General features: G+C 46.9%; 1 long non-coding RNA gene across 1 annotated transcript; it reads right to left on the reverse strand.

Annotated features, from left to right (window-relative positions):
* Positions 1 to 13,303: 13,303 nt before the first annotated feature.
* On the reverse strand, positions 13,304 to 58,823 carry LOC142837586 (uncharacterized). Its single transcript, XR_012908294.1, has 3 exons — positions 58,770 to 58,823; positions 43,286 to 43,351; positions 13,304 to 13,334 (listed from the first exon to the last, which is right to left on the reverse strand). It is a non-coding gene; the product is annotated as an uncharacterized LOC142837586 (long non-coding RNA).
* Positions 58,824 to 72,089: the final 13,266 nt, after the last annotated feature.

The following is a 72,089-nucleotide window of genomic DNA, read 5'->3' on the forward strand; positions in this document are numbered from 1 at the left end:
GGGTTATACTTCCCAGCACAAACAGGAGCATCTAGATCCAGAGGGCGTGAACCCACGCATCCCATTGCAGAGACAAAGCAGTGGCAGTGCAGGGGAAGAAATACGAGGAAGTGGGCCAAGTGAGCCAAGAAGAAAATCAATCCCCAGCCCCCTCAGATGATGCTAAGAGGCGATTTTACAGCTAGAGGTAGTTAGTTCCAGTATAGATTTCTATGGTTCTGAGCCCTAGAAACGTGTGTGCACACATGCACGTACAAACAGGGCCTCATGATCTGCACGTCTCAAGTCCATTTAGAGCTTCTTCTCAGTGTGTCACCTCTATCTGCAAAGTCTCCACCCAGTAGAGAAAAATTGAGAAAATCTGGGACTCCAGGATCGAGGGGGAACTGACGGTAGGTTGGTGTGAAGATGAATCACCGTTCACACTTGCTCATGAGTTTTCTGAAGCTTCATACCAATGCAGCATCATGCTACCCTTTGAAGCTGAGTCTCCAAAGGGGTAGGTGCCCCAAGGGGGAAAACCAGGATGGTAGGGCTGGGAGATTAACTCAGTGGAAAAAGCTCAGGACAAAATCTACTTCAGGGTCCAGAGCAGATAGGAATGACCCACACAGGTGGATCACATGTGGCTCCAGCGTCCAGACAAAAGGGAAAACCACTCAAAGATCATGTTAACGCTGAAGTCTACACTAATCAAGTCTTTAAAAATGAAGTGTTGAACAGGCTCTGGGTGACATGAGGAAAAAACCTACGCAGCCCTGAGACAGGCAGATGTCACTGGGTGACCAAGTTCTAGTGGACTTGCTGGAACAATTAATTAACTAGATAAGACTTTGCACTGTGATCTATAGTAAGTCTTCAGAACCTTATCAACAACAAGGCTGACAAAGATAGAATTCTTTCAGCCCTCGGGAAAAAGATAAATATCAACTCCAGTTTTCGTACCAGCAGCTTGTTTTCCTGGCAGCTACAATTGGCTTATCTACAAAATAAAACGGTTCAGCCAGTCGGGTCCTTAAGGTTATTTCTAGAGCTATTGTAAACGCTAGGATCAGGAGTTAGCACGTTCTAATAGTGGACAGAAAATAGCTCATGGGCATGGAAAAGTCTGTTTGTCTGGGTCCACATAAAGTAGAAATGGGAACAACACAGCCCATATACAGAGGAGTCTCATTACTCTGAATGTTCTCCTAGCTGATGGCTGCCTCCTCTCCTGACCTTATTGTGACGTAACTGTGCCCAGCACAAGAACAACAACTTGCAAACCACCCTTCCCTGGGCTGGGAAGACGTCTCAGTTGGGAAAGCACTTGCTGCGTACACATGAGGAGTTAAGTTCAGACACCCAGCACCCTTGTAAAACTGATGAGTTGTGGCATGTATGCAAAACCCTAGCAACGGGGAGAGGGAGACGAGGTGGGGGTCCCTGGAGTTTGCTGTTCAGCTAATCTTGTTGGATAGGTGAGTTTTGGGTTAAGCAAGAGACCCTATCTCAAAAACAAACAACAACAACAAAAAAAAACAAGCCAACACCTAAGGTGGATAGTATTAGAGGAAGACATTTGACATTGACCTATGACCTCTACACGCACATGCACACACAACATACACACACACCACACACTCTTGCGAGTGCATGCACGCACACATACACATGCACACACATACACACGCACATGCACACACGTGCACACACATACACACGCACATGCACGCACACATTCACATACATACATACACGTGCACATACATACACACACACGCACATGCACACACGTGCACACACATGCATGCACACATTCACATGCATACATACACGTGCACATACATACACACACATGCACGCACACATTCACATGCATACACACATGTACATGCAGATGCACGCACACGCACATGCACGCACTTACACACATTTGCACACATACGCACATGCATGCATGCATGTACACGCATGCGCGCACACGCACAGGTTTGCCTGAGCAAAGGCACCTCTCCCAACGGTGATCCACCACTCTTGTGACTTTTGACACCACCCATCAGCTCTTCTCGAAGTAACTGGAACAAATGGGCTTTGTCTCTGTCTTCCTTTCCTCAGGGCTGTTGAGACCCGTCCCCTCGTTTTATTAGTTCCTTGGGAATTCCATACAATGTGTTTTGATCATATTCATCCCTCCCCCATCCCTTCCAGATCTATCCCTTCTATTAATAATCCTCTCGTGTTACTGAGTATCATTTCACTATACAAATGCACTAAACAGTATTTATTCATTTCCAAACATTTGAGTTGTTTTAATGTTGGGGGATCATAAATAAACCTGCTATGATTTACAGAAAGATCCCACGGCTGTTCAGCAGACAAACTGTCTTATAATAGGTGGTACTGGTGTCATTGGATGTTTACACAGAACAACATTTTGATGTTTTTGTTAGCCAGATCTCTCTAGAGGAACAGAATTTATAGAATGAAGAGAGAGCGGGGAGGTGTGTTAGAACAGACTGTAGGCTGTGGTCCGCCTAGAACAACAATGACTGTCTACCAGCAGAGGGTTCAATAGTTGTTCAGTCCACAAGACTGGATGTCTCAGCTGGTCTTCAGTATACTCTGGAATCCTAGAGAAATAGGTGCTAAGGCCAGTGCAGGAATGGGCTTGCCAGCAAGAGCAAGAACAAGCAGACAGAGAGAACAAGCTTTCTGCTTCCATGTGCTTTATATAAGCTGCCAGCAGAAGGTGTGGTCCGGATTCAAGGTGGTTCTTCCCACCTCAACAGATCTGGATTAAAGGTGTATCTTTCCATCTCAAAGATCTGGATTAGAAAAGAATCTTCCTACTTCAAATGATTTCATTAAGAAAGAAGTCCCAGGGCTGGAGAGATGGCTCAGAGGTTGAGAGTACTGGCTGCTCTTCCAAAGGTTCTGAGCTCAATTCCCAGCAATCACATGGTGGTTCACAACCATCTGTAGTGAGATCTGGTGCCCTCTTCTGGTGTGCAGCCATACATGCAGGCAGAATGTTGTATACATAATAAATCAATCTTAAGAAAAAAAATAGAAAAAAGGAAAAAGTCCCTCACAGGTGTGCCCAGTCATTGCATTTAGTTAACTCCAGAAGTAATAAAGTTGATAACCATCACAATGTTTATCTCAAACTTAAACTTCACACAAAAATAATTTTAAATGGATTACAAGTCTGAATTAGAAGGGTAAAAATAATAAAGTTTCTTATAGAAAAATATCCCCATGGCTGAGGTCCCAAAGTCCAGTTGAAGAGTGGGAGGAGTGAGAATACGAGCAAAGAGGTCAAGACCATGATGGGGACACCCACTGAAACAGTTTACCTGAACTAATGGGAGCTCACCAACTCCAGCCAGAGAGGGAAGGAGCCAGCATAGGACCAAATTAGGCCCTTTGAATGTGGGTGACAGTTGTATGGCTGGGGCAGACTGAGGGGCCACTGGCAGTGGCACCAGGATTTATCCCTACTGTTTGTACTGGCTTTTTGGGAACCCATTCTCTTTGGAGGGATAACTTGCTCATCTTAGATATAGTAGGGGAGGGCCTTGGACCTTCCCCAAAGCAATGTGCCTTACCCTCTCTGAGGAGTGGATGGGGGTAAGGTGGGGCAGAAGGTGGAGGGAATGGGAGAAGGGGAAGGAGTGGGAACTGGGATTGGTATGTAAAATGAAAAAAGATAGTTTGTTTTCTAAAATCAAAAAAAAAGAAAAGAAAAAGAAAGGAAAGGAAAGAAAAATGTCCCCATGATCTTGAGAAGAGCAATAATTTCTTAAAGATATCACTAAGGACACAGATAGAGGGCTGGAGATGTGGCTCAGTGGTTAGCAGAATGCACTGCTCTTGTAGAGAACCCACGCTCTGTTCCCAGCACCCATGTAAGCTGGCTCACAATTGCCTGCGGCTCCAGCTCCAAGGGGGATCTGACACCCTCTGGTAACCATGAGTACCAGCACTCAGGAGTACATACATACCCCCCAACACCGAGAGACACATGGTAACAACAACCATAATAGATAAGCCAAATACTAAGAGATAGTTTAATACATGTAGTTGATACAGTAGTCCTAAATATAAAGACTCCACGAAGTCAGTAAATGAGAAATAACTCAATTAAAACTGGCAAAAAATTTTAATATAAATTTAATAAGAGATAGCCAAATGTTTTCTATCAGATTTACCTTTAGCTGCCAATTTGACTTAAACCTAGTCACCTGGGGAACAGGAACTTCAGCAGAAGAACCGCCCTGATCATTTTGGCCTGTGGCATATCGGTCAGGCGTTTTCTTAATTGCTAGTTCATATAGGAGGTCACAGTTCATTTCAGTGGTTCCAGCCCTAGGCACGAGGGTCTGGGCTCTGTAAGAAAGGCAGCTGAACAAACCAGAAGTGGTAAGCAGTAGTTTCTTTTCTTTCTTTTTTTTTGGGGGGGGGGAGGTTCGAGCCAGGGTTTCTCTATAGCTTTGGAGCCTGTCCTGGAACTAGCTCTTGTAGACCAGGCTGGCCTTGAACTCACAGAGATCCACCTGCCTCTGCCTCCCAAGTGCTAGGATTAAAGCCGTGCGCCACCACTGCCCAGCTAAGCAGTAGTTTCTAATTACCAGCCCAGGCACTGGGTTCCTGGAAACACTCCCTGACGACCCCCTCAGTCGCTGACTCTAAGTATTTAATACACTAAAGTGTGGTACACTTGAACTTGGAGTTTAGGCTTCCCATCACCTGCATCACCTCCCCCAAAACGTCATCTCAACAATAGATTAGGGCTTCTAAATGGCTTGCGAAGGAATTGTAGTTGTGATCTACAAATGTTATCAATTCAGGCCAAAATAGGAAAAGCAAGTTGCTAAAAGAATTAGTGCTTCTGTGAGAAGAATTGCATCTCAGGATGCCTACAGGAGGACAATGTGGGGGGCATTGATGGGGTATGGATGGGACATGGTCATGGATGGGACAGGCTGGGATCTAGTTGTGCTGAGCATGATCCCTCCCCCACATGGTGTTTACAGCAGAACTGGAGGGAGGACCTATTTCATTGCAGGGGCTTCTGGGTTCCTGTGTTTGCTTGCACGAATTTCCCAGTTTGTAAACATGTTTTATTTTCTTCCACAACAGTTTGCAGTTTCAATAGCTGAGCCCAACAGGTTTAGTTTTATGAGCTCACCGTTTGGAACCGTAGTCTGCCTCTTTCCTGGACTTTCAATAGCGATTTTTAAATAGTCATGTGGCTTCCTGTGGACTGTTTACTTGTGAAACAGCAGCACACTTTGCTTCTTTCCTGACAACATTTTCTATACTTCTTCCTACTAAAAATGGCAGATTTCTTTGGCTCTCCCCATACCACCAGGAGGTGGCTTAATCAGGCTGTGTGTGGTTGAGGCATACGTTTACCCGAATACCTCATGGCACTCATTGATACCAAGTTCCATGGATGCCCTGGCTCTGTGGGTGCCATGTTTGTTGATCTCTTCTCAAACATTCCTTCCATTCTGTGTTTGAGGCTGTTGCTGCTTTTAGAGAAGATGTCATGGTGGGGGTGCCGTGTAAGGCAGACAGCCAATGTGGTTGGGTATGATGGTCCCCACCCAGGAGCTTCCAGAATTCCATAAACATTGTCTTTCACTGGTACTGTGTGTGGGCAAAGAGTTGAGCATCATGGGCAGGAAAGAGGTCAGGTGGAGGTCTAGCTCTCTAGAAGTAGACCAGCTTCATTATGGCACCGCTAGAGCTTCTCAAACCTGCATGCTGTTAGCTCTGACAATGAAGGGGAAGCCAGACTCAGAGCAGGAAACCATGGAGCCCATGGCCCCACCCTGTTGGTACTGCCATGTCTTTTCTTCCCCTGCTGTACTAAGAACTAGCTACCAACCATTTGAGTACTGTGAACATCCTTGTCCCTGAACTGTGAGCAATACTCCTTCATATACTTCTCCTGTTTTTAGCATGGGTATCACTTTAGGGCCATACCCACGTATGAGGCTTCTATGCCCAGTGACAGGGGTAAGTGTACGGGAATAGTTAAGAAAAATCTGAGGTCACATTGCCATCATCTTGAATCCTTTTTTGGCCAACTTCATCCTCTCCGCTGGTACTTCTCCACTGTTTCTGTGAACACGTCTGTCATCCTCACTTCCGTCATCGTAATCTGTGCTTCTGTCTTTGCTGCCTTGTCCTCCGTGGTTGAGTCTCAGCTATCAATCCCACCACTACTAGTACCAATATTACTATTGTCATTTCTTTTCCTTGGTCCTCAGCTTCCTCCTGGTCCCCATCAATATCATCAGGAGGGGAGGATGTTGGTGTGGTGGGAAAGACAGGGGGCATGGAGGCAAAGAAACAACAATGCAGGGAGAAAAGGAGATGAAGGCATTGGAGTTGTTGGTGGAGGTGGTGGGACGATGACAATGGTTGCAGGGGAGGTGGGGAAGATGGAGAAAAGGAGGGAGGGAGGAAGGGAGGAAAGAAACTGTGAAGTAGATGGACAAGGAAGGGTTCCTGTAACATGTGAGTCTTGGTCCAGAATGACCCAGCTTATAAAAACTCAAGTAGAGGAGACAGACAGGGCATTCATTCCAAACTATGAAATGTTCGTGAGAATTTGCAGGGGAAAATAAACTGGGTATAGATAACAACGGTTAATTATTTTATTAAGTGATTTATTACTTAAAGGAATTATATGCGTATGTTAAATAACCTATCCATACATAAGTAACTTGTACACACGAATGATATATATTAACATGTGTGCCCTTTAATTGTCAAAATCATTTGAAAGAGACATCACTAAGCTCTGTTTTAAGGGAAAAGCCATCAGAAAAAAATAAAAGTAATTCAAAGTATACCCCAGAGGAATTATTTACAGATGGCAAAAGAGATTAAAATCTGGAAAATTTTGACACTGACTACATGAAGGTAGAAAGCTAGGAAAGTTTTATAGTGGAAAGATGCTTTATGTTAGAGGTATGGAAATTTTTAGAGTACCTTCATCCAAAAGTTTGCAATGAACAGGTGGCAGGGACCAGTGAAAATATTAGTCACTCAGCAAGATGTTGAAACTATTAAAAAGAATGTCAGCTCTACTCTTTCACACTGTGGCCTCTTTCTTACTCAGAGGATAATAGCACCGTGTCCCGTTTTTGGCTTTTTTGGCTTAGCGATGAATCCTAGCTTCCTTGTGTGATCCATGTGTCTGGAAAACTGGTGTGGAGAACTAGTATGTTAGGATGAAAGCTATCAAACAAAACAAAAGTAATAAAGCATTTCCTGGAACTCACTGTGCATGTGTTTACAGAGACTTCCCTCAGCTTTTGCCTTTTCTCTTCTCAGTTTCCAAGATGCACGGATAGGCATTTCCTCACTGGGTGTCACTCACCATCCGACTTTGTGGACGATATATTCCGTGACAGGACCCATTTTCAGAGAAAGGAGAAAAACCAGAGGTAAAAAGTCCCCGGTGTTTTCTCAGGATCTAGGGCTTCCCTCTCCCAGTCAAGAAAGCCCAAAGGAGAGAAGCATTCCAGAGCTGAGAAGAAAACAATCCAATTCAGACAAGAGTTCTTGAGCCAGGGAGCGACAGAAACCACGAGAGCTCACATGGTACTGGCTCTCCTCTGCTGGAGCTCAGAAGGTCGGTTACAAGGAGATGAGCGAAAGGGCCCAGAGAGAGCCAGAGGTCAGATCAATCTGCAGAACAGTTTTCTTCTTGCCATGGCCCTCTCAGTCAGCAGAACATTCCAGACTCCACCAGGAAGGAGGAGGTATGAGGGATCGCAGTCACAGCCAGGGAGACCCTGAGTCAGTCGTCTGGAGAGACCTTTTCCAACTCCACGAAGCTCTCCATGCCTTTCTGCACCCATTAGAGAGGAAACAAACCAAGGATCCCAATTCTAACACCGGGGGTGGGGGTTGGAGCCACTAGCCACTTCAGTGAGCTCTGAGTGTGTGCAAAACATGAAAGCCAACATCCACACAGATTGCATGGCAACTGTTGCTATGCACTGGCACTTACAGGCTCCATAGTTTGAACCACATGGAAGCTCTTTTTTTTTTCCTTTGCAATTGTCTCATCTAGCTCCAAACTTGCTGTATAGCTAGCCTTGAACTAATCTTTCCGCCTCCCGCTCCCAAGTGCTGGGATTATAGGTGTATGGCACCACCCCAACCAAAACTTCCACTGTTTTTGTGAGACAAAACAAATCCAATTCTAACAAATTCACCTCAAAACCCCCTCTAGAATGTGTCTGGAATGATCTAAGTGCTTTCTGGTGACCCAAGCTCATCAAGTCACTCACACAGTGTCGCTCTGTGAGAGGGCGGGACTTCCGGGAAAACCAAGGCTCAGAGACACCAAGCTCTGCCTCAGCTCCTTCCTCCGCTCTCCTTCGTCAGGTAGGCTTGTTTCCCCGCTAACGGTCCACAGAAGCCAGGAAATGACCACTGCTGAGAAGAGAAGGGGAGATTAATACCCAGTGAGTAGCTACTCTGCTGGATCCATCACACCACCTATCATCGTGGGTCCTTTCTACAGACTGAATGTCCACGTGGCGAAGCTGAGCCGCTACTGCTACCGTATGATGTGGTGGAGTCTTGAAGGAATTAGGTCCCAATGGTGGAGCCCCAAGGAAACAAAGGAGTACCTTTTTTGAGAGAGAGAATCTCTTTGTCCTGGCTAAGGGAAGATGCAGAAAAGACCACCTTCTGCCAAGCAGGAAGAGGACTGTGTGCCTGTGCCTCTACTTCGTCCTTCCAAACCTCCAGACGGCTGTCAGCTCCTCAGTCAGGAGTAACCTATCCATACAGCCCTAATTGACTAAGACTCCCTTTTAACAATGTTGCCAAATGAACCCCTTCAGAAGCGAGGGGACAAATGTCCAGACCTTAGGGACCCTGCTTGTGGTCATTCGGCAAAAAGTGGAAAGCCCAGATACAAACCTGAATTCCTCCACCAGCTGGTCCCTCCAACATTTCACAGGCGTCACCTCAGGCACTCCATACAACAACAGTGTTGCCCACATAGTCTCTTCAGAAACCATCTCTAGAGCCAGGGAAAGCAGTCTCATTGCTACGTGGCTGTGTTTGCAAGTGAGCCCTGTGTCTTCTCCCCTTCTTCCTGGAGAAGCAACGGTAAACAGATAGACTAGGGTTGGAGTAGCAGGGCTTTCGTCGACTTGCCTGCTGTGTGTTCTTGGGAGAGTTGTTCAAGCTCTCCCTGCCTCAGTTTCCACTCGTGCACGACTTGGACAAAGGGTCTTCCTGTGGTATTTACCTTGAAGGGTTGAAAGGATAAATCAAAATGATTAACCAGATAAAGTGTTGCGCAAAATACCATTTCCCAGAAGTCTTAGTAAATATTGTCTATTTCCCCCATTCCAGGGAAGCCCTAGCTGAGCCCTATTCCTCTCCTTTCTGTACCCCAGAATCCTAAGGAGTTCTGTCACACACTATTGCTCAGCCTGATGACCAGGAACCCTTCTAGAACATTCTCTTTGGGGCCGAGGGTGTGGCTCAATTGGTAGAGGAGCTTGCTCATCAGGTAAGAAGGCCTGGGTTAGACCTTAGCGCCACATACAATTGTGTTTAGTGTCACGTGTCTCCAACCCCAACATTTAGGAAGTTGAGGAAGGAAAACCAGGTCATTCTTAGATATATAGAAAACTTGAACCAGCCTGGGCTATATGACACTTTGTCTCAGAGAAGCCCAAACAAGGAGAAACGAAGCAATGCCTGCCTCATCTTTGGAAAAGATTGAAGGAGCTCCAGATTAGAACCAGCTGTTTTGAATTTTAAAGCAACAACCTTCCCCAACATGAAATTTCAAGACGTTTTCAAACAGGAGCTAGGCTGGGTCCTCTGATGAGGTGGCCTCACGGACTCTGTGAGTACCCAGCCTTCCCCCGAGGGAGGGAGATCATTTGCATGCATAAATTCCTATCTGTGGTTTTTCAAATCAGTACTTCTTTGTGTCCCTCACAGTGCCCTGCACACAGTAGGAGCTCAATAAATAGGTGTTTATTTATTGAAGTCCTCCAGAGTCCCTGGGTTCACAAACAGAAACCAGAACCCAAGTCTCCTCCCTGGCAGGCCAGGCCTTGGTCCATCTGGGCACACAGATGACCATTCACTGGTCTGTCCCTCTGGGAATAGTGTCCAGGCTCTAAGCGGGGTTGTTTGAAAGGGGCCCATTATCTCCTCTGAGTGGGGCCTCAGATGCTGCACAGGGAGGGTTTCTTCCTCAACAGCCTCACTTGACCTTTGGCTCTCCAGGCAATGGGCAAACCCCAGCGAAGGCCTTCTACCACCTCAGCTCTGTTGGAACTCCTGGGATCTCGGAAAAGCTTAGAACACCGTAACCTTTGGCTCTTTCCGATCAGATAGGGGACTTGCGTCTGCAAGATCTTGCGGGGAGGAACCTAATGAATACGATATCAGGGTCATCTTCTCGCTATGTCTCTCCATCACAGCAGCAGAGGCCATAGATAGTCCGTTCCCCTAATTTGTAGCAAGTGTTGACAAATGGGTGTGAGCACTTGAGAGTGGTGCACGCACACCACCAGCTCCCTGCTGGATCACATGCAACCTCTGCAGACAGGGGCACCTGGGAAGTGAAGGGGCTGCTGACCCAGAACCATGCGGCCCATTGAGTTGCAAGCATGGTAGAGGTGACAGGTGACAGAGCCGGGTGCAGATGGGGGAAGAGACCTAACAGAAAGACCGGAACTCCTGAAGCTTGCAGCAGACCAACTGGTCTCATGTGTTGCTTTTCGTCTCTCATCCCAAATTTTAAATATCTTCTAAATGTCACTTAACAGGGACCACACAGTGTCCGAGACTGTGATTCCATTAAAGGTGTTATAACGGTCAAGGATTCCAGTTCAGTGGGGGTGGTGAAGGCTCTTGCTGCCAAGCCTGGGGACCTGAGTTCAAGACCCTCCAGGACCCACAAGGTAGGAGAGGACTGATGACTGAAAGTTGTCTCCAACCTCCGCCGATGTGGCATGTACACTTACAGAAACAAATTAAAATTTAAAAAAAATTAGGAAGTTAAAAAGCTTAGGCTCAAGGACAAAAAGATTCTAGTCCCAAATTCAGATTTCCTTTTATTAAACAACCTTGGGCTATTTCATTTTCTCGTTTGGAAAGTATCAATCATACTACCAGATAAAACTGGACAGGAACAGGTCGGGAGGGAGCACCCAGCGAGCACCCGGCAAGTACTGGCTGTCATGGTACCACATGTTAAGAGAGGGATATGCACAGTTGACATGGGACGTCATTGAAGACATGTGAGCAGGAGAGAAATGTGAACCCAGTCAGACCAAGGTACACGATGAGAATGGAGTTCGTGGGTGGAGGATTCAGCCTGTGGTCTTAAGCTCAGATAGCCCCAACCCCAGAGCCTCCGATCCTGCCTTCCCTACTCCCACCCCCCTCCCAGCTTACTCAGCCTTGTGGCTCAGGATCCTGCAGCCTAAAACCTTGCCTGAAGGCGCTGAGCAAAAATAACAAGACTCAGCGAGAAATAGCGGGTCTGCTCGGGTTTTCCGATGCGGCGCTGGTTTTCCTCCTGGTCTGGAGTGGGGTGCCTGGTGTTGCACACTGCTTCTGTCTTTTCTTGGGTCCCTCTGTGGCACTTTGCCCCTTTCCGTGAAGGCGATCTATGGAGAACTCGCAAAAGCCTACCCTTCTCAGAGCACCTGTCTGGTTTAATTGATAGGGAAGGAACGCTGAGGTGCTTGATAAAAGTAGAACCAAGTGGATGGCTGAACGCAGCTTGCTTGCATCCCAAGCAGGTGCAAGTAAGGTACCGGGTAAGATGGGAACTTGGGCACAGGAATGCCTTGCTTGCTGCTTTTCTTTGGCAAACGGGTCCTTGGTGTGTATGGGGTGGGGGATTATGAGTATAAACAGGAGGGAGGGACTCCGAGGTGAGGCTGTTGCCGATGTAACACCCCCCACCACGCCACACCTACACACACCCGCAAACCCCAGGCACAAACTGCCTGTCAGAGAAAGGCTGGCCAAGGTGTGTCCTGGGGTTGCCCAGGTCTGTAAGAAAACTGGTGAGAGGCACGGCACCTATATTCACCTCTGCCTATCCCTGCCACCCTGACCTGCTGCGAAGGCGACCATAACTGGGCCACTTTTACCAACTCTGGGAGTGGCTGTGGTCCCCGACTCACACCCAGAATGCCTCTCTCTCTCTTCTCTCTCCGAACAAGCCCCAGTCTTCAGGCTGGAAGCCTGTTCTTATGAGCAGACTCCAGCAGAGCTGGGGCCCCAGCTCCGGGGGAAGGCTGAGTCCACCGAGTCCGCGCCTGGCAGCACGTCCCCTTAAGGGCGTGGTTCAGACACCCGGCTCCTCAACCCCAGCCTGCAGGACCCTGGGAGGTCTGAGTTCAGGGCAGCATCAGAAGAGCGAGGAGCCGGACAAGGGCAGGCTTTGTGCTCCACGGCGGGACTGTGAGTCCCCTGACAGGGTCCTAGCCCTGCCCTGCGGATTCCTGTGGTGTATCCTGGCAGCCGTGGCCACACCACAGTCCGCCACCGCTCCTTTCTCCTTGAGCAGAGAGAGTGGGAAGAAGCGCTCTGACCTCCCTGTACTCTGGGCATACTCTTGCTTTCTGGAAAGGCAAAAGTAGGGACCCGTTTTGCAGTCAGTAGGCCTATTCATGCTGCGGGCTTCTTCCTTCTGGCCCCAGCCCAGTCTCCCAATGACCCTGCTCCGGAGTGAGGGTCTTCACATCTGACATTCCTCAGGGCCTCTAAAGATGAGCTGGTGAGGACTCTGAGAGCTGGTCTCGCCACAGGAGTGAGGGGACTAAAAGGGTCTCTAAATTGCTCACTGAGAAACCCTACCCAGTGCTCCAGATGTCCATGGCTATATCCTGGCTCTGGACACCACCTGATTCCATGTGATCTCGGGAAGCGAGTAGCTAGACTGTTTCCCTGGAAGTCTCAGACTCTGAAGGAAAATGTCCATAGAACAGTGTGTGACCTTTCAGGAGGGCAATTTGGAGACACGTGGTAAAGTCTTAGCTCCCTCCCCCGTTTCGGCCAGTCATTTCAAGGAACTTATCCTCAAAAGTCAGTTATTAAAGTTCACAGAAATAATTCCCCACAGAGGCTGGCAGTAGACCGCGGTGTAGACTTACAAATCGTAGGCTCCGAAAAGGTATCAGATACCCTGTGAAGTGGGAAAGCAGAGGGCACAACACATGTTTTCTGTTGAAGATCTCTCACGGATCCCACGATGACAGTCATCTAGAAAGCTGATGATAAGAGCTGAAGTGGAGAAGCCGAGATTCCCAGAGATACACCCACCGTACCTAGGAACACAATCCAAGCGTTTTTCTCAACAATAAAGCACATGGTCCTGGCTGACATACCACATATGATTTAGAGAGAAAGTTTTAGAAAGGGAAGAACAAGGAAATAGAAGACAGAGCAGGAAAACTAGATGCATAAGGCAAATATGGTGGCCACTTTGCTTTCCTAAAAAATAAAATAACAAAAACAAGGAAACAAGCAAAGCTTATAGGGGCTGGAGAGATGGCTCAAAACACCTGCTGATCTTCCAGAGGTCCTGAGTTTGGTTCCCAGCATCCAAGCCTGGCTGCTTATCACTGCCTGTAAACGCCAACTCCAGAGGATCGGATGCTGTCCTCTGGCCTCCAGTGACACCTGCCACACACGCCATACAGTCCCACCCCCACACAGACATTAATAAAAATAAACTTCATAAAAACAAGGTGCATAAAGGGCACACAGTGAGCATTAGTAGTTATTCTAGGTCTCAGCTCAGCATTTAAAAGAAAGTTCCGGACATTTGGCTTTCAAAGTAGCTACTTGAAAGAAAAAGTGATGGAGTTCCAAGAAACAGACATCCTTGAACACGATGCATGGTATTTAAAATAGAAAAATCAAAGCAGTGGAAGAAAGAGGCTGGAAGTAAATTACTGAGAAAGAAATTCCCACAAATACTAATCAGGACAGAGGGGCTGGTGAAAGAGGGTGGAGGAAGGGCGGACCTGAGCCAAGCACAGTATATGCTTGTTTGGAAATGTTACAGTCAATATCTATGTTTATAATTTATATACACCAATAACAACAACAATAATAAGGGAATACTAACCAAGACAATTTTGTGCCTATATAAAAGTCAAAGATAGGCAGCATATTCAGAAGATGAGGAACTACATAATAATAAAAAGATATTCAATAGGAAGCTACAAGAATTGTAAACATCTATACATAATAATTTCAATATCCAGATTTACAAAACAGAAGGCCATAAGCATGAGTGTAGAACTCAATGAGAAAGCACTCTTAGCATGTGTGAGGTCATGGGTTTGAGTCCTAGCACCACCAAGAAAGTTTTCAAAAGGAAAAAAGCGATAATGAGAGACTTCGTTATATTATGCGTCTCTCAGTAATCGAGATATCAGATAAACAATTAGCAAGGGCATAGAGTATTTGAGGACCAGGACTGCTGTGGATAGATATAAAGCAATGGACCCATCATTTAGAGGAATGCTTCCCAAGAACATAGAAAATTTTGCAAACTTATCATAATAAAAATAACAGAATTGGTGTCATATACACCGAATTTCAGGGCAGTCAAGCTAGAAATGAGGAATTACAGTAAGGGACTGGGAGACGGCTCAGCCGTTGAGAGTTCAAACCCCAGCACCCACGTCAGGAGGCCCACAACCGCTGTGACCACAGCTCCAGAGCATCTCACACCCTCTTCTGGCCTGCAATGGCTCTCGCATTCGGGGGGCAACCCCTCCCCTGCACATCTATACCTAATTTCATAATTTAAAAAAATAAAGCTAAAAAGGAACTCTATGAGTATAGCATCACACGTTTTGTAAACAAACTGCTTTATCATTCATGGGTTTGAGTAAAACCAACATTAAAGGAAAATCAGAAAAGGTTTAGCTAGGCCTGAGTGCTGATAAAATTTCCACGTTTCAAAACCTACAGTCTCTCCCCTCCTTTTCCTTCCCTTCCTCCCTTCCCTGTTCTGAGTTTCAGTCCTGACTCAGCAAGCCGGCAGGTTTCAGGAATCCTCCTGCCTCCGCTAGCCCTAGCATGGGGATTGCAGGGATTATGTTCCATCATGCCCAGCGTTGTGCATGGGCGCAGGGGAGCCACAGTCAGGTCCCCACACCTAGCCTGCAACCGCGTCACTAGCTGGGCCATCTCCCTAACCCCTACAGTTCTGTCTCCGAGAGAAGCACTGTCTGCTTTTTTAACGAAGGTAGAAAGTGGAAATGAGGAGTTTGGAAATAACCAAGATATGAGGACCTCTCCTTGGTGCCAGCCCACGGAGAGACCTACTACTTCCTCTTAGCCCTGGGACGCCATCAGAACATCTGCCACAATTCCATCTTACATCTAAGAAGAAGTTCAAGGGCAAAAATGAAAGGTCCCAAGAAAGACGTACTTCCTTTTCATCTAGCTGGACAAGGCCATGCCGTGGGATAGTGTCACAGGGATGCAGAAGCCTGGCAGCTGTCCCTTCAAGTTCTTACCCACGGCCGGGATACCCAACATAATGTAGCAGACTTGGCAACAGTTGTAAACTAAAGATCCCCATAAACAGCCACGTCTATCTTGAAGACTTTACAAAGCCAATAGGTGGAGCAGAATTCTGTGACTGTGGAGAACTGGGGTCACACATCTAGAGCCAGAATTATCTTGGGCTATCTTGAGTGCCATTAATTGCCATCTATTGCCCACCTTGTGTGTCTGACCTAACATAACCTTTTCAGCCACCAGGTAAAACCCTCGGAATGTGTTGATTTAGCAGGCCACTAGCTCCCACTAATCCCGAGCTAAGAACGATCTCGGGTAGCCCCTGAGACCTAGAGCACAGGTTTCTAGCTTCACCATAGCCTGCCTGCCCACGGCCCCACCAACCATTTGGTAAGCGCCTTGATTTCTAACTTCCTTTTGTTCCGTTACCACTGCTTCCCCCAACAGTACACGTCATTTAGAGCAACCCGAATTGGAGTTCCTGGTCCGTGATCACTCATATTTTGGCTCAGAATAAACTGAGCTGTGCATTTTATAGACACAATGAACTCTGACAACACCCAGCACGAATGCTCCCCACACACCACAGACACCCCCCAAAACACTGCCCCCATCAATTATTACCAAGCCAGTGAATTATTCATTGGCTGAAATGTTTATTCAAAAGCCTCATTTGAAAGTGATCTTTGCCTTCTTGGCTTCGTTTTACGGCGTGGGCTGACATTTCTGTGTTTTTACAGCCAGGTTACATTTAGAATCCGACCACCTTCAGAAAATAGCTTTTTGTGAATCTAAAAACTCTCACGCTCCCCGTTTCAATGACTGGGAAATGACATTTCTCTAAATGGCTTCTTTAAACGCAGATATGAATCACTCTTACTAGCGACAGAAATACTTAAGCAACTAACAGATTAAAAGTTATTTGCAGATTGTAGCGTGCTAAATTTACCCCCAGAATCAACTCGTGTCGCCAAATATGGGCTTCTTTATAGTACTGAAAAAAATAGTTATTTTTAAATTTAATATAACCCAAATGTCAATGGTTCCTTCTCCCCTCCCCATGTCCTCTTTAGCAACGACAAGGGAATAAAATTGCTTTGTGGAGTTGAATTAATAGTGTATAAAATTTGGAAAACAAATGGAAAAATCTTCCCAAAGAAAGTAAGCATTTTTGTGGCCTTGGCCTTCTTTCTTTTTGCCCTGTATTCTTTTCATTGTTCCTGTTGCCACCCATTTGCAAACGCGTTTTTCCTTACATGCTTTACCTCCTTAGTCTGCTCCCATGCCCACTCCCGTCTCTTCTCTTCTTTCTTCGCTGCTCACCTTCTTTCTTTCGTTTTGGTTTTGGCTGTGTGTGAGAGACAGGGTCTCTTTCTATATTTAGTTCAGGCAGGCATGGAACTCACTATGTAACCTGGCTGGCTTCAAACTTGCAGTCAGTCTTCTGCCTCTGCCTCCAAGGACTCGGTTTGCAGGCCTGGCTCCCATCCTTAATTTTACAAGTGCTCCCCACCTGCACCCCTCAGGGGTGTGTGCTGCTCTGCCTGCCATCTTGCCTGCAGTCTCCTCTGGGGCATGGAACTAGAACTCAGGTCCCCATGCTTGCATTCTGAGCCCTTTATGGACCAAACCACCTCTCCAGCCTTCCTATTGGGTTTTGAACTCCACTATTGGCTTTGAGCGACAAAACCTTGAGAACCACGGGGTGTCCTAATCAAATCAAGAGTGAGGTGTCCCTTAAGTACACATCAAATAACAGAATTATTATAATTTTGTCACCTTGACAGTGGTTGGCCAGCAAGAGAGTAACTCAGCAGAGACTGCATCATGGACTCGTGCCTACAAGGCCAAAGAAGATACTCTCATTGATTCCCTGTCCACTCTCCTCTCTGTAAACTCATGCAGCTGGAATGTGCCACGCTCTTCCTAGACCAATTATGTCCTAACCCAGTTTTCCCCCTGAGAGAGGCCAAAATGTCACCTCCCAATCCCCAACTTCAAAGATGTTCACTAGAGGTCCCCACGAGGAGAAGGAAGTCACACTGTACTAACTCCATATAATAATATTCTCTCCCTCTTTCTTTTGTGGTTTCTTTCTTGTTGTTTTTATTGAGCTATATATTTTTCTCTGCTCCCCTCTCTGGCTCTCCCCTCCCCTTCTACCCTCTCCCATGGTCCCCATGCTCCCAGTTTACTCAGGAGAGCTTGTCTTTTTCTACTTCCTTCTATTTTGGTTTCTTGAGGCAAAGTCTCACTATGTAGCACGAACTGACTTCAAATTCATGGTCCTCCTGCCTCAGCCTCCTGAATGTGGAGATTACGTGTAGCCCTGGCATCTATATAATATTCCCAAATCCTTTTTATTCATGTTTTTCCTCTCCTGGTTCCTTTGCAGGGCTGCCTAGAACCTCTTCTGCCCCTTCCCCTCATATACTTGTTTCTGTACCCCATCCCTCTTGACTTTTAGATTCTGCCCCTAGCCCTCCTCAGCACCGGCTGCTCCTTGTGTGGCGTGGGGCATGTCTAAAGGAAATCAATGCCAAAGCCCATCAGAGATGTTCACCCAACCTTTCCTGGCAAGACCTGAAACCTCTCCAGTGGCCTCTGATAAGAAGCCGGAACTAGCTTCCCTGATGGCTTCAAGAAGAACATATTAACTTCTGGGATACATTTTCTCTCCTCAATTTGGCCTTTGAAGAAAGCCTCAGAGGTTCTCTCCCATCACGGTGACAGCCTTGCATCTGACTGACAAGCTAGCTCGGAGTCTTGCCATTCTAAAAGGTTAAGAATGTATCCCAGGAGAGGCCAATTTTTAAAAATTTACCTCTGCCATAGTAAATTCAATATAAAATGTGATCACAAATGAAGAATAAGGTTCAATTATAAGGACTGTTCACAATTTATAACAATAGAACTATATGGTCTATCAGTAGATTTGGTTGTATAAATCACATCACAATCCTATAACAGAATAAGGTACTTTATAAATATATTAAGTGGATTTTGTGAAAACAGCAATCATAGGAATTTCACATGACTTTTTATTTAGAAACGCTTCAAGCAAAGAGAAGAGTTGAATCATGCAATGAACACCAGCATATCCCTTGCCCAGATCCTTGCTCCTCTGCTAGGTTCACACCAGGGTGTGTGTTTTGCCCAACAGCACACATCCCATTCCCTAGCAACTGCCAGCTATGTGACACCCAAGACCTCAGTATTGCTCACCTCGTAAGGTCACACACAGTTATCTGCCTTCTCCCACTGTCCCAAAAATGTCTGCACAACTCTGGGTTTGTCTGTTTGTTTTTGAAGTCCAGCATCTGGTCAACGACCATGAGATATTCATTCTCTCTCTCTCTCTCTCTCTCTCTCTCTCTCTCTCTCTCTCTCTCTCTCTCGGGAGATGGGACTCTCTCTCGGAAGGGGTGGGCTTCTCTCTCTCTCTTTCAGGGACGGGCTTCTCTCTCGGGGGAGGTGGTCCTCTCTCTCTCTCTCTCTCTCTCTCTCTCTCTCTCTCTCTCTCTCTCTCTCTCTCTCTCTCTCTTTCTCTCTCTCTCGGGAGATGGGACTCTCTCTCGGAAGGGGTGGGCTTCTCTCTCTCTCTTTCAGGGACGGGCTTCTCTCTCGGGGGAGGTGGTCCTCTCTTCTCTCTCTCTCTCTCTCTCTCTCTCTCTCTCTCTCTCTCTCTCTCTCTCTCTCTCTCGGATGGGCTTGTATCTTGTTCCAATAGCTCTTGTCTAGAGCAGACCCCACATGCTCCTTGTTACTCTAGAGTTTGGGCTTATTTTGCCCAAATCTCCACAATCTGGGTGTGAGGTTGCTTCTTCATAATTAGGTTTAGGGTAAACATTTTGGCAAGCACTAGACAGCGCTGTGCCCTTTGTCCCATCAGCAGGTACATCGTGTCAAGTTGCCCCATTGTTAGCAGTAAGATGTTAGCTCCTTTCCATAGGCAACTCTTCTTTATTGAAAAACTTTTCATAGAGTGCATACTGCCCATGATTTTCCCTTCCCTTCCAGATCCTCCCCACCTCTCTGCCTATTCAACTTCATGTTCTCTTACCTTCTCCCCTTCAAATGAAGACAAAACCAAAGAAGGGTCAGGGCCAGTTTCCAGGAGTAGCAACATAGCACAAAAGGAACTCACTGGTGTCCTAATGAAGAATGATGGCCAAGGTCTCAAGTGCATCTGAGAAAGGAGCCGAATGGTCTGTCTTACTTCTTACTCAACGTCTGTTTAAATATTAACCTTTGGCATATGGACCCTTGGAAATTAGTGGAAGGGTTGCTTATTCTAGGTGCTAAGAGCGGAGCCTAGGACCTCATGCGTGCTACAGAAGCACTCTGCCCGTCTTGTGGCTGGCATTTTCAAGAAGAAAATGATTAAGAGCTCAGAGGAGCGAGGTGAGCTGCCAGAGCCCACTACCACTAAATTTGCCCCATGTGGTGGCCCGCCCAGCCCCTTAGAGAGCCTTTGCAGGGCCCCTGGAGAAGGGAGGTGTAGGATCTCCCTGGGAAGAGACCACCTGCCAGGCAATGCTGAACAAACTCCTCCCTTCCTCCCTGGGCATCTCTGATCCTCCAGCCTATGAAGAAGCCAGGCACGGGGTAGCCGCACTATGGAGTCTTCAGCGCATCTCCTCTCTGCTTGCTCTTCTAAGGTTTCTGCTTTGGGAACACCAATCAATTTGACTTTGTATTCTAACTACTTCATCTTTCATCTAAACGCTGGAGAATATGAAGTGATGGGTCCCCGGAGAGCTCTTGTTTCGCCTGCCAAACCACAAAGGCTGTTATAGGACTAGATGTAAGTGGCAGCTTTAATCTCCCGGTGACAGCCGTCAGAGAGGCATGCGGTCAAGTGCACATTAAACCCCACAGTCCCAGGAACATCATCAAGCTTCAGTCAGTTGGGATGCATCTCCCTGTAGTGAGTTTCCAAGGCTCTTGCTGCTCCCTGGGACATCACTAACCCTAGTAAGAACAGTTCAAGCTCTCTGGATGTTTGTTGTGTGCTGGTTGCTGTCCCTTATACTTTCTTTGCATTTATGACTCCATCTTTATTATAACTCCACAAAGTTGTTAATATTCCCATTTCACAGGAAGAAAGGGGAGCACAGAAGGGCTGGTAACCTACGCAGCAGCTGTAAGTAGAAATGACCTTCAAACCCAAGCGTTCTCTCTCCCAGCGGGTTTACTCTGATACACAATGACACAGTTTCTAGTTAATAAAATTAAAACACTTTGGGACATTTATTAGAAAATAGCAGTATTGCTGATGAGTCAAGGTAGTAATTTTAATTGTCAACTGTGGGGATTTCTGTTCTTTGAATCTTTTTTTAAAACCTCCCTGTTCATTGCCTGGGTGTCATTTTTGCCCCAGAGGAAGGATAATGAAGCAGAATGACTCAGAACAAAGAATGTTGGTTTTGCTTCTGAGGAGAGCCAAAAGGGAAGGTTTGGGGCAAACAGGTGTGGAGGTCTGCAGAGTGTGGGCAATGGCTTGGACTAAGGAACAGAGGTTCCAGGTAAGAGATGTGAAGACTTGAGAGGTGGAGCTTGCTTTTGCCCCCACGCCTGGTCAGGATGGAGGTGACATAAACCACGCTAGGTTTACTAAATCTGTAAGGAGTAGGCTGGTGAGGTGGCTCAGCAGGTCAGAGTGCTTGCGACCAAGCCTGATCCTCTGAGGTCAATTTCCAGGACCCACGTAATAGAAGGAAAGAATCAACTCCCACAAGCTTTCCCCTTACCTCTGCATATACACTGTGGCAAGGGTGCTCTGTGTGTCTATACCACAGCGAACAAAATAGATAGATATAAATAAATATATTGAGGAGGTGGCAATGACTCCCAACAGGGACAATTGACTGAAGTATTCAAGCATGTGTCACCTTCAGGAGCCAAAAGGACCTGTAGGGCAGGAAAGAACCTGGGTGGGCAGAGGTGGCCCTAAGGTCAGGGATATGAACACAGACCAATAAAGGCCACTTTATACAAGGACCACACTGAAGGGACATGTCTCCCCACCCCAGCCCTGTGGCAGAACCACAGAAGAAGCTGGAGGAGCACAGAGTTGACTGGGAGAGATGCCACCGAACATCAGCCAAAGACACGGGACAGTGAAAAGTCACAGAAAACCAAGCCACTCTATTCTCTTTTTACACCTTGAGATTTGTATCCTGTGCCCACTTGGAGGAACGTGATTTTGAGAATATGGAATATGTTGCTCTCAGACCAGAGAAGAAGTGGCTATGCCATCGTAGGCAGAGCCTGTGATCCCAACACTTCGGAGATGGAGGCAGAAGAATCAGGAATTAAAGATCATCTTCAGCCATCTGCCAAGTTCGAGGCTAGCCTGGGCTATATGAGATCCTGCCTTAAAAAACAAGATTGCTAATCAAGACCTGTAAAAGTCTCAGCAACTTGGCTAAGACTAGTTCCCTTCAAAGCCTGACCTCGGAGTGCTCCGTGTTTCTGTTTGGTTCCTTTCCCAAGCCATCTCCTTGCAGGATCTCACCTTGGGGAGGCTTCTCTGCCAATCCCACCATTCCCTGGGTGACTTCATTATGGCTTCTGTGGCTGTGATGGAACTCCATGACCAAACCAACTTGGTGAGGAAAGGGTTTACTTGGCATACTGTTACACATCATCATTCGTCATCAAAGAAAGCTAGGGCAGGAACTCAAGCAGGGAAGTAACCTGGAGGCAGGAGCTAATGCAGAGGCCATGGAGGGGTGCTGCTTACTGGCTTGCTCCCCGTGGCTTTCTCAGTCTGGTCTCTTATAGAACCCAGGACTTCCAGCCCAGGGTGGTACTACCTATCAATCACTGAGAACATGCCCTACAGGTTTGCCAACAGCTGGGTGTTACAGAGATATCTTCTCAGTTGAGGTTCCCTCCACTCCGATGACTCTAGCTTGGGTCAAGTTGACATAACACTAGCCAGCACAGCCAGGCCCAGATGCCCACATCCATCATGAATTTCTGAGGACTCAAGGCTCAGGCTATTTCTGGAGTTGGTGCTTCCACACCCACTCCAATCCCGTTCCCTCCACCTGTCCTCTTTGATTCTTTGTCTCTTAGAGCCTTTGCCCTACCAGGAAGCCTCTGAGTTGAGCCACCTAATCTCTTGCAAGGCAGGGGCCCATTCTCCCATCTAGAGGTGGTCAGCATCATCCATCACCTATTGCCATGCCACGCTGGATAACAAACAACCCCTGAACCCAATCACTTTCATCATTAATTCCTTGCCTCCATTAACATGCTTGTAGGTTGTCTGGAGACCGGCTGATCCAGGCTACTTCTTCCATGAATGAATGGGCTTTTGAGGGCATGTCCTTCCTGTGGAGATGAGAGCCTAAAGGGGAAGGTCCAACCCCACAAGCACACATCAAGCCTTGGGTGCAAAGAAAGTCACACAGGTGAGGCCAATGGGGACAGGCAGGAGGAGGGAACCAAAGTCATACGAAAGAGTGTGGACAGGAAGGGAGAAAGGGTATGTAACTGTCAAACAATAATCAAGCCTAGGGGTCAGTAAACCATGTACTCTCTCAAGCAAATCCAGGATGTTAACTCTATTTTAAATGAAGTTTCACGGGAATACAGGCATGGCCTTTGTTTATGCTGCCCATGGATGCTTCCCTGTTGAAAGAGCAGAATTAAATAATTGGGATAGCCTTTAGGACTTCTGAAGATGAAAATGCTTCCAGCCTGACCCTTCACTGAAAAGGCTCCCTGGCCCCCAGTTCTGATGTACCACACACACGAGTCGCCTCATCAGGGCCTCTGAAAGCGTTTGGTGACATTGCCTTCATTTCCTCTTCTGAGACTTTTCTGGAGTCTTGGTGAAGATCGCAGTGGGGTCTGAACAGGAAGAAAAGGTACTCTGCATTAAGATGGCCTGAAGAGCCTGCCTTTGTTTCACAGGTAGCCTTATTTCACCCAAGGCTAGACCAGGTGGGGCACCCAAGAGGGCACTGAACCTGGGGCGAGGCAAGCACTCCAGCTGAGCTGCACCCAAAGGTGCATTGCTTATCAACACCATCCAGCACTGCTCAGGGATCAACAGCCTCGAGTATTCCCCGGCTATACAGCTGTGTCTTCCCACCATTATTGGTACCCAGAATTGAAGATGCAAAGGACATATTCTGCAGAAGACAGAGAGTCCTTGGGAGAATGTGCTGTGACAAAGAGTACTAGATGAGCCCAAAGCTCCTCTAACCCAATGCCAGCCAGGGAGCAAACAGTTCTTCAAAAGTGGTCACGAGTTCAAGGTGGAAATTTACCCCGAGTATTGAGCATCCAGCTCCAGGAAAGAGGCCTTCCACTGTCTTTTCTCCTAGGGCCTGGCTCTGAGGTTACTGAGGCCAGGCACTCGGCAGATCTCACTGTTTCCACGAGCTGCTGCTGAATGTAAGGCCGAGCAAACCAGCCTGGCCCTTTTGTGGAAAGAGGTTTTGCACCTATGGGAATATATTTATTGAGGACCTACTGTGGGCCAAATTCTAACCCAGGCACTAGTCACAAAGCAGTGGACAAAATTTGCAAACATCTGTCCTCGTGGTGTCTCTAGAACCCAGGGGAAACCAACAAGGAAGAGGGACTGGGTCAGGTGTGATTATCTTCAACATGGGAAGAGGGAGGGAATACCTGAGTGGTGAATACAGGCTCAGTGCACAGAGAGTGTGTAGAGGAAGTGTCAGAAGAGCTGGGATGCGTAGGGTGAAGGAGCAAGCCCTGAATGTGCTCTGTGGGAAAGTGGTCCAGGAAGAAGAACCAGCAGGCACAGGTTCCAAAGCAGAGTAAAGAAGAAACAGATTCGTTTCCCTAGAATCTAGTCCCAGCCAGACCTGCTTTTAAACCAGATTGAACACACAGAGTGATTTTGCTTTATTTCTTGGCGTTCTTCTCTAGTGACTTACTTTTCTTATGCCTTTCCAAAACAATCCATTTATTTTTAAGCAACAACTCTATTATTTTCTTATCTGTATTTGTTTCAACTACTTAATTACAAAAAAATAAGTATGACTGACATACATAAATTTGGGTAATGAACACAGTTGGTTCTTGTTCACTGCCAAAAGTAAATAAATAAATAAAACCAGTGAGAGCTGGGTAGTGATGCACCCCTATAATCCCTGCACTCAGGAGGCTGAGGCAGGAGAATTGGAGGTTCAAGGCCAGTCTAGGTTACATGCCCCTGTCCTCAAACGCTATCTTGGTGGCAAAATGCTTGTCTAGTATGTATAAAGCCCCTAGTTAGAGCTACAGTGGGGTGGGGAGAGAGAAGAGACAGAAAGGGGAGATCTAGAAGGAAAGAGGGAGGAAAGGAGAGAGAGAGAGAGAAACACTTGCAGAGATAGAAAGCTGAAGTGAACACACATATTAACAAGTAACACTGAGAATTTCACATGGTTGGGGCCTTGGTGTAATTTTTAGAAGGATTACTGCACTGCAATGTCGCTGGTGACCATGATGGTTTCTTCGTAGCTAGTCTAATGTCACTGGTGGCCGCAATGGCTTCTCCATAGCTGATTGGCTAACTATGTGTATTGTGGAGAAGCCTCCTTCCTATCCCAAGACCACTTCATCCAGGTTGGCCAGAGTCCCCTCCCAGTGCTTTCCCTAATCCGCTAACGATTAGCCCTAAGCCATTGATCTGGGAGGTTCTTCATCTTGGCCTGAGTTCACCCCAATGACATTGTTTTGGGCAATGCTCACACAAGAGCCCAGGCCTCAACCCAGATGCCAGTAAGCACCACAAAAGATAGGGTTCCAGTTCCAATAACCATCTGGCCACCCGATACCATATACCCTCTATTTATCACCAGCCTTTGAAGCCATAGCCCAAACCAGTTGGGAAGGGATCTAACCTATGAATATAGGGCTTGCGTGCTGTCAAGGTTCATGTTGACTGCCAAATTTCCAGGCTCTGCGATCACCTAGGAAACACACCTTGGAATGTGCCTGTGAAGGAACTTCTAGAGCAAGTGAATTGAGATGAGAAGATCTAAACCTGTGGGTGGTACCAGCTCATGGCCTGAGGTCCTGGACTAAGCAGAAAAGAGAAAGCAAGCCGGAATAATCCCTTCCTTCTTCAAATCATTTTTCTGGGTATTTTGTCGCAGCGACAAGAAAAGCAGCTGATGCATTAATATGCTCTTAGACTCCCCTGTTCTTCCTTCCTTGCAGAGCTTGCCTCTCACCCCTCCTCCACACAGCCTCTCCTAATCACAGCAACCACTGGCTGGCTTGTTTGAATTGATATCACAGTTCCTCTCACTCCTTAAAGTAGAAATTCTGCCTATCAGACTCCCATCACACCCTGAGTCTGATTCTCCACCAAACAAGAGGCTTCTTGAGGCAGGAAATAGACTTACCCTGCCTCCCCACTGTACGGGCTCCCACGTGGCAGTGCCTCTCCACAAAGGCTTGTGTATTGTGCCAAAGATGTTTCTGAAGAGAAGCGGCCTTGGTATCTAATCTGCTCTCACAGATTAAGGCCCGTAGGATGACTAGGGAGCAGGGGCCCCACTTTTCCTTTGGCAACCTACTGAAGACTCGCAGCCAGCAAGTCCAGAGCACCGTGGGCGAGAAAGCGAGACCTCTATTTCAAACACGGAAGGGGCTGTAAGAAGAAGAAGATTAAACATTTGTGTTTTTTCTCAAAACATGAGAAGTTGGCCATCTCCTATACTGAGGCCAATCCGAGCTGTCCTCCGGCATTGGACAGGCACAGCTCGGGAGGGACAGCATGGTTTACAACTGTTTATTGAGAGAGGGAAAAGCAAGAAGAGCCAAAGAAAGATCTACTGTTGGGACTCAGTGGACTGAGGTGCTCAGCCTGGAACAGGTCAGCATCTCATGTCACTAAAGATCAACAAGGTCACAGAAGGCAGCTTGTTCTTGAGGAAAACAATACTAGACGTGTGGCAGGTGAGAGGCTCTTTTGCAATGAACACAATTCAGATGCTATAAACAGGAGGTGGAAGGAATAGGGGACAGAGCACAGAAGGACCAGTTGGCTCTGACCTCACATGCATCAATCGCCTCACATGAGAGTCTGTGTGTGTGTGTGTGTGTGTGTGTGTGTGTGTGCACATGCGAGTACACTTGCCCATGTGTGTGCACGTGGTAAGCACAGGATGAAGTCTAGCATCTTCTTCTATTGCTGTCATTTTATCGTCTGAAACAGGACCCCTCCTTGAACTTGGAGTTCCTGGGCAGTGAGCTGCTGGAGTTCTCCTGCTTCCTGCCCCAATCCCATGCTGGGCTTACACATACATAATGCACAACCAGATCGTTTGTAGGTGCTGGGGATCCGAACCCAGAACCTCATAGTTGTGTAGAAAGCATTTTACACATTGATCCTACTCCTACAAACCAAACTCTTGAAATTCTCTGCAGTGAGGCACTTGGTGTCACAAAACAAAGAACACTGTAGATGGAAGTTTCTGTCCCACCCAGTCCTGTAGTCATTCAGTCCCAAATAAACACACAGAGGCTTATATTAGTTATAAACTGTTTGGCCTATTGCTCAGGCTTACTACTAGCTAGCTCTTACAACTTAAATTAACCCATAATTTTGTCTATGTTTAGTCATGTGGCTTGGTACCTTTTCTCAGTAAGGCATTCTCATCTTGCTTCCTCTGCATCTGGCTGACCACTGTGTCTCTACCTTTCCTCTTCCCAGAATTCTCCTATTCTCATTGCCCACCTATGCTTCCTGCCTGGCTACTGGCCAATCAGTATTTTATTAAACCAATACAAGTGATAAATCTTTACAGTATACAAGAGCATTATCCCATATCAGGACATGCCTGTCATTCAGCTTCAATATCTCAGGATACAACCACAGTACATGAGCTAACATGGTTGTAAAAAGCCCATTATTTTCTTGGAAATAGCACAGTCCTCCAATGCTGTGTTTTATGAAAACTAAAATGAGTCAGCGTTTTCTCTTTATAAAATGTTTTAATAGTTCCTTGAGAGTTTTGTACCACATGTTTTGATTCATATTCATTCTCCCTAGATCCACCCTCCTTCCCTACCCATTCAACTTAATGCCCTATTATTTCAAACTATCAAGACTAATTTGTGTTGCCCAAATATTCTTAGATATGTGGTCTTCCACTGGAGCATGGTCAACTTACAACAGGGTTCACTCTTAAGAGAAAACTCTTATTGCTTCCAGAAGCTGACAATTGCCAACAGCTCCACGTCTAAGGGTGGGGATTCATGCCTAACTCCTTTTCTTTTTTTCTTTTCCTTTTTTATTTATGTATTTATGTATGTATGTATTTATTTATTTATTTATTTATTTATTTGAGACAGGGTTTCTTTGTAGCTTTGGTGCCTGTCCTGGAACTAGCTCTTGTAGACCAGGCTGGCCTTGAACTCACAGAGAGATCCACTTTCCTCTGCCTCCCAAGTGCTCCACTACCTCCTTTGCCTCCACTACCTGGCTCTAACTCCTTTTCTTAGCTGGGATTTGGTCTGGCCTGGGTCTTTCTTGTGCATGCTCTCCCGACCCCCATGAGTTCATGCATGCAGCTGTCCTGCTATGTCCAGAGGACACTGTTTCCTTGTGGTAATCTACTGTCTCTGGCTCTCATACTCTCTCTGTTCCATCTTCCATAATGATCACTGAGCCTTGGGAGAAGGGCTTGTGAGGTATATGTCCCATTGATGGCTCAGTGTTCTGAAGTCTCTTTTTCTCTGCACCTTCAGGCTGACATTTTCAACAGTCTACACTTCCACACGGCAAAAGCATCTGGGTAATGGTGAGCCAACCTGGGGCCTAGATCCTGACCATTCATCTCATTTTTTTCCCCACTAAAACAGGCCTAAGATACTCAGAGAAAGGTACACCAAGTGGGTAGGAGAATTCAAGCATCAACATTACAATGAGTAGCAAAGCACCAAAGAAACATAGATGCCAATGGGTTGTGGTGATGATAAATAGAGAGGAGACAGGAGAGACCCTTAGGGTTAGGGGTTAGGGGTTAGGGATTAGGGGTTATGGTTAGGAATTAGGTTTAGGTTTAGAATTTCAGTGGTGTACTGAGGACCGATGCTAAAGGCTTTGGGATGTCATCTCTCAACCACAGCAAAAGCCTTATCATACAAGACTCATACATGGCTTCCTGACACAGGGTAAATATTAATGACAACCAAGATATTTGCATTGTCATAAAGTATGTGCCTGGATGTTAGGGATATGGCTAAGTGGGTAAATACCTGTAGCACAACATAAGGACATAAGTTCAGATTCCCAGGACCCAGGAGAATTAGAAGGAGAAGATAGAGGAAAGATGGAAGATACTGTGAGGGTTGATTTTAATGTCAGCTTGCCACCAGTTAGAATTACCTAAGGAACTGTCCTGATTACCTTAAATGATGTGGGAAGATCCACCCCTAATGTTTGAGAGACCTTCTGGTAAAAGCTCTGATATAAAATGCCATGGCCAAAGGAAGGATAGTTACCTTTTACTTGACTGGCCTTCCTTCTTGCTGCTGAGTTGATTTATCCCATTGCTGCTGCTTCCTTCCTGATACCAGAGCCAGCATTCCCATTTTCCACCAGTGTCTGAAGGGCAGCAACTTTCCAGGAAGCCTCCAGGTTTTCAGTTCCAGGTTGGGATTGGTGAGGTACCCAGCTGCTCAGCCTGCAACTACCAGGCTCTCAGCCTATCATGGGCAGGACAACTGTTGTTACTCTTTTAATGTAATGATTTAATAAGTGCTTTTTAATGTATGCAAAATAGATTACATATTAGTATTATATTATATATATTATATTGTAGTTATATATTAATACACTACTATGAATTTTATAATATAAATATTTAAATATTCTCTCAGTCTATTTCCCTAGAAAGCTCTGACAAGTTGTGCTTATAAAGATAAATCTCTTGAGTGGGCTTAGTGGTACCAGAAGGTGGTTTCCCAACTGGATGAAACCTACAGTTACTAAAGATTCTTCTGGAAGCATTGAGAACCCTGAAAGTCCATGGTATCATAGAACTTATCAAGATAAACATACTTGAGATTCCCAAGCCACCTCTTGTGAGGTGTATGGAACTTACTGGCTCTGTATATAAACCTTTAAAATACTGTAGGGAAAGAAACAAGGAAAATAATGATGCCCGCTGACTTCTTTCCACATCTTTGGCCAAGGCTACAAAAGACAAAGAAATGTGCTGAGTGGTAAAACTAGCCATCTCCGGAAGCCCATAAACAATATGAATGTTTCTAAGTGTGCCCTGGAAGAGAATCTCCTCTCCAGCAGCCATGGAGTCCAAGTTGCGGAAAACCAAGCCAAAGCCCTCATTATATGATAAGCCGACTTATAACACAAAGTTAGTTCCCAGCCTTGAATGGCAGCAGCAGTTTAAATAAGGGCACTGATTAGAAAAGAATGTAATCTGTGGCTTGGGATAGAGACAGTGGAAGGACCGTGTGAGAAGAGCGTGGGGGAAGACCATGTGGGAGGACCGCGAGGAAGTTAGAGTGTTATCAGATAATGATGGGCTCACTCACCTACAGACATAGTATCCTCAACCTTAACAGAAGATGTATCCTCACCTGGCCCCCTGCAGTACTGCCCTCTCTGCACTGCCTGAGGGAATTAATCCTGCCTCTTTGAAAGAGTAGACAACGAATTTCCCTAAAGAAGTCAGACAAGACAATGCCGATGACCCTCAGGACCACCCGTCATTTTCTCTAGACCTATACCTAGACTCCAGGCCAAGCAAGATACCTAGTAGGATACTGTGTGGTTTCCGCTTCATGCTCCTGCCTTGAGTTCCTGCCTTGGCTTCATCAATGGTGGGCTATAACCTGTGAGCTAAAATACACTCTTTTTGTCTCCAAGGTGCTTTTGACTATGACATTTACCACAGCAACTGCAAACTAGAACAGTTATTTAGATAACAGAGAGTAAACAGACAAAAGATAGAAGAGTTAGCTGGGTGGTGGTGGCGCACGCCTTTAATCCCAGCATTCAGGAGGCAGACGCAGGCAGATCTTTGTGAGTTAGAGGCCAGCCTGGTCTACAAGAGCCAGTTCCAGGACAGGCTCCAAAGCTACAGAGAAACTTTGTCTCGAAAAGAGAGAGAGAGAGAGAGAGAGAGAGAGAGAGAGAGAGAGAGAGAGAGAGAGAGAGAGAGATAGGGGATAGATGATAGATAGGTAGATAGACAGACAGGCAGACAAGTAAGTAGATAGATGATAGATAGACTGATAGATATATAGATAGTAGATGATAGATAGATAGATAGATAGATAGATAGATAGATAGATAGATAGATAGACAGACAGCTAAGTAGTGGATAGGTAGATAGATAGATAGATAGATAGATAGATAGATAGATAGATAGATAGATAGATAACTGGAGGAAAGGAAGAAAGGGAGGGAAGGAGAAACGGATGGATAAAATGGTAAAACAGGTGAGAACACATTAACAGTAGGTAAATCTTACTAGAGGGTTGCAGGTGTATCTGTAACTTTACAGATTTTCCACTTTGAAAGTTATTTATTTTCACCACGGCAGAATACTCCAAACATGGATGTGGCCCAGATCTCTGCTGTTCCTTCCACTTCGAACCTTCCTGCTTCGCCTTCTCTTCACAGAAGAGCAAGGGTGGAGACCCTTCAAGGGAGCCCAGTCCTCTCTCAGGCAAAAGACAAATGAGCAGAGAATCTCCTGCTCTATCCAGGATTGGTAAGCATTCACCCACAATTAAGGCCATCAAACGGGGACAGTTAACCTAGAAAGTCACCTCCTTACTATGCTGCCCCCTTCCCTCTGCCCTTCTCCTTGCAAGGCCTCCCCCACTTGCAAGCTTCCGTTGCCACTGTGATGTCCCCAGCCCAAGGCTCCAGTGTGAACTCTCACCTTCACATCTGCCTACCTCCTGGTTATGTGGTAACCAGGCCCTGCCTCCTTCCTACACAGCTGAATTAGCCATCACTTCCTCCCGCACCCTGCTGGATGTCCCCGCTCACCCTGGCATCCGTTCTTTCCAAGGTGAACTTGTCATCGTGTCCCATCCATCTCTAAAAACCTCAGCTGGTGGCTACTCTCCGAGCTCCACTCCTCTTTTACCGTGGGCGATGCCTTACTTCCTTGAGCCGGCCTCGCTCCTTGCCACCTCAGCATCTTTCCCAGTTTGAAATGTTCTCTTCACCCAACCTGTCCACTTAGCTAAACTGCACTCACCCTTGAACTCCAGGCTGACTTGTCTTCCCGTCTGCTTGCCTGTGTCTCCTTGCCGGTGAACTGGCATAAATTCTGCCAGTCGCTGGAGCTGGGTCTAGGCTGGTGATTGAAAAAAGGGAAGAAGTTTTGTGGGAAGGGGTGTGGACCCAGAAGTAGGGAAAATGACACAAGGAAAATGGATTAGGAGGAACCGTTTTTACCCACAGTACTTGGGACACCGACTCATCTTTCCTTAGCCCAATCATGTCTCAGACTGTCTCCTGCCACTCCGTGAACTAAGTCACAAATTTCCCATATTCCCACAGGCAGAGGGCTCAGTCCCCTGAGTCTTAACCCCACTCCACACACCAATTACAAGTGTCTGCTGTAGTTCTGCTGACCGGTTAGAAATCAGGGTTCCCATGATCTCCTTCAGCCCAATAGTGCTTAACCATGGCTAGAATGGTTCGTAATTTGGGAAAACGCAATCCTTTAATATACCAGTTGTTGTTGGCAGAGTGGCTTGATGATTAAAAATGATCACCACCCAGCCTGAGGTCAGTGACTGGGAAGCCATAGGATAGGAGGGAACAAATGCCAAGTTGTCTTTGCATCCCCACAGCACGCCATGGCATGCACTGAGATATGGGTGTGCATTCGCACGATAAACAAACAAGTAGGTCTTCTCTTAGTGGCTCCAAATTGCCAGCCAGATGAAGAGGCATGTAAGAAAAGTCCGGAAAGCTCCTGATCACAGAAGCTTCTGGCCATGGATTTGAGGAGCTCTTCTTTCTCTAGACACAGCTGCATTCAATCTAGAAGTTCTCCAACCTCACTGCACGGACCTGGGTCTCTTCTGAGGTTCAGTGAGGGGTGGTATGTTTGGGGTTTGCTCTTGAGGTATCTCAAGGTTACCAAGAATGCAAGCTGCTACCGGCCTCCCACCGTGGTCCGAAGATTTCTATGGAGGTTTTATTACAGACATAATTGATCCAATATAGGCAATTCTATGAACAAAACCTTTAGGCTGTCTTCCATTCCCAGAGAGGAGGTAGACAGAACTAAGAGTTCTCACCAGCTAATCAAGTCCCGGATTTAACAGCAACCAGTCCCAATTCTGAAACCCTTTGGGATCTCCTTAGTCAGGGATCTCATTAGCATAGCAGAGGCTCTCTTTATATGGAGAACTACCAGGGTGTAGCTCTGTGCCAGACCGTGACTCTACCGGTCACTTTTGTGTTTCTGTGAGCAAACACCATGACCAAAACAACTTATAGAAAGTTTATTTGAATTTGTAGTTCTGGTGGGACAAGAGTCCATCACCATTGTGGCAGAGAAGCATGGCAAAACGCAGCCGGTACGCAACTAGGGCAGCAAGCTGAGAGCTCGCACCTTGAACCACAGGAAGCAGAGAGCAAGCACAAGGCTTCTTAACCTCAACGCTCACTCCCAGTGACATGCTTCTTTCAGCAAGGCCACATCTTAGACCTCCCCAGACAGTGCCACGGACTGAGAGCCAAGTGTTCAAATACATGAGCCAATAGGGGATATTCTCATTCAGGTTGCCACAATGAACAAAAAAATATTTCTTATCATAGATATGACCTCCTCAAACCAAGGATGAGATGACCCTTTAAGTAGGAAGTGGTCGGTCCCATCCTTCCCAAAGTTTCCCAATGAAATTTCTCCTCAAAGGATGAAAGAAGAACCAACCCCAGAGGACTTTAGAACCAAGGCAACAAGCAAACTGTGGGTCCCCACTGGTCTGGGCAGATTCCATGTTCTTGTTGGCTTGCTGTGGCCCATGATGCGCTAAAGGCCATCCAGGTGCCATGTGGCAGGGGAGGAGCCAGATGAGGAGCAGCAGGTGTTCCCTGAACATGTTCTTTTCATGAGCTAGCATTCTACAGAAGGCTGCCTAGTCGTCTGAAGTCCAGGAAGAGGCAGAGACCTTTGGATCTGTCCTGAGTCAGAACCAGAACTCAGGTATCATGGGTCCAGCTGGTGGCTGTTCTACCAGCCACCTCATACGGGTGGTGCAGATTCCAGCAGAAGTGTCCAGCGGCTCTCCTGTTTCTCTTCCCCATCTCTCAGCTTCTCCTGTGGCCAGGGCCTCAGCCTGCATCCTTCATCCCATTCACCTACACCCTTGCCTCTTGTCCCTGTGGGGTATCCTTCTCTACAGACAAGGTGACCGCAGGGAGGAAAGGCAGGAGTAAGTAACAGCAGCAACTCTCCTCTCCACAAAGCACATGTGCACACACACACACACACACACACACACACACACAGACCACATACATCACACTCACACACACATATGTGCATACACGTACCACACGCAAACCACCCACCTCCACAATCCACACTGGGTCTGTCTCCGGGAAAGCTGCTGCTTCCCACCTTAAACACTGCCTGTTGTCCCATCCTTCCAGCATCCTTCCTCCTCCTCCTCTTCACAACCTAGCTGGAGAAGGAACACAACCCTCCCTTGTCCCCCTCTTGATATTTCCAGTAAAAGTACCTTGAACACAATCTTGCTGCCACAGCCCTAATTATGTGTGAAATCATTTTTTTTTTAGCTTTAAACCAAAGCAAACAAGCAGAGACAGAGAAGCCCATTCTCTGAGCCTAGGAGCAGCGGGGCCTGGCTGCTGCCGGGTTACCTCAGGCTACACAGAGGCTCAGCTGTTTCACAGACTGCCTGCCTGCCCGCGGAGGTGCCTCTCATGCTTGGCCGGTGAAGCCGCCCACCCCTCAGAGGAAAGAGGTGGGCTCAGTTTGTCCTGTGTCTTCCATACAAGCTTACCTGAGCCTCTGACATGCCCTGCATGTTATAAGGCCACAGGAAAAGGCCATCTCAGAAACGGTGGGCAGGGGGGTATTCAGGAGCAATTGAGACTAAGAACTTTCCTCGGGAGATAAAGAACCTTCTTGAACAAGGCAGACCCTTTTACATCTGTGCAGGTTTTTTTTTTCTTCATGTCTTTAGAACACAAAATGAGAAAACAAAATTCTACCATCGTCTTAAATGTCACAGTGGTACTTGTGTGAAGTCAGAACACAACCTGTAGGAGTAGGTCCTCTCCTTCCACGTGTGTCCAAACTCAGGTCATTAAGTTTGGCAGCAAGCTCCTTCCACCACCAAGCCATCTGGCTGGCTCCCGATATCCTATTACTTATTATTTAATTTGGAGGGCTTGTGTAACCGTCCGCATTACAGTTCATGTACGACTATACTCTCTATTTTCATTTCTTCCAATTCCCTCATCTTAATGCTTTAGCCAGTGGCAATGGCATTCAAATATTTCTTGGGCATTCTTTACATCTATACGTCTTTGATAAGGTAATGTTCTGGTGAGCATGTGGACTTTTAGCCTATGAAATAAGCGGTATTGTCAGGCAGTCTCTCTGTTTCTAACTCTTTAACCCAGGCATATTGCATTTAAAAGATGCATCTATATTGTCATAGGCTCTCTTCAGTGCCTGGAGGCTGCATATGCTGCCAATATGTCAATCCATTTGCCTGGTGATAGGGACCCAGTTGTCCCCAACTCCTGTATATCACAAATAATATAATAACAAGCATCTGTGTCTTGGGTTTATTTGCGCAAGGCTCGGGTCACTGACTTGTGAGATACAGGCTCACGCTCACGTGGTCTTGCTGATGGATTGGTTCCTGTAGCTTCCGTCAATAATATATAAGGTCTGTTCCCCACACTTGGTATTCTCCAACTTTCTGATCTTCTTTTAACTTTGTTGGTTTGATTAATCATGTTGGTTTGTTTCTCATAAGAACTAAGATATAAGATTTCTTCAATACGTTCTTGGCCAGGAGGTAGTGACACATGCCTTTAATCCCAGCACTCAGAAGGCAGAGGCGGGTGTATCTCTGTGAGTTTGAGGCCAGCCTGGTCTACAGGGCGAACTCCAGGACAGCCAGGGCTACAGAGAGAAACCATGTCTCAGAAAATCAAATTACTGAGCATGGTGGTGTGTGTTTGTAATCCCAGCACTTGGGAGGCTGAAGTAGGAAGATCCTGAGTTCACAGCCAACCTGGGCTATATAGCAAGACCCTGTTTCAAGGAACTGAAGCCTGCAAATATAGCTCAGTGGTAAATCACTTGCCTGAAATCACACCATACAAAGGGCCTAGATTTATTTCTTAGCAGCATGGCAAAAGAAATAATTCTCAGCCTACTAGACACGAGGGAGTATGCCTGTAATCTCAACAAGGGCTAGGACAATAATAATGATTTTTCTCTTCCTTTTCTTATTATTTTGCCATTGTCTATTTTTCTTTTCTTATTAAGTTGACCACACCCCAAATGCCATAACAAATAAACATTTTCTTACTTCTAATACTGCATGTGTGCATATGGGCTGTGTATGTACAACATGTTCATAGGTGAGCATGTGTGTGAAGGTCAAAAAAGGTCAACCTTGCGTGTTTTCTTCTATCTCCTCTCCTCCTTGTTTTCTGAGACAGGGACTCTCATTGACTGGGCAGACAGACTGGTTAACTAGCTCAGATGACCCTCCCATCTCCGCCTCCCAGTAATGGGTCATGAACATGTTCCACAGTCATCATTTCTACATGGGTGCTGGGGATCCAATCTCGGGTCCTCCCAAATGGGCAGCAAGAACTTCATCTACGCAACAATCTTCCCCATCCCTACTGTGTTAACTTTAAACAGAATGCCTCTAAACTGTGTCTTTAACTATGATGTTTAGGGTAGATGATTTTCACCAAGACAGCTCCCATCTATTCTTAATGTTGCAGGAATTAAAAAGAACACAAACAGCTGTGTACTTTATTAAAGCCACACTAGAGCTATTGAGTAGGATAATAAAATTGTCTCTGTGTTCCTTCTTTCTTTTGTCTATTACTGGAATGAATTATACTTATTGTTTTTCTTGAAAAAGAATTACCCATCCAGATTAGTTCAATTGGTATCTTATTTAGGAATTTTTTTGCACTTAGGGCCATAAATAAAAAGGGTCTACAGAATTTTTTCTTGTGGTGCTCTTTAATAGTTTTGGATTCAAGGTTAGGTTACCTTGTCAAAGTAGCACATGCCTATAATCTTAGCACTTAGGAGGTGGAGGCAGGGGGATAATGAATTTAAGGCCCACCAGGGCTATAGTGTGAGACTGTCTCAAAAAACAAACAAACCAAAAATATGTGATATAAACATCTAAGTCAAAGGCTTTATGATGAATTAAAGTATTTGATTACTATTTTAACTCTATGTTTTCTATTTCTTTTTGCACCTATGTGCTCCAGCAGACATCCGCCATATTCCACTTATAAATAATGGAGATTAAGAGACTAACGACGCAATGTTTCAGCCTATAGAGAGAAGAAAGAATAGAAGGTCTGGGGTAGCCCTGGCACCTACTATCGTCTAGACCACAACCCATTGCTTGTTCTTGTTTTCATTTCAGTTTGTTTCTAATCAAACCGATGAGTTTGGCTCGCTTACATTGACTTTAATTGCTAATACTAGGCTGCATTTCAGCCACCTCATGGTTGTTCTCTACAGCGCTTCCAGCTGCCTCTCTCTCCCAGAAATCGGGCCACATCCTCCTGCAATCCCTGTCCCTGGACAGAGCTAAGAAATGGTAAGTGTGCTGAGACACAGAGTCTCAGCCCAGGTTAAAGGCTGTCCCATGCCCCCTGGCAAGACCCAAGACTGCTTAAAAATCAAATTTACCATATTCGTCAGAGACATTCCCCTCTTTTCTATTTTCCATTTCCTGGGTCCGATTTTTTTTTCCTCTGATGCCTTATTTTTCTGTCACGTGTCCTGTTTTTTGTGGTTCTAGTTGTTTCTCCCAACTTTTTATGAACCATACTTACTTATTTCATTGCTAATCTGTTTCCCTTGGCGCTCGCTCACTTCCTGCTGGGCTCTCTACCCCTTCCACCTTGTGCCCACACCCCCGGCATCATACCCTCTTTGCTTCAGGGGTACCTTTTAAAATTGACTCAGGGTGGTTACACAGAAACCATTTTTTTAATCTATTCAGAATTTTTTAAAGACTAGCAAATCTTACGAAGTTATTTGTGAGTCTTTACTTCGTATGCCTCATTGCTTCCTGCTACTACAATCCCATGTTAATGCAGCCTTTGTGTGTGTGTGTATAACCCGCTCTTTCCTTTTGTAAATGTTCAGAATTTACTACAGTGGTTAGTGTTCTGAGACTTCTGCCATGTCTGACTTGAGCGTGTTTGTTTTGAATCATTCTGTCCCTGAACTTGCCCCCCACGAACTTTTAAAATCCATCTTGTTCCCCCTTTCTTCAGTGCTAAGTGTGAAACTCTCAGTATTGAGTTCCCCTTTCCCGTATGCGTTTCTCTATCTGGAATCTGGGTTCTTATTTAATGAGCTCTCCGAAAAGCCAAGCACATTGCCTAGTGACTGGATTGCCCCGCCAGGCAAAACCACCACGGAGCCTGAACGTGGTGTGAGAGGATCGGCAATGGGCTGGTAATTATATGTCAAAGAGAGAAGTGGCGCGGAGGAAAAACAGAGCAGGTGGAGGCGGCACGGGGTCCCAGGTGAGGCTGAAGAGAAGACAGTTCTGAGCAATGGTGCCAAAGAGTCCAGAAGGGAGCCATGCAGAGCCTCCCAACTGTGGAAGGAGAGAGACGCCAGGCCAAAGACGGAGGCACCAGAGCAGGCCTGGCCTGTGTGAGAGACAGCGATGTGGGAGCAGAGTGTGGGCTCGGGACGGAAGAGCAGCACAGACATAGCTTCAAGCCTCGGAGTCCCTATAAAAGATGCGGGGAAGGGAAATGCCAGAAAAATGTTGTGAACAGGGGACCTGGCAGATGGCTCAGTGGGTAAAGTCACCAGCCTCCAAGCCTGAAGACCTGGGTTTGAGCCCCAGCTTCCATATGATAGAAGGAGACTCTCAAAAGTTGTCCTCTGACCTCCACGGCTACACCCCCTAGTATGGGTACTCACACACGACTAAATAAATAATATTTTTGAGGTTCCAAACAAAAGAGTGACACAAGAAAAGTTTCTTTTCATTTTAAGAAACTAATTAATTAATTTTACGTTTATTTATTTGTTTGTCTATGCTGTGGAGGAAGGTGGAGGACGTGGAGATCAGAAAACACTTTTCCCAGAACAGGTTCCCTCCTCGTACCAAGTGAGTTCCAGGGATTGAACTCCAGCCACGGGGCTGAGCAGCAAGCACCTCTACCTTCTGAATCATCTCACCAGCCCTGGATTTCTCTCTCATCTGGAAAGACTCGCCTGGCTACCCTGTGGGTCCTGCAGGGATCAAGGGTAACAGCAAAATTAAGAAAACATTTCAGTGACACGCAAGAAGTGATAACAGCTTGAACTGGGTTGGGGTGCGGACCTGGTGGGAAGTGGCTAGGACTGGGTGGGGGTGTAGAGGTCTGGAAGGTGACCTCCGGGTACTGGGTGTCTGTGGAACTCATGGGAGCTGCTAGGCATTGAATGTGAGCAATCAAATGCTATCATCAATCAAGGTGGCTATAACAGCTGAAGGCATCTCTACCCAGAGTCAGCAAAGCCCAGAGGAAGAAGAGATTATCTCTGGTGTTTCTCTCCTACTAGCTTAGACACTGTCCCAGAAACCACCTGCAAAGCTATCCTCCGGTCTCTTTAGTCAGAACTGAGTCACATGATATGCCTTCACCAATCAGCACCAAGGAGACCAACAGGACCTTAGACTATCATCCTCAAGTACGTCCGATCAACTTCACTTTTATAATAATATTGAGACATCTTTTTCACTCATTCTCTTATGATCATTCCAAAGACTGTGAAATGCATGATGTGTAATGAATACATGCGCATTACTATAGTATGTGTGTGTATGTGTGTGTGTGTGTGCGCGCGCGCACGCGGTGTGTATGGTAGTATGGTAGTGGTTGGGATGGAATGCAGGACTTCATAGACTCAATCCCTCTTTTCTACTTTTCTACTTTCATGCTCTTACTAAGTTCATAGACTGACCTTGAACTCACTCTGTGGCTCAGGCTGGCCTTAAATTTCTAATCCTACACAGTCTCCAGTAGCTGGGATTAAAGGCCTGTGCCACCAGGCCTGTCTGTTACTGAGGAGATTAAACTCAGGGAATAAACATGCACCTTTTCAGAGATTGACTCCATTTGCTGTCAACTACTGTTTCATACTGTTTTATGGTTTCTATTGCTGGGAAGAGATACCATGACCATGGCAACTCTTATAAAGGAAAACATTTAACTGGGGCTAGCTTACAGTTCAGAGGTTTTGTCCATTATCATAATGGTGAGAAGCATGGCAGTGTGCAGGCAGACGTGGTAGAAAGGTAGCTGAGAGTTCTACATCTTATCCCACAGGAAATGAACTGAGTACCACACTGGGCACAGCTTGAGCATATGATACCTCAAAGCTCATCCCCCACAGTGACATACTTCCTCCAACAAGGCCACACCTACTCTAACAAGGTCACACCTCCTAATAGTGTCACTCCCTATGGGCCAAGCATTCAAACACATGAGTCTATTGGGGTGCCATACCTATTCAAACCACCACCTCACCATCTAAATTTAAAGCTGCGGAAGAAATGGCGATGATACATCAATTTACTGACTTATGTGGCTAGACAGGATCCACCCTAATGAACCTGAGAGAAACTGCATAGAGAAAGCAAAAGTACAGATGAAGCAAGCTCCCTGTCTACTTGCAAAGTAAGTGAGCCCCATGCAACAGAACATCTTGCATTTGCATTTTGGTTTGCTGTGTTTTGTTTATGGTATTGGGGATGAAATGCAGGCTTTGTGTGTGTCTGACAAACACTCTGCCACTGAGTTGCATTCCCAGGACCTCTCGAGGAGCTCTCCAGTGGTCAGGAGCAGTCCTACTGAATGCTAAGTGGGATGGTTATTCTCGGTTGCCAACACAACAGAATTTAAAATCGCCTAGGAAACATGCCTCTGCCAGTGCTTGTAAGGGTTTATCTGGATTAGAGTAATTGACGTAGCGAGACCCACCCTAAGTGTGGGCAGCACCATTCCCTGGGCTTGGGTCTGGGCTGGCACACAAAGGAGAACACGAACAGCAGGAACACCATCATCCTCTGCCTTCTGGCTGTGGATGCAATGTGTCTCAAGGACTTCCTTCAACTGAGAGACAAAATCAACCCTTCCTCCCGCAAGTTGCTTTTGTCAGGATATCTCATCACAGCCACAGGAGAAGAAGCTAAGATACAGAACAAGGCTCATAGACTGTGACATTGCAGACAGCGTCAGTCTCTGCTGACTTGGTCGTCACCATCTTTCCATACATCTTACTCCCTGGTGCCTCCCTTGCTGCATCCTAGTCTTACCTGAGTCCTAATGAAGTCATTTAAGTCGAGGTACCATTTTAAAGAGTTGAAAAGGGAATTAAATACTTAAGCGTAGATGCTATAAGTTCTTAAAATAAAAAAGAGAAAGGTTTTCTTACAGTTTTTTTAATGCTAGTAATAAAAAGTCATAGAAGCATTTTACAGAGTGCATAATCAAACCGCCTTAGCCATGAGAGCAATAAAGTCTCACGCTGTTGACACTGTTGAATCAAAACTCAATAAAAGAGACACACTATCCCCGTCATCTCCAGGTTTGAACGCAACTCATCCTGCTACAGACTGTGCTGTAAACAAGAAAACTGAGCTAATCTCTCCCAGGCAGAACGGCATTCTTACCTCAGTAACGGGCGGAGGTGCAGATGAAACGACCTTCCCTGTTTGGCTTTGCTTTGTTCCTGCATTAGTCAGCTTTCCATGGCTGTAACAAAATGCCCTATAAAACCAACTCATAAAGAAAACCCTTATTTGGGTTCAGCGCTTTAGAGTGTCCAATCCAATATTGGACAGTCCCACTGCTTTTGGGTCTTTAGAAGACTGGGGTGGTGGGACAGTGCATCATGGGAGGAGTAGGTTGGGGAATGAAGCTGCTCACCCTAGTCTGGATGAGAAAGGAAAGGCAAAGAGTTGGGATCTCAATATCCTCTTCAAAGTCACACCACCAATGACCTGAAGACCTCCCACTAAGCCCCACCTCTTAAAGGTTCCACTGTCTCTCAGTGTGCCACCAGATGGGGACTAAGCCTTTGGGTACATGAGTCTTTGGAAGCAGTTAGATCCAAATGCTAGCAGTCCTGCACCAACCAAACATTAAACACACTCTTAAGTTGTGAATTTGGTAATATGCAAAAGTATGCTGAAGTTTGCAGCATTAGAGATTCTTGTAACCTTACAGTTCATCGTAGATCAGTGGGGTTGACGTGTGTACCCATAAGATAAAACTGCAGAGGCCTCGGCATCCAGACAGTGGCAGACTGTGCTCAACTGAGAAAATAGGAAAACCTGTTGGGCACTTTCTTAGTTAGTGATGGGTGGGGGAAGGCTCCGCCCACTGTGGGTGGTGCCTCCCGTGGGCTGGTGGTCCTGGGTTGAATAAGACAGCAGGCGGAGCAAGTCATGAGGAGCAGCAAGTCATTTAGGCAGCACCCCTCCATGGCCTCTGCATCAGCTCCTGCCTCTAGGCTCCTGCCCTGCTTGAGTTCCTACCCTGACTGCCTTTGATGATGAATAGCGATATGGAAGTATAAGCAAAATTAACCCTTTCCTCACCAACTTGCGTTTGGTCATAATGATTAGTCACAGCAATAATGACCCTAAGTGACACATAGCTCAGTGGTAGAACCCTTAGTCAACATGAAGTTTCTGGGTTCCATCCATAGTAACACGCACAGTCAATGATTAAACAAAGAAAACACACCTGTATTTCTGTCTGAATTGCCAGCTAAACTATCTTTTCAGAGAACATCATTTTTATGTGAAAGAACAATGAACCAAAAACTGTTATTCAAACCTAGGAATTTAGCAGAAATTTTCTTGAAAATAAAATAACCTGTCATCTCATGGGAAACAACTGGTAGAGTTTGTGGTTAATTATAACATTAAATTAAAAAAAAAACAACTTGAATTTTAAAACTTGTGTCTGGCATCATGAGCTATCCTGGTTGTGTCCCAATGAAGATTTTTAGTGGTTACATTAACAAAGATGATTTTTCTGATGTTTTGTAAAAGATAGGTCAAGGATACATCTCACACAGTGACATGAAACCCAATTATCACGCTTACACAGCACAAAAAGGATTAGAACCTTTAATTGTTCTCATTTATTTTTCAATGATAGAGAAGGAAACAAAGGTCTTGTTTGTGCGAAGCACGTGCTGGACCACTGAGCTGCATCCTCAGCCTAGGATAACAATTGTTTGTCATCTGTTTTTGTTTTGTTTTGCCTTTTACTTTTCGCGACAGGGTTTCCCTGTTTAGCCCTGGCTGTCCTGGAACTCTCTCTCTCTCTCTCTCTGTAGACCAGGCCTCAAACTCATGGAGATTCACCTGTTTCTGCCTCTCCAGTGCTGAGATTAAAAGCACGTGCCACCACCACCCGGCTAAGATAACACATTTTAAGAGTGTCAGAAGACCAAAAGCTCTGAGTGTTACTTACTTAAATCCAACCATAATTCATCTGGGATGAAAGATGGGTCTGGCCTCCCCTGACGTCTGCAGCTGTCTGCAAGCAAAGAACACCTGCAAAGTTCCTGATGTAGACAGTGCTTAAAAGAAGAAACATGTAGTCATAAATATTTTAAAGAAAATATCAGGATATTTACTATTAGAGATCGGGCTAATACTAATTAAAACTGCTTTAAGATTTTATCTCAACCTCAATCAGAAAGGTAAACAAAGAAGCAAAACGTGCTGGTGAGGATGTGGAGGAGAAGGAACCCTTATTTGCTATTAGTGGGAGTATAACCTGGTCTAGTCACTGTGGAAGCCAGCATGGAGGTTTCTAGAAAACCTAAAATTAGAACTGCCATATGATCCAGCTGTTCCACTTCTGTGTCTGTACCCAAAGGACTCAGAATCAACAGCAATACGTGTTCTGTTACAACATTCACAAACACCAAGATGTGGAACAATCCTAGATGTCCGTCTACAGAGAAATCGCTAAAGAGAAGGTGCCACACACATACGCTAGAATTTCATTCAGCTGTAAGGAAAAGTGAAATCACGACATTGGCAGAGAAAAAGATGAACTAGATGAAACTGTTGATCCTTGTTAGGTGAAATAGGCTTTATCCAGGCAGATACCACACTTTTTTCATAGGTGGATCATGGACATAAAGACCCCAGAAATGAACCTTCAAACATGATCATATTTTTTTAATTTAAAATCTGTAGTAATATGGGGCGGCGGCGGGGCTGCATCCCCCAACACCCCAGCCGCCGGCTCGGCTCGCTTATGCCCCAAATAATTACACGGACACTGTATTCTTTTAAACACTGCTCTGGCCCATTTCTAATCATCTGTGTAGCGCCCCTAGGTGCGCTTACCGGGAAGATTCTAGCCTAAGTCCATCCTGGGTCGGAGCTTCATAGCGTGCATCTTCCCTGGAGCGGGCAGCATGGTGTCTCTCTGAAGGCGTCTGCTCTGGAGAGGAGAGCTGTCGAGTCTGACCTCACTTCCTCTTCCTCCCAGCGTTCTGTTCTGTCTACTCCTCCCACCTATCTTCTAACCAATGAAATGGGCCGAGGCAGTTCCTTTATTGCTTAGCCAATGAAATCAACAGATTGATATATGACACTCCCACATCAAAAATCTACACTCAAAAGGATGGAATTCGTCCTGATACCATGTACAAAATTAGCTCAAAATAGATCTAAGACCCGAAACTGTAAAACTCGTACAGAGAAGTCTTCATGGTACTGAATTGGCAAGGATTTCCTAGCTGTGACACCAAAGTCTGACACTTGCTGCATGACTTCCCCCAGAGCAGAATGATTCTATCCAAGTCTGTCTAGGTGAACCAATGGCTTCATGGCGGCTGTTTGCAAAAACACAGGCAACTCAAGGGCAGTCACACCACTGGGAAGTCCCCTGCACAACTTATAGACAGCTCTACTCCAAAGAGTCTCTTCCCAGCAATGGTTTGCTCCTTGTGTGGTCTCAGGGGAAAGAGGGGCCCTTGTGAGCCTTGTGTGCCTCTGTCCCTCCCCGACTAGGGTATGCTAACAGGCAGGATCTTCTGAGAGTTTCACAGCTTCCCTGACCGAAGATGGCAATGGTCATGTCCAACCCAGAGGAACAACCACACGGCAACAGCAAAAAGGAAAACAAATTAGCCGACAACATTTAACATTTAACACATCTGTGCACCAAAGCGCACAACCGAGGGAGTGAAAATGCAACTTCCAGAATGGGAGAAAACATTTGCGAGCCACAGATCTGATGAGGGATTAACATTCAAGATATATAAAGAGTTTCTACAACGTAAGCGTAGCAGCGAAAAAGACGACCTGAATTTTAAAGCAGGCAGAAGATTTGAACAGGCATCCCTTAAAAAAAAGAAAGAAAAAAAGACTACTGTCTCTAATAACTAGGGAAATATACATTGAAACTACAATGAAATTATTTCCTGTACCCAATTAGGACAGTTACTACCGAAAAATTTAGAAAATAGCAAGTGTTGGTAGGCTGCGGAGAAACCTTTGGGCATTGTTGGTGTGATTGCAGAATGCTGTAGCTGCGATGATAGACGGAATAATGGCATCTCGAAATAAAAAATTAAAAGCAGAAATTACCATACAGTTCATCAGTTCTGCTTCTGGACATACCTGTGAAAGAACTGAGAGCAGAACCTTGGAGAAATGCGTGCACACCTGTGCCCATCGCAACACTCTCCAGAACAGCCCGAGAGCAGAAGCCACGCAAGTGTCTGTCGGTGGATAGATGGAGAACTGAAGCATGCTGTAGCGTACAGTAGAGTATAATTTAGCTGCAGAGAAGAAAGACATTCTGACACACGCTACCATGACATCTGAACACATTCTCAGAGGGAAAAAGGTCACAAAATTCTGGGAATTCTACTGTGATGGGTGCCTAGAGGAGTCAAATTCATATTGACAGACAATAAAGGGATAATTTCTAGGGGCTGGAGAAAGAGTAAAAAGCTGGTATTTGAGTTTGTTTGTTTTGAAGACAGATCTCACATAGCCCAGGCTTAGCCTTGCTGTGTAGTGGAGGATGACTTTGAACTTCTGATCCTCCTGCCTGAACCCCCTACTTGCTCTCTGGAGGCCTTTGGGACTATGCTGGTGACCGATTGGCAGAGTCTCTCCTCCTTACAGAACTGCAAGGAAGTAAAGCTATAACTCGAGACTCCTTCATACTGCCCTAAGTCCCAGGCCCTAGCTTGTAAGCTGGGTTTACAGATTCCGGGCAATCAGGAGAACAATGTTTCCAGAAGCACTAGTCAGGTGAAGGAGCGCAGAGAAGAAGGACCAGATGGCTCCAGTGTGGTGTGACAGGAAGAGAGACAGGCAATCCCGCTAGAAGAAGAAACCCAGACAGTAAACAAACAAAGCAGGGTGGACCAAGACCAAATAATGTGGACGGCTCAGCGGTCATGGAACACTCTAGAGCTGACAGGTTCTTCTCTCTTTATGTCCAGAGACCAAAACTTTCCACTAAGGACATAGTCCTCCCAAGACAAAGTCATAAGGCCAAGACTATAGGGCCCATGACCCACACACTGGCGTAACCTCAAGAAGGAGCCTCTTTCTTGGAAGGTTATAACCAGGCCTTAAGGGGAGGTCACTCCAGATCCCCAAACTACAGCAACATCAGAGGCACTCAGGACCACAAAATCTACCAACTCTGTCCACAAGGCTGTCTGATGGAGGAAGGTCAATGGCTAATAAAGGAACTGCCTTGGCCCATTTTATTGGTTAGGACATAGGTAGGTGGAGTAAACAGAACAGAACGCTGGGAGGAAGAGGAAGTGAGGTCAGACTCGACAGCTCTCCTTTCCGGAGCAGATGCCTCAGAAAGACGCCATGCTCCCCGCTCCAGGGAAGATGCACGCTATGAAGCTCCGACCCAGGATGGACTTAGGCTAGAATCTTCCCCGTAAGACCGGTGCTATACAGATGATAAGAAATGGGCTAGTCCAGGTGCGAGAGTTAGCCTAGAAGAGGCTAGGTAGAAATGAGCCAAGCAGTGTTTAAATGAATACAGTTTGTGTGTTGTTATTTCGGGGCAAAAGCTAGCAGAGCAGGCGGCTGGGGTGTTGGGGACGCAGCCCCGCCGCCTTATTACTACAGCTGTCAACCCCATGTGTACCTCACACGGGACTACAGAGTCTCCTTGACTCTCTACACTGCCATTTCCAGTCTTTGCTCACTGTGGCACCTCCAAGCTGAGTGTAACAAATGCATGAATGGACAGGGAAGGGGGGCATCCACTGTTTGTAAGCAAGCAAGCACTCCACTGATTTTAATCCAGGGAAGTTTTCCCCTCCAAGCATGCAAACCCAAAAGTGGGGCCTGGGCACTAGAGACACTAACATTTCTCACCAAGAATTGTGGCCCCTGGGGCTGGAGAGATGGCTCAACAAGTTAAGAGCAGTTGCTGTTCTTGCAAAGGATCCAGATTTGATTCCCAGCATCCTCATTGCAGCTCTTGCCCCACCCACTGTAACAGTCTCAGAGGATCTCATGTCTTCTTCTGATCTCTCAAACGTGCGTGTGGTACACATGCAGGCAGAACACACACACACACACATAAAATAAACGTATCTTTATGAAAAGAAGTTTTTAAAAAAAAATCACTGCCTTGTCAGTCAAAGGTTCTCATGTAGTACAGTAAGGGTCAACAGAGGTGGTTGAAGATCTGAGGAAATAAAATATTTAGGAAAAGAAATACAGGTTGAGAATGTAGGGTGCATTTGCCTGGTATAACCAAGTCTCTGAATTCAATTCCCAGTAAAACACACACACACACACTCCAAAAAGATCTAAATGATAATCCATTAGCAAATGAGTCAATAAAAAAACTGTGGTAACATATTTAATGAAATAGTAACCCATCTTAAGGATGAAGGAGAGTGCCACGTGCTGCAATATGGGTGGATCTTAGAGATGCTCTCTCTCTCTCTCTCTCTCTCTCTCTCTCTCTCTCTCTCTCTCTCTGTCTCACACACACACACACACACACACAATAGTACACAGTTTCACAACACAAGCCATGTAGATCTGTCAAATTCATAGATAGAAAGTAGACCGACGGTGACTAGGGCCTATAGGAATGGAGAGTTGCTCCTTAATGAATACAAAGTTTCAATTTTAGAAGTTAAAAAAAAATCTCTAGAGATGGATGAAAGGGTTGTTTGCACAGTAATGTTCATGTGCTTATTGCACCAAGGTGTAAATATGAAAGGGTTGAAATGTCACGTTATATGATATGTTTATCTTACCAGGACTTTAAAAATACATTTTTTTAAGAAATATACTTGATGAAGATGAATAAGGCCTGTGTGCTGCCCACTTCCTGTTTACTCTGTGGGTGAAGGAACCACCTTCATGTCCCCCCCGAGGAACACGAGACAGTCACACCTAACACCCAACACTGGAGAGACCGTGATGACAAAACAAAACTTTTGTGGCTGCGTGGTCCCACAGCTCAGTGGGGGAGGAATAACACCAAACCTCACTCAGGCATCCAGGTGTCAAGCCTGAGAGCAAAGAAAAACAGCCAAGTTATGGGCAACAGCTACTACTTTGTAGTAACATGAGGGTGACGTGGCCTACTGAGTAGATGTCATCAGTTTGCTTGAATAGTGCTGTAGTCTGGCCAAAAACTGATGCCTGATAGGTTGAGGATCCAGTAGATTGTAGCCAACAGGAAGCTGGCCATGGGGAGGCTTTTTTTAAATTTTGGAGCATCTACTTGGCAAGAGTAAAGGAGTTAATGGTTAGGGCTTTGGGGGCCTCGTGAAGCTCAAAGATGTCAAGGTAAATCAGAGGTTGAAATTTAAGGCTCCACAGTACAACTGAAACTCTGTAAACTATAAAACACTGCTAAGACAAATGAAAGAAACCCTAAAAAATGGGGAGATGCACCGTATTCATGGACGGGGGTACTTGGCTTTGCTAAAATAGGGAGATGCACCGTATTCATGGACGGGGATACTTGGCTTTGCTAGAATGCCAATTTACCAAATGTTTTCCGCTCAATCACCATAAAACCAAAGACATTTTTTTGAAACTGTTAATACGATTTTCAAATTTATATAGACAATTGACCTTAAGTAACCCAAACACTTTTTAAATGGAGGTGCTTGGAGTTGAAAAGTTAGCATAGTGGTGGAGTGCACCTGTGTGCCTGGCATGGTCAAGGCCCTTGGGTCAATCCCTAGCATGTGAGAAAGGAGAGAGAGAGAGAGAGAGAGAGAGAGAGAGAGAGAGAGAGAGAGAGAGAATGAATATCTCATGGTCTTTGACCAGATGGTGGGGAGGCATGGCAGGTGGCTGGTCACATTGTGTCTGCAATCTGAAGCAGGGGGAGAAGAGTGTTAACATGCCACTCACTTTCTTCTTTTGATCTAGTCTAGGGCTCCAGCTCACAGAATGGTGTCCTCCTCACTCAGGGAGGGTCTTCTCTTTTCACTTATACTCTAGGTGAGTCCGTTTCCCATTGACCCTCAGCTTTGCTCTTGTGAGGAACACACAGCTTCATGGTTTTGTCCGTGCCTAACCCCAAGCCCACCCAGTTCCAGCCTCAGGTTGCAGCCATCTTCCTGCCCATCATTCAAGCAACATCTCTGTCTGCCATCCCCAGATGGAGACAGTGGCTGGCTGATGGCACCTAGGTTCCCCTATCTGCCCTGGGAATCCCGACAAGTCGCTACTCCTGATCACCACACACTTTACAGCATTTCTACAAAGCCCAAACTCACTCGTTTCCGTCAAGTGGGCAGGAGAGGAGAAAGGAACACGTGCACATGTCTACACACCTGTGAGAAAGTCATTGCTCCCCTCGCTCCGCGCGGTGGGGAGGCGTGATACACACATGGAACCATATTGTCGGGTACCAAATCTCAGCTCTGCCACTTTATGAACTGTGTGATCTTGGGCAAAGTATTTGACTGCTCTATTTCCTTTAAAAAGAAAAACAGGAATAAAATGTGATATTTACCAATCATGAAGTTGCTATGGCTACTGAATGAGTTTCTAAACATAAAGTGTTCAGCACGACCCCTAGCACACAGTGCTCAATACACATGAGTAATCATGATTCACCGCGAGCATTGCCCTGTGCCAGACACGGGGGACACAAAACGGACAAATCTGTTCACTTGCTATTTATTGGGAGGTTTACATTTGTATTACACGGAGGTCGCATTTGAATGGGATCCAGGCTATGCGTGCCTGCTGCCATGAAGTTCACTGTCAAGGAAGATGAGAGGCGGATGCTGTAGATACCAGTGGCAAACTGCGGTCTAGGGAAGGAAAGAGGTTGCCGGGACAGAGCAGGGTAAAAGTAGACAAGGGGAGGTCATAGGCGGCTGCTGTTATTGACAGTTCAATGAAGCGGTGACTGCACACGGCCACATTAAAGCAAGTGTCATGGGAGATTCCTGAGGGGAAGGGTGAAGACGGGAAAGCTGAGGAGAAGGAGAGTTTGGGTACTGATACACTGAAAAGCCACACGGCCTCATAGTATAATTTCCAGTAAGGGATACGGCAGTTCCCTTTCAGTGAGAAAGAAAGCGGGGCTGGAGGGCCAGTCACCGATAAAGGATCCTGCTTGCTCCTTAACAGCTCCCATCAGCCCTCACTCAAACACAGCTCGCTGCTTCTCGCTGCCCCCTGTCCTGAACAGGAAAACGGAACAACCTGAGCTGTACCCGGCAACCCCCTTGAAGCCCTTCACCTGCACATGGGTCACAGGACTTATCTTGACTCGGCATCACCCCAACCCCAAGGTGTCACCACGTGCAACCTTTTGCTCATCAAAAGTTTCTTTTCACTCTCTGTGCAAAGGAGGCCCTGCCCTCCCCCCCCCAAGCCATTCCATCCCCCACAACCCCTGGGGTGACACCCAAACCAGTAGCCACAGGTAAACGTGTCTCTCCCTGGGATGCAGAATTAAATACACAATCCCAGAGGTGTGACCTGGGTCCAGAATGGAAGGGACCTAGGTGCCAAGGATGACCAATCCTCCAAGAATCCCCACCTGGATGCTCCTCCCTGGAGACACCCTTCCCTAGAATAGGCCAAACACCCATCTAAACAGCGCATCCACAGAATCCCACTGTCCCCAGGCTTTCCTCCTCGGCCCTTGCTATTTTTATCCGGGAAGCGAGAAGGGGGTTGCCAGGCAGGGCCACGCCGCTGTTTATGTCTGAAATTTGAAAAGATGCACAGTGTACTTGGGAGGAGGCGTTGCTGGGAGAGGAATTTCAGAGAGGCATTTCAAACCTGGCGGGGTGAATAGGTGCCTTGTGTTCAGGTTTATGACTCCGAAAGGCTACTCGAGCCATGGCGTGAAGAGGGGCCGCGGACGGGTGCAAATGTCTATGAGTGAGATTTGGGTGGATGCAGACTCAACTCACTCGGTTGAGAGGACGAACTGATGTCACACCAGGGGTGCTTTGGGAGGAAGTCCTTGCGCTGCGCCATGGACATTTCTCTTTATGTCGCCCACTTTACATTGGAGTATTCTTTTCATTTCTTACCTCACCGGGCCCCACACAGTTCTTAACAGGCTCCACTTTGGCTCCTTCCAATCAGCGAGCTGTTCAGTACCGATTCCCTCAGGTACACACCTTTTGTTGGTGGTTCTCTCAGTCACTCTATCAAGTCTCTGCTTCTTAATTGCATTTGTAAGGGTCCTTTTCATAGTCCTATAATCTTAGTAACAGGCACAAAACTTCGGTTCTGCCTGGGGACTTTATTCCACAAGTGCTACGGTCAAGGCTGTCTGTCGCTTGGGACGGCTTCAACCTCACCACGTAGTCAATGCTGGCCTTGAACTCTTGATCACTGCCTTTATAATTCCAATACTGGGATAACAGGAGTGTGCCACCAGCCCCCGTTGGTGTTCTTTGTTCAATCATGGGAATCAGTTGTCAGTGGGAAGTGTTGTCAGTGATATCAAACACAGCCCGGCTGAGTGGATAGCGCATTTGCTTTCTTCTTTTGTCTTCATCCTGAGCTTAGACTGGCCGTGGCGTGGCCCTGTAGGTCCTAGGTCGGCCTGCACGTGGCTCTTCCTAGAAAGGGAGGTTCTCAGAAGGGTTGGGATGAGTGCCGAGAGGGACTTCTACCTTGATGTGACATTTAAGGTGTATCACATCCCAAGGATCACAGTTCTAGCACGGCTCCTTGGGTCGGGGGAGGGGTAGATGTCAGAAATCTTTTGTTCTATCAGCGCCTACTGTTGCAAACCTCAGTGGCTCAGAAAATACCTCAGCAACAGAAGAAGGTTGTCATGTGATAGGACACGACCCCAATTCTAGCACAGGTTTGGTCCTTGACAGCATTTGTACTTCCTTTGCCCCTACAACCTCTTCATTGATGGGCACTGTGCTGGTTGGTTTTATGTTGAGTTGAAGCCAGCTAAAGTCTTCAGAGAGGAGGAAGCCTCAGTTGAGAAAATAGACGAGCCTGTAGGGCATTTTCTTAATTAGCAATTGGTGGGGGAGGACCCAGCCCATTGTGGGTGGAGCCATCCATGGACTGGTGGTCCTGGGTTCCATAGAAAGTGAGCAAGCCAGTAAGCAGCACCCCTCCGTGCCCTCTGCATCGGCTCCTGCTTCCAGGTTCCTGTCTGTTTGAATTCCTCCTGTCCTGACGTCCTTCGGTGATGAACAATGATGTGGAAGTATGAGCCAAATAAACCCTTTCCTCCCCAAGTTGCTCTTGGTCAGCAATAGTAACTCTAAGACACACCAGTATCACTTTCCTTGAGTAGGGGAGGGTCTGCGAGATTGGTTCTTTTTAAGATTCATATTCTCCCCTGCCTTCTTTCCCTCTCTCCCTCTCTCCATCCTTACATTCTGTTCAACCATTTCTCTTTTTCTCTGTATTTCTGCCTCTTCCATGTTCTCTATTATTGTGTTTGATCAGAAACTGGGGTTCAGAAACTCAAAGCTACTTCCACTCCTATCTCTTCCTGTCCATCCTCCACACCATCTCCAGAGTGAAACATGGATGCAGGTTGCTCATCCTTCAGTGGGATGACGACATATTTAAATTTTTTGATTAGCCATCATCCGATCTTATCTAAAGTCCCAGTCTTTGGCTTCTTAGAGAAAGAGAGCCCAGGTAGCTTCTAGTTCTACAGAAACCATGTGATGTGATCATAGTGATCCTAAGGTCCTGAATGGTGGCTTTTAGTGGGGGGGGGGCATTTGTGTGGGAGACCTCACTCTTCTGTTTGTTCCCAGTCTTAGTGAGAGGACCATGGAGATCTCCACACATGGGGCACACAGCATCTACCACAGTAGTGAGAAAGGAAAGGAGGGGGCACAGTGCCTAACTTGCTCCTGGGTGTATAGTATGTACTCAGTGGGTAGCTCCTACTAGCCTCAGCTGGGTTTGGTGGCAAATTCCTGTCACCTCAGCAATCAGGAAGCTCAATCGGGAGGATTCTGAGTTCAAAGCTAGCCTGGGCTACATAGTGAGACCCTGTTCAAAAGAGAGAGGTGGAGAGGCAGGCAGGCAGGCTAATGCTAACAAGTCAATAAACTAAGGATAAAAGATAATCCCATCTAACTCTGCCGTTTTCCTTTGCACATTCTACATTTTCTCCTCTGAAAGGAATAATCCAAATGCAGCAGTAGCAACAGCTGAAATGGCGAGAAACCGTTAGATGAAATAAGTGCCAGGTTTCATAAGGACAAGGGAGCTTCGCGGATCTGCAGTTAGTGGGTCGTCTTATTTGTTATTCACTTTTACCTGGGCTGTTTGTTACTGCTATTGCTGTTGTTAGACAGGCTTTCAGGCAGCTTACATGCCTGATCCCCCCCTCCCCTGCTGCCGCCTCTCAAATGCTGAGATTACAGGCCTAAGAGAATCTGACAACTGGGATACAGGAAACCATAGCGCAGAACCAGCTCAGGTCTAGAGTGTAGTAGGCAGTCCCCTAGGTTGCAGGGCAGAGGACAGAAGGGATCAGGCTCCCAAGAGCCACAGGGGCTGCCTATGAAGTGGGCAACTCGGGACTTCAGAACCTCAGTCGTCCTGCCCCAGATCGCTTAGAAGATGGTGATAATAACGATGATGATGGTGAAGGTGATGATGAAGATGACGAAGATGACAGGGTGGTGGTGATGGCAATGCTACATAAACCAAGACAGCCTTGCCCCACCCGCTCCTCTCTGCACATGGATGCTCAGTAGCAAAGACATGGGGGAGGCATGAGTAAAACACTTGCCGTGATTTCCATTTATAAACAGCAGGGTTTTGCTGAAATACCAACCTACTCTGAATTCAGGGAGAAACTGCAAACTAGAGCTTCCAAAAACCCATTTCCCTAAACATACTCTTCTAGGTCTGTGTCTTAAGTGACGCCGAGTTTTCCTGTTCCCGTGGGTCCTCATTGCACACAGACATGTGGGGACTTGGAAGTGTTTCATTAAGTTACCCCGTGTTCCTTATTCTTAGAACATTTTCCTCTTCAGCTGTCACTTGCACGGTGTTAAAGTAATAAAATGACACTTTCCAAACATGCCGACGGGGACCAGGAGGCTCCACTTCCTGACCCAATTCTGGCCTGAGGAGGGTTTTCTGTATTCTTCTATAGCCCTTTGCCTCTGGAAAAGATGGCAACCCCCACCACTGATTACAACCGATGTTGTCATTACTGTGCTCTTATTGTTAGCTTCTTTTACAAATACAGAAAACACACACACACCAAAGGCAAAGCACTTACTGAAAGCAGTGTATAAGGGTCTGGGAAAAGGAGAAGATTGATCACGCTGCACCCAACACCAATCCCTTCTCCAGGTCCAGGGGTCAAGAGTCCACATCTTACTTTAATTCTCAAAAATCTCTGGGGCGCCTTCATTTACAGGTTGAAAACAAAGGCCGGGGGCGGGGGCGGTGTAAGAAACTTGCCCAAAGTTTCTAAACAAAACTGAAATTTGTATCCCAGGCTGTCAGACATGAAAGGAATTGCCCTGGTCCTTAACTGTTTTCTAGCTGAAGAGAAACAGGACACCTGTTTCTTGTGGCCTATGTGAAAAGTTTCATTTCATTTGGTTTTGTTTTATTTTATTTGTATATGAGCATGGTATGTTTGGGTGGTTGTGCATGGAGGTAGGGGTGTGTGTGTGTGTGTGTGTGTGTGTGTGTGTGTGTGCAGGTCCCATCTAGCCTCTACATCACCCACAGTGCATGTCAGCCACCAAGTCCTGGGCACACTCAGTAGCTGTAATAGGAGCCCCCCTATGGAGAAGAACCAAGCTGACAATCATGCGAGCCAGCCACCTTAGCTGTGGGTCCTCGAGCCTCTAGAAAGCTATCCGCTCACTGCAGCTGCACTGACATCCAAGTGTAACCTCATGAGACGTCCCAAGCCAGAGATGCCCAGCTGAGTGGCTCCCAAATCCCTGACTGTAGAAACCGCAGGCAGTGGTAAATGATCACTGCTGTTTTAAAGCCACTAAATACGGGGGAGGTTTGTTACACCACCATGACAACTAGAATATGGAGCTGTGCCATCCTGGGACATCCTGGACTGCCTCGAGGGTCCTGCTCTAGGCTTTGGCCCTAGGCTCTATCCTCGTTAGAGCTGAACACTGGGTGTAGTATGTTGGCGAGCTTCATAGATGGTCTGCTACTGAGAACAGTAGCAATCCCAGAGCACCAAGATTCCGTGGAGAGGTGAGCTGAATGTATGAGAGGGTAATCATAAGCCACAGCAAAGATGAAGTCCCACCCATTCATCAGACAAGGACAAGACACAGGAGAGACAGGATCACAGCGGTCCAGGTGAAAAAGTCACAGGCTCAGCCTTGATAAGACTATCAGAAAGATGCAAAACTGTAAGTTGCATAACTAAATGCACAGGACTCAGACAAAGGTGGTGCACACACACTCCCACGTTGGACATATCAACAGGGCTGAATTCCATTTTAAATCGCTCTTTCACGGGCAATGGAAGTAGTCTACCTTCATAATGATTTCTATAAACAGCTCAAGATCTGTTGGTTGAAACAAATGAGAAAGGGTAGAAAGAAGCAAGGATGCCCAGACCAAAATAAGGAGATGCTGATGGAGAAAGCAACACACTGGTTTAAAGAGGGAGAGGCCTGCCATGTACAAGAGGTTCAAGGGGCACAGGCAGAGGGTGGAAACGGACCCACTTGAGTCACTGCAGATTCCACACTGAGACAAGAGCACAGGCTGCTACCTAAGCCGAGAACTTCCTAAGAGCCAGAAGCCATGAGAAAATGGGGCATGGCCTCTGAACATCAGACCACGGGCAAATCTGAGCAAAGTGTGCTGCCCAGCCTGCAGGAGTGTCATGGAAGCAGCTCGCATGCTATCTGTCCGAAGAAGTGTCTCCTGAGTTCAGTCATAGCCCTTTGCTGCTCTGAGCAGCTCCGTCGATGGTTCCATGAGTGATGTCATGTGACACCCCTGCTTGAGCTAGAGTGTGAAATACCTGGGGACTCTTGGGGCCTGAGAGTCTGTGTCTCTCACAAGCTCCAGCTGCCATGAGAGTCTGTGGACCACACATGGTGGACAGAAGTCAGAACTTAACCAGTGGCCGTTGCTGGCATCAGGTGGCTTCTCAGAGACACTGAGTGACTGCAAAGTAGTTTAGAAAGTTACAAAGTATTCTAGCCAAGAACAGGTGAACAGAATCAGAATGGGACTCCTGTGTTAGGTGGGACAAGTGTCTAGGAGCCACTCAGGGCTGTCTGAAGTTGTAACCTTTGATTCTCAGAATCCAGTCTTCAAAGTATCTGACTGAACATCATCGTGAGCTGTCTGCATCCTCTGGAAGGCAGGGTGCTGTTATATCAAACTGCCTCCATGGCCCATTCACTGCCTGGGTGGTCGTTAGAGTCTCAGTATCTTAGTGTGCACCTGGGAGCCCATGCTACCATAAAGCATCAGACATATAAAAAAAATGGCTGCTGTCTTCTCATTAAAACTAATAGATGATCAGTAAACACGTGCTTCCGTCATTACAGAGATGAATTATCTAGTGACTATTTACCCATGGTTGGAGTCACTCTTCATCGGGACACCCCACAATGTATATCAAATATGATCCCACTTTGCAGACAAGGCCAGTCTGTTGTCAACCAGAATGTGATGTGAGAAATGCATTGGAACTTAAGAGGCTGGTATTTCCTCATAAAGAAAAATTTTTAGTTAATTAGTTTATTTATTTTCTGATTGTTTTTGTTTTTCAGGACAGGGTTTCTCTGTATAGCAGTACTGGCTGTCTGATCTCACAGAGATCCTCCTGCCTCTGCCTCCCAAGACCTGGAATCAATGGGATGCACCACCACCCCTGTCTTTAAAGGAACTAGTTGAATTTTTATGCTTCTAGAAAGTGCTTTGCTCCTGGCCCAGCAACTTATAAGGTTTTCCATTCCTCTAACAAAGGAAGACACTCTGAGCAGTTTTGATGACTACAATGTGACTGTCCCTTTGGTTCTCTGAAACTTGCTGACTGTGACCCAGAGCAGGCAATGCACAGGGCAGAGAAGAAGACAGGACAAGGATGGCCAGGCAACACCTGAGACATGCTCAGCTCTCAGACCCTGGGTTGAGCAGCCCAGCCGAGCCTGAGCTTCCCCCCTCTACACAGGGAAGAAATATTGAGAAAACGTCCTGGGCCAGGGCCAGAACCGGATACAGTTAGCCCATGAGATGCCCACACAATTCCTGCATAGTCAGTCTGAGGAAACTGAGGCACATCGCTTCTGACCCTTCCGTCAAGGAAACACTCGGGTAGATCTCTCCCACTGTGTCGTCTGCATAGGGCCCACTTCTTGTCTAGGGAGAGAAGTGGGAGCTGCCCACCGCACTGCCAGAGGCCGCTGTTTTCCTGAGAAGGACACTAGCTTCCTCTCAAGGCCATCAGCAATCCCCAACCCCCAAAAGTGCTGCAGCCTGACCAGCTGCTCCTGTGGCACAGAGGAGTGACCTTGGTTTGAAATTAGCCCCCAGCTTGATGGGCAACTCCACCACTTTCTGAGCTCAAAGGGATGTGCGCCACTGGGAGGTAAGGGGAGGGGTTGTAGTGTTTAACTTATTGGACGGTTTAGAAAAATTAATATTACTGTATGTTGCAACTACAGCTAGCTCATATGGGTATCCAAAAACTTAAGTTTTTTAATTTTTTCCCAGGAAACAAATTTATTAAAGAGTGCCGTAGAGGCGGTAGCAAATTCCTGCTTGAGATGTCCTTGGCCTATCCTGAGTTTTGAAGACCCCTAACCTTGTGCCTCTGTGGCTGCCTCATCTCCTCTCTCCACTCTCCCCTGTAGTTTCGGGGTCTCCCACCCCCAAAACTTTCCAGCAATGCTCCCTGAAGGTTCTTCCAAAATCTTAGCCCCAGAGTAGGGGGTCCTCCCGCGTGACCCGGTCCCTCTGAGTCTCAACAGCAAATCTCCACTAGATGCCCAGGGAACCCTCGGCCCGCCACCCTGGTTACGCGAACCGGGTGCTCTCGGCACTCTGTGGGCGCAGCCCTCCGGGGCCGCCTGGACTGCGGAGCTGCCGACCGCAATGCAGACGCGGGGCCCTCCAGCGCTGCCCGCGCGGCTTTCCTCCGCTGGCCCCGGAGCTGCGGGGTTCGTGCTCCTCTCGTGCCCTGAGCTCCGGGCGGCTTCCCCAGCTGAGCGCGGTCTCCAGCTCGGGTCCTGCAAGCTCAGGACGCCTCTGTCTTCCCCTCCCCCTGCAGACCGGCCCCGGGGGTGGGGTTTCCCTGTGAGCTCGCCCCCTCCCACCTCCACCCCTCATGTGTGCCCACCCCTCCCCCGCCCGGCCCTTATGTATGTGTCACGGCTCGCCTTTCCCGCCCACCTACCTCCCCGCGGTGCCAGAGGGGGCTCTCTGAGCTGAGGACGCGCGCGTAGCACCGCTCAAGGTCCCTCACTCTCTCTCCGCACCCTTACCGGCTGACATCTGACGCAGGTGCCAAGGGGGCTCCGGGCACCTTTCTGTGTCCCTTCCCTCTATCAACCCTGCTCCGCAACCCAGCCAGCTAGCTGCCACTGCGGCCACCGCCCGAGGGGACCTGCGGACAAGACGCCGGCGGGAGGAGGGGTGCGCAAGGCACCCTCCGCGCAGAGCATCCCCGCTGCAGCGCAGCAAGACCCGGGGCTCACAGCCCCCAGGAATCCCTAGCTGCCTCGCCAGCGTTACGGGACTGAAGTTCTTGGAGGAGCAAGTTCAACTCTTCAAGGTAAAGAAAGGTCTCCTTCTCTCCAGAGGAGCTCTGTCTCGGGGCATCTGGGAATGCTGCTAAGGCCACGCGACTGTGTGCTGGGGGTGGTGTGGCTCCGTATCCCCACTGGGCATGTGTATTGGGGCTCAGGACCTCAGCTGCAAGGGCACCGAAGTTGAGCAAACTCAACTGCTGCCCTGACTCAGAGTGAAAGGGAACACGTGGAGGGGTTCTCTCTCCTAGTACACGGGATTAAGAAAGACGAGAGCTTTTACAAGTTTAAGGGTTGGGGGCGCTAAACTGAAGTGCAAACGGAGAGGCAATTTTAAAGCCAAGAAAATGTGGGTTCAAATCCACACCCCTCTCCCCCGTTCCTCTTGGCGCTCCATGAGGTTTTGGCTTCCATTGGGAAAGCCAAGTGACCAGAGAATCGACAAAATTATGTGAATAGCAGGTCAGACAGGCAGCAGAGTTCAGAGAACTAGCGGGTCCTCTTGATTTGCTGCAGATTTGCTCCAGGGGTCTCGGGGCACCCAAGCCGTGGGGAAAGAGCTGGAAAGAGGTTGACAGAACATGGGACAGGGCTACTGAGCTGCTCCAGGGCAGACCAGAGCCAAGCTCAGAGATGAACGTCGTCTACCAAGATGGCATTTGTCAAGCTGGAAAGATGAGAGGAGACGGGACTCACGACTGGCCCAGGGCAGCTTTTTCGTTTCTGGGCTTTTCTGCAACCCTTCCAACTCCCGGGCTGGGTGGGAGGGTGGCAGCGTGTCAGTTTTAGCTGTGGGCGTGGAGGCTTGTCTCCTTTAGAAGGAAGTATCCAGCTTAAACTTTTCGGATATGCCGCTCCCCGCAGTTGGGAGCTGGACCCTGAAGGAGGTATCCACTCGAGTTTCACTAGCAAGCTTTTCAGGTTCCAGGTGGCCTGGCGGGTGTGTGGATTCCCGTTCTGTGGGGTGCCAGGGAGAAGCAACGGGAGAAAGAACCTATGTGCGATGTCTTAGCATGATGCCTTTGCCTCTGGATGTTGCAGTAGGTTGTCGTAGGCAGCACTAAACCCTGAAAAACACCCATCTCATCTCCTCTGGGCACCTAGAACAGTGAGGTGACTTTCTACCGGACATTGGTTTGGGGACAAAGGCAGGATTAGGTCCAGATTTTTTTGAGGCTGAAATCAGTTTCTCAGCCTGATTGAAGGAACCAGAAATCTCAACTCTTTCTTACTTCTGGGTTACTATGATGAGGATTATCAAGTTGCTTATATCGGCTGGGCAAGACTAGGTAGGGGACTCTGAAGATAAGAATGTTAGCCAGCCATTCACCACCCTAAAGGAGATTCTACTCACCTAAAGAAAATGTTGCAGAACCTTCATCCCCATTTCAAACATTTTGGATGAAGGAATTATCAAGGGGGGGGGGGGGGAATCTCTCTTAGATATACTGGAATCCCTGAAGTTGTGTTGCATTTAAATATAATTTAAATGTCATTATGTGGCGTTTCTAATGGCAGACCGGGTTTGTTCATTCATTGCACCTTTCTCCAGAGTACCACTCAGAAGCCAGGCTCTGGGCTGTGGTGGCTCAGCAGGCACCCACTAAACAGCTGAGGTGACCCAAGCAAAGGACCAGTACACACCCAGCACCCAGCAAATACTTGGAGAGTGTTTACTGTTATTGTTCATTTTAATATTAAGTAATTTTGCTTTTCCTAAAATGTTTCCGTGAAGACCATACTTAGTAATCTTCATACTGGGACTTTGTTAAGTTTGAAAGCCATCATGACCCCTAAGCACTCAGGATACTCTGAATACCTCCCCCCATCCTCTGGCATTATTCTACCCTGGCATACAAAGGTAACCTATGCCCCTAACAACAAGGGGGCTCCACGAGAGAACTCACTTCCTGAGAAGGAAAGCAGATTAGGGTTCAAACCCTGCCAATCATGTTACATGAGTTTGTGATGGTCTAGAGCCTCCTCGAGGCTCAGTTTCCTATCTCTAAACAAGGCAAGAAGAGGGGACTGCAGAAGTGGATTTCTTCAAAGATTTAAGGGCATAATGTGTGTACTTTTCCAAGCCCTCTACAGACATTACAAACCTCAGTTCTCCTTTACTGGGTCACAAATCATATGCTCCGGGTAGTGCCAGTTTTGGGCATTCTTAGAGACTGTATGTCTCAAGTTTTGGTGGATTTTTTAATGATACATTTTAGAACTGGATCCTTCCCAGACCCTGCTGGTTGGACATTTGGGGCGCCTTGGCTAAGTCTGGGGAAGCCCATAGACTTTGGCTTGGAGTGTCATTGTGAGTCTAAGGCTGCCGACAAGATTTAGCCAACCTCAAGCTGTAACATCAAGTCAGCGGGGCTTTAATGAAATAGTAGATAATATTATGCCTCCCATATAATAAGGGCAAGTACTGCTTCTGGAAATTTTCATTTCTATAGGTGTTTTGCAGTTCTCCATGAGGGTATGTGTGTTCATAAAATATATGCAAATAGACATATATTTTATATTTGCATAATGTGTTTTTATTGCAAGTTATAGTCCATAAAAATTTGGAAGATATCAACTACAGCCCAGTGTGATGGTATTCTATAATCTTAGCATTTGAAAGCTTAAAGCCAGCGTGGGCTACATAATGTGTTGGAGTCAAGCCTGAACTACATTGTGAGATCCTTTTTCAAAAACCACGGGCTTCAAATATAACTCAAAAACAGAAAGAAAGGGGGGAGGACAAGGCACCAATAGCAATGGTGCTTCTGTCTGAGAAATTCCAGCCTTGTGACTCCAGGTGGCAGGCATTGGAGTGTCCTTGCTGCAACTGTACCAACACCTACCCAGACCGGAGGCAGCTAGAACCAGAACTGGGGATAGGGAAGAAAGACAAGTTCAATAAATGAGAGATCTCAGTGTCAGAGAGGAACTGAGATATTGGAAGACAGCTCTGGGTATGGGTATATAGGTAAATGCTGTCTTGAGAAGTGGGGTATGGTATAGACGCATGGCTTAGAGATAGGAGTGTTTTTCTCCTGCTGTCGGGGAGTCACATTCTGGGCTCCTGTTTCCCGGGAATATAGGAGGTCAGTCAATGTAAAAGTTCCTTTGAGGATGGCATCCCTCCCTTCCTGGACACTAACCAACTGGATGTCTGTTAAAAGGATCTGGTGAGAGCAAACTGGAGGGAGAATGCAGGCAAGAAGAGGACAGGATCAGAGGAGAAATTTGTAGGGAAACCAGTAAAACGGTTCCTTTTTTCAAAAGTTGAATCCAGGGCAAGAACGGAAATGGTTGAGTTTACTTTGAAAAACTCAGAGCCTCCTTGTATGCAGCTGTGTGTGTGTGTGTGTGTGTGTGTGTGTGTGTGTGTGTGTGTGTGTTAGAGGGCGGGCTCTGTGGGCTGGCTGGGATGTGTGAGAGGCAGCATTGCTCCCTCAATGGCCTTACAGTGTATCCTAAAGAAGCTTTTTGTTAAACTCCTAAGTAGGTGGATTGAGGGGTGTGAGGCTGGACATCAGGAATTGGGTATTTGCTTACCTTTGAGGCTCCCTGTTCTTCCTTTTAAGACATCCATCCAGGATAGGAGCTATGTCTCCTGGGGGAGGGGGAACTACAGGCGAACAAGGCTGTCTGTCTTCATAATTGATTTGACTTGAGGAGCAAGAAGAGGAAAGAGACAGAGCCAGGCAGGGCTGCAGTGCCTCGTCTGTGGGGAACCTACCTTCAGTTTTCTGGTCTCTGTCTATCTCCTGACCATGGATGCTCAGGGTCTTCAAGACCTGTAACAATCCTCATTTAAGAGATTGTCAAGGGGATTTAGGGAGGGGAAGGACTGGCCATGGGTCACCCCAGAACAGACTCGTGAGGATCTGTATAGGAACCCAAAGCATCAGGATTTCATCTAGAACATTCCCCCTTCACAGATACCATTCATTCATTACCAGTACCTGCTCCATACCAGATTCTGTACGTAGCTGATCCTGCTCTGTCTTCTTTGTGGTCTAATTGGAGCAGGAACTGTTATCAACTTGACCCTGGCCCCTCATTTCTATAAAAGAGTGATCTCAACTGGGAGCTCCCTGAACATGCCTAAAGCTGTTTCTGTTGTCACTGTTTGAAAGGGGGGGTGCTACCCACATGCTGTAGAGAAAGGCCAACGAAATTGCCAAACACTTTTTAATACACAGGATGACACCCCTCCTCCCCACACACCTACACACTCATACGGCACAAGATCCAAAATGTCACTAGGGCTAAAGCTGAGAAGGAAAAAAAATAGCTCAGGACCTTCATTCAGTCCCTGAGTCAAGCCACATCCAACCGAGTGAGCCAGACAACCAAGAGGCTAGAGGAAGGGTCTGGGTAACAACCAATCGCAGGCAACAAACGGGAAGTGGGGAGAAAGTAGCCCTCAGTGGCTAACAGAAAGAACACGGCCCATATGAAAGTTGAAATCTTAGCTGTATGCCTATGGCAATGCGCTTACCCCTCTGAACCTGTTTCTGCGCCTATGAAATGGACATCCAAGATAAAGCGAATAAAGACGCTGGTACAAAGTAGACCCACAATAAAATCTCGGGCGTTATTATCTTTGAGGCCTTACAAGGTCCTGCCATGGAAAGTTACAGCATCAGCAGGTGAGGACATGTGACCTCCAAGCCAAGGAAGGTTTCTGTTTGGGGCCGGTTGCCATAGCGATGTTCGGGGGAGGGGGGGTGATATCAGCACACACCCCCTCAAACACAGCTCTCAGCAGAGAGTGAGAAGGCCACTAGCTAGCACTTGCTCTGGTGAGAAGCCAGAGGTGTCCAGGCTGGGTAGTGGAAGCGTTCCCAGACTTGGGGGTCACAAGACGCCAGCTCTGTGTTATTTATCTGGAAAATGGAGCTATACCAAAACCCTGAAAGAATCCGCCGTCTATGAAACCCCTTATAGGGTTGTCTGGAAACCAAGGCAGGGATTTTATATGTCTTTTATCTAATTCAGTGGCGGGCACACATGATAGACTGGTGGATAAATGGGGCGAGCCAATGAATGAATGAATGAGCACATGAGCAAACGGACTACCACACTTCACATTTCTTTCTTGACAAGGAGGAGACCTAGAACACCCACATGGGCCATCCCCCACCCCTCAAAAAAAATGGCAGCCTCTGGTATCCAGTAAATTCTGTCGCTCTTCTTCTCTGGGAGGCAGCGCCCCCTAGAGCTCACCGAAGATACAGCAGTTGGATCCTAGTGGGGATTGAATGGGTCAGGGAAGCGCCAGAACTGAGACCAGCCCAGTTCCAGAGAAGAAAATTGAATGGGGACCAGGAACTCCTTGCGGGTCTAGGCAAGCCTCTACGTTGAAAAATGGAGTTGCAATAAATTAAGGCCCAATTGAAATCCACCAGCCAAAGGAATGAATTTTGATAGTTCACCCAAGTGTCCCTGAACTGCATTTTATGGGGGGAAGGGGACATAAGACAATAAAGCAGAGAGGGTTTCAGTTCTCACCACATCTCCTTCTTAATTAAGCTGGCAGGGAGGTGGGAGGGGGAACTTGAATGAAGGGAGCTGCTCTTGGCACCGTCTCAGCTTCAAGCAGACATCTGAATCCTCTCTGTTCATTCCCCAAGCCACTTGAAAAGCAGTGGGGGTGGGGGACATCCTAGAAGCACTGTGTCATCCAATCAGAGCTCAGTCATAACTGGATGTGGCTACACAGGCCTACAGTCCCAGCTCCCAAGACTCTAAGCCCAAGAGGATCTCGAGTTTGAAGTCAGCCTGGTCTAGGTAGCAAGACCTTGTCAAAAAAAAAAAAAAAGACGTAGCTGGATTACCCTAGGGCTTGCCTGGCATGCTCAATGCCCTGGGTTCCATTGAGTATGGCGGTGCATTCCTGTAATCCAAGCACTCAAGAGGGAGAAGCAAGAGGGCCAGAAGTTATAGATCTTCCTCAGCTACATAAATCTGAGAACAGCTTGGGTTGTGTGAGCCCCTGTCTCAAAAAAACAAGAGGTGTGGAAAAGAGCCTAACCACAGACAGTCCAGGGACCACCGGCATCATCCATCTTGACTCACTTCCTGGCTCTACCCTCTACATCCTAACTGGAGTCATGTATAAGAGAACGGTCCAGCGGGGCATCCCAGGCTCTTCCCTACCTTAGAGCACCTCTCTTCCTGGCCCAGCCTCCACCCCTGTCCAATGGAAGAGGGCTTCCTGGCAGAGCCTGATCTTCATCTGTCACCCCACCCCACCCTTCATCTTCCAAGCCAGGGCTGCCTCACTTCCCAGCCTTGCAGCCTCTCCCTCTATGTGTGGATGGCTGAGGGGAACAGCTAGACCTCAGGGAGTCTCTACGGGCTGGGGGATGCTGTCCAACTTGACCGAAGAGAACTGTGGTAGGGAGAAAAACAGCTTTCCGTGTGGGAATTAGAACCGTCTAAGGAGCCACTGCACACCGTAGATGGAGTCAGCCTCCTCTGTGGGAGGAGCCGTGGTGACAGGGATCTGATTTTCAATGTCCTTTCTGGTGACTCTCCTAGCCTGAGCTGCTCATTGAGAGAGTGGCTGATGCCGCAGTTCTGCTCTGCAGGGGAAGGGCAGATGCTTCCTCTGCTCCCTCCCCGATGCCCAAGACGGAGCCTTGCTTCCAGAACACAGCTGGTCTTGCCTTTGGTTTAAATAAATCCTCTTGTCCCCAGGGACGAGACAGAGGTTTCCCCAAAATGGCTTCTACAAAATATGCCTCACAGACAATAGGCAAAGTGCTTAAAAAAAAAGTGTGTCATCTCTTAGGGAAATTCGGAAATTAAGCAGGTCGCTTTCCCACCAGACTTCTCTTGGTACCAGTGGGCTGGACTCTCCTTCAAGTCTCTCAGGCAGAGTGTGACCAACTGGAAGCTCTTTCTTCTTCCAGCAGATTGAGGGACTCAGTCTAGAAAGATGCTGATCTGGCATCTCTGTGGCGAGAAAGGCTGCTGCACCGAACTCAGAGGGCAGGCCAGGGGAGAGGAAGGCCCGGAAGATTGCCTAAGAATCCTCAGTCTTCAGCGGCTGATACAGAAGCTCAGTTGGCAGAGTGCTTGCTTAGCTTGCATGAAGCCCTGGGTGTGCATTTGTGCAAGCCTGTAATCCCAGTCCATCAGAGGCAGGGGCCCAGAACCTCAAGGTCATCCTTGATCACATAGTGAGGTCAGCCTGGGCTACAAGACCCCTTCTCAAAAGCAAAAAACAAATAAAACCCCTCAGTCTCCTACCATCCCTGAGCAGAAGCTCTCTCCACCCTCCTGTGCCCTGGGTTCAGCCTCTTTTTCACACCAGTTACCTTCTATGTAAAGGCCTGTGGGGCTACACCACTCCTTTGGGCTCCCTTTGCTGCTGCTGCTTTCGGGATCTAAAGGGAGGGGGGAGCACTCTATGTGTTTGGGGTGGGGGTGGGGTGGGATGAGGGATCCTCAGGACAGTCTCTGCTGCAGGACTGAGCTCCCTCTAAGCCTCATAACTGAGGCTGCTGTACCCCATATGCTCCAATTCCCTCTTGGATGGCAGCAGAGGCCGCGTGTCTGTGGACAGCATCCCTAGGAGGTGAGCAGTCCTCTGCAGCCCAGTAAGGAGGTGTCCTGGTTAGCACTTGCCTTTATCACTCCATCCATAGCATCAGCATCATCCAGGCCCAGAGGGTCCAGCCAGGAGCTTCTTCACCACATCTCAATGCATCTGCCTCCTCCACAATAGCTTCACTCCGGGATACCCACTTGGTTCCCCAAACCAACCCACACTGGCTTCTGTAGCTTCTTTGGATATTTTAGTAGAGTTCTCCATACCTCTAAGATCTGGTTGCTTATTGTGGCCTTCACCTCCATTCCTGGGGGACAGGAGTGTTGACTCTGGCTGGGGTAAGGATGAGTCACAGAGGTGCATGAAGAGGGGTGGAGTCAATAATTTGGGGAATCCTTTTGTCACTCTCTATCAGGACCACCCCAATTTTCTGTCTGTGGTAATAAGGAGCGGAGTGTCTCATTGTCATGAAAAGTCCTAAGTTATTAAAACATTAAATGTCCTATTCTGTAATCTTTGAAAGACATGAAGAATGTCTATCTAAAATATATCTCTATATATCTAGAAAATCTAAGTAACATGACTAGAAGCTTTACTATTATCGATGATTATCCCTTAACAACCTATATTTCTTAATTATACAGTAAATATTTAAATGAACTACACAATCACAATACCTTAATCAAAATCAGAAACACTTATACATATAACAAAATTGACCTTAAATCTCTATCAATGCAAATTATTCATACCTATATCATTTCCCCCTTTAAATGTAAAAGAACATTTATAAACATTTTTTGGGAATATGGGCGCAGTTTTTTCTCTCCAAACTGCTTCCTGCTGAATGGGGGCGTCGTTAATTAGGTCTTTCATGGTATAACCTGTGTGCTAGTTTCATCTCAGTTGGCAGTTGAGCAAAGCAATTTTCTGAAGATGTTCACAGCAACCCTTCAGGAGGACGTGGTCCATCATACCAAATCGGAATAGAAGAAATCCATAGAGTCTCATCCTCTGTGAAAACAAAAGAAGAATCTCTTTTCCAAAGTATCATATCCTTAGATCCAAATTCTGAAATCATACCCTCATGATATCCATTCTGGTTCCACTGGGCAGCCCATATAATGAAATGTCTCTCTGTACTTAGCTCCTTCACAGTCAAAAATTTTAAAGAAAACACAATGTACATAATCCAGACTCTCTGTGAATTTTCCATCTTTACGCGGCTTATGTTTATTTATATCTATAACTATCTGTACTCTGTCTCTTTAAAGACTTTACCTTTTTTTTTTTTAACCATTAACTTTATTCTCTATATTCTTTTTCTTCTCTCTCCCAAGCCTACGTACATTCATCCAACAGTGTGACTCATTTAGTGGTCTGAATCTGTCCTATTGTGAATCTGCAATTTTTTTACTATCCAGGAGCACTTTTGATTTGCGCCTTTAAATCATTAGGCACTTAAGAATCTAAGCTGAGACATTCCTAAGTTAACTTTTTGCTTTTTGAGCGTATATCTGTAGACCAGTAGACCAGGCTGTCTTTGAACTCTCAGAGATCCGCCTGTCTCTGCCTCCCAGGCATTGGGATTAAAGGTGTTTGCTACTACACCTTGAACTCACAGAGATCTGTTTGTCTCTGCCTTCTAGGCACTGGGATTAAAGGCGTGTACTACCACACCTTGAAGTCACAGAGGTCTATCTCCCTCTGCCTCCCAAGTGTTGGGATTAAAGGTGTGTACTACGACACACAACAACTCTCTTCCTTATTTTGTTTTTTGCTTTAAGAACTTCAACTTTTAGCTTGCATATATTTTTAACATACAGTAAACCATTTAGAAATTTTCTTTGTCTTTGAATCTCTCTTTATTGTATATCTCTCTTTTTCTGACCACATGAGGCTTTAATTTACCAAGCAATATCAGTAGGACTAAAGGCGTGGCTTTGACGGCTGGATCCAGCCCATTCCTTAGCTTTCCAGCCTCATGGCTGAGGTACTGGCTGCAAGGTCCCTGCCAGCCAGCAAGCTACAACAGACAACACTCAAGTCCTCTCTCGGTAGCCAGCCCTCCTGCCTCAAACAGTCAGAGTTTGCCCTGGCAGGATGGCCCAGAAAGCCGGCATTTTTAAACAGCGCAGCTTTTTTCCTGCTACGGCTGAAAACCGAAAAGCATGCGTTCAGCTTTTCGTCAACACCGTTTAAGTGTTTCGTGGCAGGACCTCTTAATGAGCTGCAGGCTTTTGCAGCTAAAGCTGAGTCAGGAAGCCTCTCTTAGATGAGGCGCTTGCTTGCCTCTAGCAAGCAGAGTAGACCCGAGAAATTGCCACAAGAAACACGCTTTACTCTATTCTTTTCCAAGCTTTCTCAGGCTTTCTGTGGACTCAGTTAGCCACACGTCTGGGCGTCATTTTGTAGTAATATGGGCGGCGGCAGGGTTGCGTCCCCAAACACCCCAGCCGCCTGCCCGGCTCGGCTAGCTTATGCCCCGAAATAATTACACGGACACTGTATTCTTTTAAACACTGCTCTGGCCCATTTCTAATCATCTGTGTAGCGCCCCTAGGTGCGCTTACCGGGAAGATTCTAGCCTAAGTCCATCCTGGGTTGGAGCTTCATAGCGTGCGTCTTCCCTGGAGCAGGTAGCATGGCGTCTCTCTTGCGTCTGCTCCGGAGAGGAGAGCTGTGGAGTCTGACCTCACTTCCTCTTCCTCCCGGCATTCTGTTCTGTTTACTCCACCCACCTAAGGGTGGGCCTATCCAATGGGCCTAGCAGTTTCTTTATTGCTTAGCTAATGAAATCAACAGATTGATATATGACACTCCCACATCATCTGTCTTTTGAAAAACACTACTAAAGTGTATTCTATCCTTGCAATAGTTAAGGAAACTAGGACCAGAAAAGAATGTTTCTCCAGCCTAGCCAGAGCTCAGGGGGCTTCATGTAGCCACCTGGGCCATGTTCTGCCATCAGTGGGGGTCATCAATGACCCAAAGAAGAGAAAGGTGGCCACATCCATACCCCAGCAGTCTTCTTCCCGGATCCCCTTAGCAACTCCTAAGCAACATGAGGAGCAGCTGTTCTAAGGGGTCATTCAGACCTTTACACTGTCACCCTCTCTGGTGCTCAGGTTCTATCCCCTGACAACTTCACATGTGCTGTGGATCATCTTTCCTCTGATAGATTTTCCATCTTGTGTGCCCAGGGTCCCTAGGAAGCAAGCCAGGTACTATAAGACCAAGAAGGAGACAGGGCATGATTCTCCAGCCCCTCCGAGCTCAGCATGGATGATTCCATAGACAGCAAAGTTCTCTTGTCTCACTGTCTTTATTAAGAGATGCTCATGGTCCCCCTCCAGCTTCCTCTGTACCTGTTTCCAGGCTCCATCCCTGGGGGTCCTTCTGGAACCACGGCACCATCTTGTCATCTTTCAGCTGAGATAGAGAATCTAGTTTGTTGATAGCTCCTTTCCTGATGAGCTCACGAAAGAATCCTTGAGGCCACTGTCATCCAAACATGGGTGGGGCAAAGGGGTTCCAAGCCTAGCATGGCCCTCACCGGTAGTGTTGGTTCATCACTCTGTACCCCCAGATCCTTGTCTTTGTAGTGTGTATAATCACTCATCCCCAAGGTTGAGCATTAGGGTGAAATGAGGTGATACAACTAAGCCATGGTACCCTGCACTCCACAGAGCAGGTGTTCTCCAAGCTCCAGCTGCTGCTTTTGATATCACAGCTGTCTCCGATGTTCCAAGTTGAACTGCTTTCTTGCCCACTTGGGCTCTTAAAACAGCTTACCCATCTTAGAATAAGAACAGAAGTGTGATATGTATTCCACCAGCCCAAAGCTGGCCGGGAACAAGGTAGATGGAAAAGCATGGTCTGCCTCCTGATAGGCCAGTAACTGCAGCAGGCCTTGTATCCAGGATCCCTACACTGTATAACTCGAGCAGGTTCCACTGCAGTTCATAAAAAGAGTAGCACCCGGGACAATCCCGTGAAAGCTCACAAGCTTCCGCATCATTCGCTCCTGCAGCCTTTCTCTTAAGAATGTGCAGAGAATGCCACCCTGCAAAGATGGGCTAGCGAGAATTCGGGTGCAGGTGTTGTCACCGCAATCGCCACGACTGTGCCATGGGGAAGTCAGGCAGGAGCAAAGGGTTGGTGTTGTTCTAGGAGTTGCCTCTGGCCCCCAGTTCACCCCCTTTTCCCCTCTAACCTCTTCCTCAGGAACTGGATATTAGAGGATTCTAAACATCCCGGGAGAACAGTTAATGACTTGCATTAAGTTAAGGCAGCTGAGCATAGCTCTGCCTCTGACCAAAACCATGCCCTGTGTGAGCCCCAGGGAGTGGAAGGCTCTGAACCCAGGTAAGACAGAAAATGTAAGGAAACCAGTGCTTCACTTCTAGGGTTTTCCTTAATAAAAAGCAGAATCCAGATTAGGATCTAGTGATCTAGTGTGTGTCTCTCTCTGCTACTACAAGGAGCCCATGTGGTTTATCAGAGAACCTCAAGGAAATGTGGAGGTCCCATAAAAGCCTAAGAGCTCGGGGGCCAGTCTAAGAAAGTTCCAGAGATTGGATCCTAGCAGAAGGGCTGATATAAAGTTCCAGAAACAGCATCAAGAGCGCTCAAGACCAGAAAGTTTTGTCTCTACTAAGAAAAGGAAGATAGTAGAGAGAGTAGATAAAATATAAGAAATAACGCATATCCTCCTGCAACCTAAGTGATCCAGAGGTCAACTGCCAAGTGAGAAGGGAGTAGGTAGCCCCTCTACAAGAAAAAAAAAAGGTTTAAATCAAAATCAGTCACAGCAATGTGATCAAAAGTGGTTCCTCCTGTTCATTCTCTAGGGTTGCGTAACAGTGTGCCACAAAGTTGGGCCGTTTAAACAGAAATTTATCATCTCATAGTTCTGAGAGCCAGATGCCCTAAATCAAAGTGTCGAGAATGGACATGCTCCTTCCAGAACCTGGAGGGAAAGCCCTCCAATGCCCTTCTGAGCTCAGGGGCCCACGGCATCCCTTGTATGTCGGCTGCACCACTGCTCTTGGCTCCAGCTCCATTGTCCCTCCTGGTGTCACCCCAGTGTCCGGATGCTCCCCCCCACCCCTTCTAAGGACATCATTCATATTGCCCCATCCCTATGACCTCATCTGAACTTAATCACACCTGCAAAGGTCCTGTTTCTTAATTAACTCACATTCATATAAAAAGAGAATTTCAAAATGCCTGTTGTGGGGAACCCCAGTCGGCATGTAATAACTCTTGATTGACTTACTGCTGTGATTTAGACTTTTAAATCCAGATAGCTAGAGGAAGCTCTATCTAGGGAGACAAGTCCCATACTTTAATGTTCATTGAAGACCAAGCAAGGACAGAAATTCCTCCATATGGTGTGAACTGATATCCCATGTGCATATTGCTACCCTCATGGAGAGGGAGGGAGGGAGGGAGGGAGGGAGGGAGGGAAGGAAAGAGAGAGAGAGAGAGAGAGAGAGAGA

Source organism: Microtus pennsylvanicus, chromosome 18 (genome assembly GCF_037038515.1).
Source record: "Microtus pennsylvanicus isolate mMicPen1 chromosome 18, mMicPen1.hap1, whole genome shotgun sequence".
In the NCBI taxonomy this organism is placed as follows: Eukaryota; Metazoa; Chordata; class Mammalia; order Rodentia; family Cricetidae; genus Microtus; species Microtus pennsylvanicus.